Raw genomic sequence first — 72,089 nt, 5'->3', positions numbered from 1 at the left:
TTGCTGATTGGTGGAAAAAAATCCATCCACCAATCAAAAAGTGCTGTCCAGAGTTCTTAACCCAAAAAAGCTTAGATGGCTTTTATTTCAAATAAAGATAGCAAGAGAACGAAGAAAAATTGATAACAGGAGTAAATTAGAAAGTTGCCTTAAAATTGCAATTGCTTAAGAATTGTGGCTCCTTGATGGAGTCCTTAGTAATTCTGGGACTTGACGAGGGTTAGTCAACCTAGCTCTGTAAATCATTGGATGATTTTTCTCCCCTTGGTTTAGTATGCTGTACAACTCGCTGGCCTAGGCCCTATTGGTTTGGAGCTTGTTTGATTCAGTTTTGCACCCTAGCTGGGCAGTTGGTCTGGGCTCAAACTGTGGACAGGAAAAGAGTTAAAGGGACAGTCTACGCCAGAATTGTTATTGTTTAAAAAGATAGATAATCCCTTTATTACCCATTCCCCAGTTTTGTATAACCAGCACAGTTATATTAATATACTTTTTACCTCTGTGGTATACTTTTTACCTCAGACATGCAGTTTAGCCAATCTGTGCAGACTTCTAAATAACTCCACAGGAGTGAGCGCAATGTTATCTATATGACACACGTGAACTAGTACTGTCTAACTGTGAAAAACTTTCAAAATGCTCTGAGCTAAGAGGCGGTTTTCAGTTGTTTAGAAATCAGTTTGAGTCTAGCTAGGTTTAGCTTTTCACAAATACCATCAAGGGAACAAAGCAAATTTAATGATAAAAGTCAATTGGAAAGTTGTTTAAAATTGCATGCCCTATCTGAATCATGAAAGTTTAATTTTGACTTTACTGTCCCTTTAATTGACGTCTATTGCAGTAAATGCGATGACCCCAGGTGCGGGCCTCGGGGTACTTCTCCATGGTATGTGGTCTTTATTTACCACAGAATTCAGCAGCCTATATAAAAATATTACTCATTTGAGTTATGGCGGAGATAAAACCATGAGATTAATATCTCCAATCACAGAAAAGTAAGATATATAGAATTATTGAATAGAAAATTATCAAATCTAGGCAAGTCTCCCCCGCTTGCTAGATTTGCTAATTTTCTATTTCATAATTCTATATCTCTTACTTTTATGTAATGGAGGAATTTAATCTGATGTTTTTTTTTCTCCACTATAACTCAAATAAGTATTGTGTTTTTTCTGGAAAGAAGATTCATTAAGCAGCAAGTTAAAAACTATGTTTTGCTGACGAGAGTCAAAAGAATCAAAATAGCTGTCTAGAAGTGGTTATCTTGTTGCATCCTACCCCATTTAGGGGATTGCTGTGTCTGAAAGCAAATACTGAGAGATATTGAATATCTAATTTGCATTTCTTACCCATAGTTCCCTGGTGCACTGGTTATAGTCTATACAGCGTAATTCTGGGGAGAAGCAAGCAGAGATACTTGCCTAGATTTGCTAATTTTGTATTCAATAATTCTATATCATATATATATATATATATCATATATATACACTGTATATCTATCTATCTATCTATCTATCTATTTATCTATCTATCTATCTATCTATCTATATATATCACAAACATAAGTTACAGTTTCATAAAGAACTATCTGGGTAAGTATACAAGTAGCTCTGAACTGACATAAAGCAATTTAATATTTATTGTAAAATGTAAACATTTTAATATAAAATGAAATTATTAGATTAAATTCAACATTATGCATTTTGTATAATATATTGCAGTCAAATGCTAAGCAACAGCAGAATCCCATTTATTGATGTGAGAATTAAAAGAAACTTTGCATTTTTGGTATTTTTGGAATTTATATATTGAAGTCTGTCTTTTCATGTAGGCCTAATTTACATCATCCCTGAAAATGACAAACTCTGGTCTGTCATATTTGCATGTAATATACTGATAAGCAATAATAGCCCTTCTATTATAGGATTAAATCTTCAGTGCCTATTCAAAATAATTGGCCAAGTAAATAGTGCTTTGGGCTATCTGAACTTACAAGTAGTTTGCAAACCACTAGTTCTTAAATAAACATCTGTGAAAATGACTTCTCAAGAAGCAACCTAAAGAATCCCTCGTGTGACATAACCATTTTCAGCAGTGAATCACATAGCCATATAAATGGTTAAAATACTAAACAGCAGTTTTTTAACAACTGCATCTCCAACAATCTCTGTTGGTTGACCTGATTAACCACAAGTATTATTAAATTACCTATAAATAAAGGAGGATCCCTCCAAAAAACAATGCAGTGATGACCCGGGTGAAGATTACTTGTTACTACTGACCAGAAGAGACTGAAAACTGAGGACTCTTCAACAGGAATTCAGAAAGTGTTACAATTAGGCTAACAGCAGTAGGGTTATTAAAGGGACACTGAACCCAAATGTTTTCTTTTCATGATTAAATAGAGCATGCAATTTTAAGCAACTTTCTAATTTACTCCTATTATCAATTATTCTTCGTTCTCTTACTATCTTTATTTGAAAATCATGAATGTAAATCTTAGCAGCCAGCCCATTTTAGGTTCAGCCCCATGGATAGCACTTGCTTAATGGAGGCAGACATTTGCCCACAAATAAGCAAGCATAACCCAGGTTCTTAACCAAAAATGGGCCGGCTTCCTGTGCATCACATTCCTCTTTTTAAATAAAGATAACAAGAGAACAAAGACAAATTGATAAAAGGAGTAAATTAGAAAGTTGCTTAAAATTGAATGCTATATCTGAATCATCAAAGAAAAAAAATTGCATTTAGTGTCCCTTTAATTAGGGTTATTGCAATGGTGGATAGATTTAGGATTAATTGTTGGGGAATCGTGACAGTAGCGTGTGGGGATAATTGTTTGAAACAAGTTGCAGTTAGGGTTAATTGCTGTTGAAAATTGTGTTATGTATAGGATTAAACTGTGGCAGTAAATTGTCTGTTTAAAGGGATACTGATCCCAATTTTTTTCTTTTATGATTCATATAGAGCATGCAAATTTAAGCAACTTTCTAAATTACTCCTATTATGTTTTTTTTGTTCTTTTGGTATCTTTATTTGAAAAAGCTGAAATATAAGTTTACGAGCCAGCCCATCTTTGGTTCAGCACCTGGGTAGCACTTGCTGATTGGTGGCTAAATGTAGCCACCAATCCAGGGTGCTCCAGCCCTGTATATCTTTACTTTGTAGCACTTTATAAATAAAATATAATAATAATAATTAGTATTAATATAAATCTCAATACATAAATCAAAACACATTAGACATTATCTAATGTTAATTGCAATGTAAGTCATAAAACACAACTGTAAATTAAAAATATATATACAGTCGTACCTCAGAGATATATATTATATATATTTTTTGTTTCCTGTGCATACAAAAGTTATATTTATACTAAACTGTAGTCTATAAGTGTTTAAACAGCATTATCTCTAAAAAAAACAAAACAATGTACATACCTTAATTAAAAAATACTTTGTTGCTAAAAAATCCTAACCATCATCATAGCCTTCAGTGAGTCATAATATCTTTGCTGGTGGTGTGTATATATATATATTATGTGTTTATATATGTGGGTATATATATGTGTACTCATATGTATTTGTGTGTTTATATGTGTATATATATATATATATATATATATATATATATATGCGTATTCATATGTATTTATGTGTTTATATGTATATATATATGTGTATTCATATGTATTTATGTGTTTATACTGTGTATATATATGTGTATTCATAGGTATTTATGTGTTTATACGTGTTTATATGTGTAATTCATATGTATTTATGGTTTATATGTGTATATATATGTGTATTCATAGGTATTTATGTGTTTATACGTGTTTATATGTGCATTTATATGTATTTATGTGTTTATATGTGTATATATATATGTGTATTCATATGTATTTGTGTGTTTATATGTGTATATATATATATGTGTATTCATATGTATTTATGTGTTTATATGTGTATATATGTTGGAAAAATGTTGTTGAAGGACTTGCTCAACACAGGGTTGCCAAAAACCTTCAATTTGTAAAAAGAGCAATATCTGCGAAGTGCAATAAAGCAAAACGTAATAAAACAAGGTATGCCTGTAAATAATAAATCATGATTTATTAGAAATTCTGTAACAAGTAAATACTATTTTCTGCTTCTAATTAAAACATTGATCTGTTATTACCAGCTGAAGCTGGCAATGGTTTACTCTGTCATCACCATTCAGACCAAATATGTGTTAAAGAACACAGGCAAATGCCTTTCTTACCGTACATCTCACATTCAATGTAGCTTGGAACGGGTTCTGATGATGTATACATCAAAGTATTTGATCTATTTTTTAACCAAAGCTAAGACAGGTCAGATATGGCATTTGTATCAGAGGTACAAAGAATGAATTCCAGAAAAAGATAAATGCATGCATACATGCGCTATAATGTTATGTGCATCAATTAAAACTGTACTAAGATGTTTTATATGACATCTACTGATGTCTGGAGCTTAGGATAGAAGCTAGGAACTCTCAACTGTCATTATAATGAAGTCATCAGATACTAGAAAATAAAGATCAATATATAGTTGTGTCCTCATAGAATAGTAATACATTTCTGTTTAAATGTTTTTTTTTTTTTGTTTTTTTAAACCAGCTTTATTGAATGATCAGATATCACATTACAGCCATCATCACGCAACAGCATGTCAAAATACATAGTGCTCAACATAATACAAAATAACATTGTGTTGTGAGTATCTTAAAACAGTATGAGCATTACTTAATAACAAGACATCCGATCATTTTTTTAAATCAGAATAACACTTAACACAGGAATTGGGTTTAATCATCCTTAGCCGAGTGTATCGGCACAACTCTTTTAGATAAAACAAAACTGTTCATAATCTGAGGGTTTTGAATTTGCCTTATATCATCAGCTAGTTAATTATTCGGCACACTCAGCCTGGTCAGGTCTTTTTAAGGAGGTTGAGGAGTGTTAAGTAAAGGTATATAGGGGGAGAAATGAGTAGGAGGGGTATCAGTAGAGGGACAAAGGTATCAACAAAGGGACAAAGAAGTTGCAGGTCGGGAGGGGCAGGTGAAGGTCAGGGTAGGGGAGAAAAAAAAAGGGGGGGGGAATAGTTTCCCACCCGTCACGGTCTCGCCTTATTAACTCACGCAAAGTAGGTCTTGCATACCCTGCCAGATCAGCAGTGGCTTATATGTCTCTACCTTCCCAATTTAGAGTCATGTACTCATGCAGTTCTAGTTTCCCAGTTCGCAGGTAGTGATACCTCTCTAGATTCAGGAGGTCCCTTACTTCCCGTCTCCATTCGTCCAGGCTTGGTGTCTGAGGTGACTTCCAATGTCTCGGAATGAGGCTCTTGGCCCCATTCAACATGAGGAGGAGTAAATGGCGTTTGGCCTCCATAGCCATCTTTGGGAGTTCGTGATAAATCAGGTAATTGGGGTTTAATGGGAGAATTACCCGGAGCATTCTGCTGCTTTCTCCAAGCACTTCCGTCCAATAATGCTGTATCAGTGGACACTGCCACCACACATGCAGTATAGAACCCTCTTCTCCACAGCCCCTCCAGCATTCCCCACCAGCGTGGGGGTATATTTTCTTCAGTCTCTGAGGGGTGAGGTACCATCTGCTCAAGAACTTAAAGTGCATTTCCTGCAACCCTTGCCGACACAGAGGCTCGCTTAGCTCTGTTAAAGATCGTCAACCATGTTTTTGGGATCGATCTCCACTCCAGGTCTCTCTGCCAAACAACCGCATAAGAAGGCAACGCAACCTCTCCACCTTCTATCAGGAGTTTGTACAGGGTCGAGATCAAATGACGGGTGTGAGTTTCCGACGTACAAAGTGTTTCGAACAACGTTCTCTGTTTATTTAAGGAGTCTCTGCTCCCCAAGGTGCTGAGGTAATGTTTAAGTTGGGCGACTCGAAACCAAGAGGTGAATAGCTCTTGATCTCAATCAGCAAGATCCCTCTGTGTTTTCAATTTCCCATTTATTAAAGCGTTAGAGACCATTGTTTCCGACAATGGGTAACATGAGCCCGTAGAATAAGTTCTGTTGGCAATGCCATTATCTGGGTTTTCTCAGACGGGTATTAGTGGGGAAACTATTGAGGAGATATGACTCCCCGCTCTGAGTGTTCTATCCCAGTTCTGCAAAACATCTCTAATCAGAGGGTAGTGCGCATATTCGGTCGGGCGGGAGCTAGGACTAATCCAATCCAGTGCTCCCACTTTCCCCCTCTGCAGGATCTCCCTGTCAAGGGCCAACCACGCCTTAACCGCCGATCCCCGGCACCATTCAACTATGCGCTGCAGTGAGATTGCTGTAAAATAATCACTCAGGCGGGGAACGCCTGCCCCCCCTCTGTTCCTGGGGAGGTACATTGTCCTCTTTTGTATTCTCGGTCTCCGTCCCTTCCAGACATATGTCTCCATTGCCACCTGTATTTGGTGAATTAGATGACCCGCGGAGGCCAAGGGGACCGCCTGCATTACATATAGGACTCTGGGCAGGATATTCATTTTAACAACGTGGATCCTGCCCATCCAGGAGATGGTTTTATTCTCCCACATCCTACAATCCCTCTGGATATCGTCTCTGATAGCTTTATAGTTCACGTTGACTATGTCTGAGATCGATGGTGCTAAGATGATGCCCAAATATTTCAAATGTTTGGATGCAACTTTTAAGGGGCAGCAGAAGCCCTGTGTTAGGAAAGCTTCTTGGGGCATTGATATATTCAAAATTTCGGACTTAGAAAGGTTGAGCGAGAAATCCGAAACCCGGCCGAACTCCTCAAATTCTTCCAGTGCAGACTGTAGGGACCGGGAGTTGTCTGCCAATGTCAGCAGAACATCATCGGCATACATTGCCAGCTTATGCTCCAGCCCTCCCGTTTGTATGCCTCTGATATTAGGGTTGGCTCGGATGTGACTTGCCAGAACTTCCATAACGAGTGCAAAGAGCAGGGGTGAAAGTGGACACCCCTGTCTCGTGCCTTGATGATGGGAAAGGGCTCTGAGAACAAGCCGTTCACCCGGACTCTAGCGTTAGGTTTGGAGTACAGGGAGAGGACAAAATTTATAAAACTTGCTCCCATGCCCATTTTTCTCATGGTATGCTGCATAAAGGTCCAATTTACCCGGTCAAAGGCTTTTTCCGCATCCTTCGATACAAGTACCAATGGTGCGGAATCAGCCCGTGCATAGGAAATCAGCTGGATAACTCTAAGAATATTGTCACGTGCCTCACGGGCTAGGACAAATCCCGCCTGATCAGTACTAACCAGCTGGGGGAGGAGTTTTTTTTAGACGATTCGCTAGTACTTTAGCCAAGATTTTAATGTCGCAGTTAAGCAGGGAGATGGGTCTGTAACTGCTAGGCTGATTCTCTGGTTTACCCGGTTTCGGGATCACTGAAATAAATGCTTCAAGCATTGAGTGTGGCAACTCTGGTGTTTCAGATAACTGGTTGAATAGGCGGAGCATGCGGGGAACTAAAAGACCTGCGAATTTCTTATAGTAACGTGTCCCAAATCCGTCAGGGCCAGGACTTTTGCCTACTGGGAGGTCTCTAATGGCCGACATGAGCTCCTCGCAGGTGAGGGGGAGAATCTAAACTCTCTGCTTCTTCCCCAGATAAGAGTGGGAGATCTGCCTTCGAGATGTAATCTAGGATTTCCCGTGCAGGGGTCTGCTCATCCCCCAGAACACCTTGTCCGGCAACACAATCACGTATATTATATAAGGACTTGTAATATTGTCCGAATATATTGGCAATAGATTGCTCGTCATTGTGTTTCTCGCCCCGTTTGTCGACCACCTCATAAACATAGGAGCGCAGTCTCTTCCTAGCCAGTGCACGGGCCAGGAAGTTTACCCGCTTTATTACTATGCTGGAAGAAACTGTTGGCGCAAAGTAAGTGCCTTCCTATGTTGTTCTTCCTATAGATGTTTCAGTAGAGCGGATCTAGCTTCAGACAAGCTCTCCTGTCTTTCCCGGTTGTTTGGTTGTTCCTTGTGAGCCAACTCCTTTTGGCTCACTTGGACTAGCAGGGTGTTATAGGTGTCTCTCTTTGCTCTGCGCAACATTGCGCTGTGCCTCATCAGTATACCTCTGACTATGCACTTGTGTGCCTCCCATACCACAGAGTCAGCCAGAGTCTCATCTGCATTGAGACGAAAGTATTCGTTAATCCCATCTTGTAGTTTTTTGCGTTAAGGATTTTTCATCCAATAGGTATTCGTCCAATCTCCAAAGATATGGTATTATCGGGGTATTGGGCCAGGTCTATCGTACATCTGACTGGAGCATGGTCTGACCACGTTATTGGATCGATAAAGCAATCCGTCGTGACCGTAAGTCCCGCAGAGTCAGTGAGGAGATAGTCTATCCTCGTGTATTTTTTGTGAGGGAACGAGTAAAAAGTGTAATTCCTATCTCTCGGATACAGGGTCCGCCAGATGTCATGCAGGACCAGGTCCCTTAAAGATCGTGTCAGGTGTTTAACTACTCTACGCGGGGCACTAGAGAGACCGTCCGAGGTATCCATGGCCGGGTCTAGGGAGACATTAAAATCTCCTCCCACATAAAGTGTACCTTTCTGTATTTCAAGGATCTTGAGCGCAACTTTCTTAAAGAATAAGTCTTGGGCTGTGTTTGGGAAGTAGAGGTTGACCAAAGTCATATGTCTACCATATAGCGTGCCTACTAAAATTAAGTACCTTCCATTGGGGTCTTTTAATGTCTGTTCAGTCTGGAATGGTATGGTGTGGTGAAACAAGATCCCCACTCCATTCTTTTTGGAAGGTCCAGATGCGAAATGGGCAGTCGGGTAGTGTCTATTGAACCATTTAGGTTCTCTGACCTTAGAGAAGTGCGTTTCTTGAATGAAAATCACATCCCCTCCCTGCCTATTCAGGTCTCTGGTGACGACCGACCATTTCTCTGGGCTATTTAAGCCCTTAACATTGATGGTGACAAGGTCTAAAGTATGTACCCTGGCCTGCGGGTGCATGCTGATCGAAGGGGCGGATAGAAAAAAAAAAAGGGGGGGGAGGGTATGGAGGGAGTAAGGGAATAGGGTGAGGGTTGTTAAGATAAATGAGAAATTGAGGTTGTCGAGGAAGAAGAAAGAGGTGACAATGAAAGAGGGAGGGGGTCTTAAAAAGGAGTATAGTAGGGGGTTAGAGGGGGGTTGTCTGGTAGTCAAAGAAGCAATAATCAAAGGTCTCCGCTACCAGCTTCGTCAGAACTTTGGGTAGAGAGTGGTAGGGAAAAAGGGGGAACAATCTGTAAAACAAGAGTAGTTAAACAGTAGGAGGTATTAGCCTCAGAACACCTATGCAAATTATAATTATGGTGATAAACTTTGTAGATAAAGTAACCCTAAATCATCTAAAAGGTAATTGTCAGAACATGTGCATGAACCAATTGCGGATAACTTATTATTAACTGAAAACGAGGTGAAGGGACCCTAAATTATAATCCCCACTGTCTGTCATTTGATCAAAGCAGAGTTCCAGACCCCTGCCCCTGCAGCAAGCCCAATATTATAACTGAAAAATGATCGTTCAGATCCCAACCCTACTTCGCAGAGTCTTGGAGAAACAACTGAGCGTTCAGATGTGATTTCTATGTATATATATTCCCCCCCCCCTTTTCTTTTTATATATTTAAATGTATTATTGTGAGCTTAAACTATCAACAGAACATGGCATCTCATAGACTCAATTCCCTTTAGTGTAAGTAGTTAATTAACCTGTTGCTGTTTCTAGGGTAACAGAGAATAAATGCATTGTGGCCTTGTTACTATAAATATGTTGGCTATGACAAATTAGTTACAATATAAACAAACTTCAGAAACAAGAATATCCAATCTGTCACAATGTTCAATAAAAAGTGCAAGAACAGCTCCAGGACTGGGCTCTTTGTACAGTCCAAGCATCAGTCCATCCCGCCTGTAGCTGCCTCATCTTACTAGAGAAAATAACATAATTCCCTGTGTTTAGATTACGTGAGCCAAGGGTCAGTAAGCTAAAGGGAGAGCATGAATACGTTCAGATATAACTTTTATGTATATATATATATATTTTTTTTTTAATTGTATTATTGTGATTTAAACTATTAATATAACATGGCATCTCATAGACCCAATTCCCTTTAGTGTAGATAACTAATTAACCCGTTGTTGTTTCTAGGATAACAGAAAATAATTGCATTATGACACTGTTACGGTATAACCCTGGCATAAAAGGGCAGAGGCACAGGCAGCATACAGTAAATTTCCCCACTCCCTCCCCCCAAACATGAGTCAAAGCTCCATGGTGAGGGTCCAACAGATATCAGCAGAATGACTAGTTTATTTAAAAGCAGCTCACATATTTATACACCCTGGCTTCAGGTTACAGAGGGCATTGGTTAAACAGTAAAGCAAACATATGAACAATGCATCAAACCTCTAAGAATTGTCTATTCACAGGTAAAACAGATTAACATATTAAGTACTCAGACAATCTGATGTTGGGCAGTCTAGTTAACATAATCACACAAAACACAATCAGTTTACCTAGACAGACTCCTGAGACACAATCAGATCTTAAACATACATAGAATACATCTTATTACAGAATATAGGAACAGTTGTTATTAGCTATAAAGTCTTTTATGCCCACTTGGCTTATAGAGTCACAATTGCTCCCACAAGGGGCACTCACACCCTGTACCCATCCTGTATTTATGGATACAGGGTGACATAGACATAAGACAGAGTTATGAAAGTACATGGGGTGTCCAGCATATAAAATTCCATATTTCCATGCAGTCTCTGGGTATCCTTAAGCCCATGTACCTCCAGCCCAAAGAATGTTCCATAACAGGCCCTCCAATGTACAGTGGCGAGATTGGTTTCGTCACATCTCTCCCCTTTTCCAAACAGACTAACAGGGTATCTGACCTCCTGCCGGTCAGTGCCCTGGTTAGTCCAGCAACCCACCCATAAAACACAATTAGTAGTACAGCCCATCCACAATAAATGGTTACTACACCTGAGTACGGGGAAAACTTGTCCATGTCCAGGTGCCTCACCACAGCTGTGTGGGGACTGGTACGCTGAATTGGTGGGTTGCGAGGTGGGCAGAGACCTGCTGTACTCTGCCCGGTGTGCCAGCACTACCATAGAAGTAGCCTGGTGGGAGCCTGGTTGCTGGAGGGGGAGACCGACTGTCTCCCCTTTGGATACATAGCTGTGCTGCTGGAGGGGGAGACCAATTGTCTCCCCTTTGGCTAAACAGCCCTGTTGCTGGGGGACAGGACCAACTGTCCCTACCCCCTGTGCTGTAAGTGCAGAGACCATGGTCCCATCTGCACGGTCGTGGGGCTTACTGTCTCCCCCTGGTGCGTTAAGCTGCCGCTGGGGAGAGGGGGTAACAAGCTCCTCTCCCATACATACTTCCAGCCGCTGGGGAATGGAGACTGGGCTCCCAATCCACTGCATCTCACTCTGCTGCTGGGGGACAGGACCAACTGTCTCTGCCCCCTGTAACTCAGCCTGCCGCTGGGGAATGGAGTCTGGGCTCCCAATTCCCTGCATATTCCTCTGCAGCTGGGGGACAGGACCAACTGTCTCAGCCCCCCTGTAACTCAGCCTGCTGCTGGGGAATGGAGTCTGGGCTCCCAATTCCCTGCATATCACTCTGCTGCTGGGGGACAGGACCAACTGTCTCTGCCCCCTGTAACTCAGCCTGCCGCTGGGGAATGGAGTCTGGGCTCCCAATTCCCTGCATATTCCTCTGCTGCTGGGGGACAGGGCCAACTGTCTCTGCCCCCTGTAACTCAGCCTGCCGCTGGGGAATGGAGTCTGGGCTCCCAATTCCCTGCAGGACCGGTGGAGAGACATCGGTCCCATCTCCACTGGCCACCTGGGGTCCTTTCCAGTAAATCTCCACAATATCTTCCCAGCTGAATGGGTCTGGATCTGGGTCTTTCACCTTGCTGTCCTGCTGAGCCTTCCCAATGGAGTGGAAGAGATCTCTGTAGTCCTGCTCCAGTTCCCACTCCAGGGCTGCTAAGTGAGCCAGGTCTGGCTCTACCTCATGGGGGTCAGCCCAGTCATGCCTAGCCTCCCTCTCATAGAAAATGTCCTGAAGTCTGGTCTGTGCAGGGCTCCCAAAGTCAGGCTCTGCAAAGGACTCCCACAACAAGCCAGGACCATCAAACTCCTCTCCCTCTGGCCTGTCATGCTCAGCTGGCCAGGGCATACACTGTGCCATATACCACCAGAGTGCCTGGTAGGCATCCTCCAGCATAGCTCCCTGCCATACCCGGTGCTCTAGTTCCTTCACCCCATTCCTCCCAGGGGCTGCTCTCCCAGGAAGGGCATCCGCAGGGCCACTTGCTTCTGCAACCGCTGCTCTTCACTGGGGAGACTCTTACCATGCTGGTATTGCACATTAGCCAGGGCCTGGTACCAGATGCCTTTCCTTAATGCATCCCGGCCATCCAGGTCCTCCTCCTCGTATAAAACTGCTGGTTCCATTCTGTTGCTTTTAGGGTCGCTGTACTGGGACATGCGTTGCCCCCAACTTGTAAATCCAGGGAATGGTGTATCCTGTAGCTGTCCTTCTGGCTGTGGGAACAATCCCGTCGCTTGCCACCAATTGTTACGGTATAACCCTGGCATAAAAGGGCAGAGGCACAGGCAGCATACAGTAAATTTCCCCACTCCCTCCCCCCAAACATGAGTCAAAGCTCCATGGTGAGGGTCCAACAGATATCAGCAGAATGACTAGTTTATTTAAAAGCAGCTCACATATTTATACACCCTGGCTTCAGGTTACAGAGGGCATTGGTTAAACAGTAAAGCAAACATATGAACAATGCATCAAACCTCTAAGAATTGTCTATTCACAGGTAAAACAGATTAACATATTAAGTACTCAGACAATCTGATGTTGGGCAGTCTAGTTAACATAATCACACAAAACACAATCAGTTTACCTAGACAGACTCCTGAGACACAATCAGATCTTAAACATACATAGAATACATCTTATTACAGAATATAGGAACAGTTGTTATTAGCTATAAAGTCTTTTATGCCCACTTGGCTTATAGAGTCACAATTGCTCCCACAAGGGGCACTCACACCCTGTACCCATCCTGTATTTATGGATACAGGGTGACATAGACATAAGACAGAGTTATGAAAGTACATGGGGTGTCCAGCATATAAAATTCCATATTTCCATGCAGTCTCTGGGTATCCTTAAGCCCATGTACCTCCAGCCCAAAGAATGTTCCATAACAGGCCCTCCAATGTACAGTGGCGAGATTGGTTTCGTCACAGACACTGTTACTATAAACGTGTTGGCTATGACCAGTTAGTGACAATATAAACAAACTTCAGAAACCAAAACATCCAATCTGTCTCAATGTCCAAGAAAGTTCAAGTACAGCTCCAGGACTGGGTTCTTTTTACAGTCCAAACATCAGTCCGTCCCGCCTGCAGCTGCCTCATCATATTAGAGAAAATAACATAATTCCCTGTATATAGATTAAATGAGCTAAGGGTAAGTAAGCTAAAGGAAAAGTATTAACACTACAATGATGCTAGAAAGGGGTGGAAGGCATTTTGCTTATCTGTCTAGAAGTTCAGCTAGGCTGCAGTTTCAAGTGGAGAGAACTTCCCATTCCTGGGGTCTTTCAGGTGGGGAAAAGTATGACAGTGGGTCAGGTCCCTTTGTAGTATGGGTCCAGATTGTGATCAGTGACCATCCGCACCTCGAGCCATCCCTAGTCCAGGGTGTGCACGTGCAGCTGCCCCCCTGGGGGCCTAATCTGCAGGCCGAATGCCTGATTGAAGGCGCCAAGATCATCCAGCGACCTGAAGATAGCGGAAGTGCCTTCTTTGGACGCAATTATGGATGTGGGGAAACCCCACCTGTACTGAATTTGCTGCTCTTTGAGGATGGAAGTAATATAGCGTAGAATCCCGCCTCTTCTGGGAGTGTAGCAGGACATAAGTCTGTATAAATTTGAATCTCTGTGCCCTCAAATATAAGGTGGTGTTTGTTCCTGTAGTGTCTCAGAATGTCTTCCTTATCCTTGTAGGATAGTAATTTAATAATGATATCCCTAGGTGGGGATCTGGCTTTCAACTGGAACCTCAGCTGCGTTAGGAGTGTTTTTCAGATATTTAAACAGTTCTTGTATATATTGGCTTAAGTCAGGCGGATTAACTGTCTCAGGTACTCCACGGAGCCTCAGGTTATTACGCCTGCTCCTGTTTTCTAAATCCTCTATTCTGCCTGTGAGGCTTTGTACCGTTGTATCTTGAGACTGTATACTGCTGGCTTGTTGTTGCAGGTCAGATCTAAACTCTTCCTGTACCTCCTCCATCTGTGTGACTCTGTGATCTACTGCGGCTATATCTTTTTTCAATTCCCCAAATAGCATTTTCACATCCATCATTGCCTCTTTGATGTCATTTTTGGAAGATAGGTGCCTAATATCTTCTTTGGTGACATAACTAGAAAAAATGTGGTCTGTGCTGGAAGTTTGCACAGCTGCAGTCTGTTTACTGGATTCAGAGGTCTCCCTGTTGGCATTTGATTGGGTTTCAGCTGCAATGAGATAGCTCTCCAGACTAGAGGACTGAGAGCCCTTAGTGGATTTAGCCAGTCGTTTCTGGGCCATATTGATAGTAAAAAGATAGTCACACTCTGCTCCTCACTGCCTGATAAGCCTCCTATGTGAGAGAGGCAGGCTTTGTGAATGATCTATTTCTGCTTAATATTTTCTTCCCCCACCCTAGGGGCCTATTCTCTGAATAGGTTAATAAAGCAGCCTTGCAGTCGAGAATCCAGTCTCCCTTAGGCCTAATGCTGATTGCAGGGAGTGCTCACTTAAGCCGCCCCACTCCTCCTAGGCCCCGTTACTATTTTGGTGCTCTCACCTGCTCTGTTATAGTGCGACTCCACTGAGACACAGCGGCTCCTCGAGATTCACCTCCAGGGCTCTGAACCCCTCCGCCACACTTGGCTTATGTTCAGGCTGATCTTAAAAGCCTATCTATGGCCAGCTATGTCTCCACCGGCGTCCGGGTTGATATGCGTGTGGACAGGGAGGACCGCCGCACCACGTGGTGAGCCGCAGCACAATAGGCCTGTGTTTCAATTGCAGGTGTGGGGTTCCCGGCACTAAACGGTCTCCGGTAGGAAGCAGAGCAGTCCAGGGATCCGGGTGATATGCGCACCACAGGTAGGCAGCAATGAAGTTACGTCGCGGCAAAACACCGCGCACCAGGCCTCACAGCTTGTCTTCACCCAGGGGGAGTTTTTCTGACAGTAAGCGGTCTTCCTTCTCAAATATTAGCATCCGCTTGGTATATAGGGTTGTTGTGTAGCTGAATTGGAGTTCTGACAAGCTTTGGGTTACTCTAGCTTCTTACATAGGTGCACTGAGGCTTCAGAGCTAACTCAGAAAGCGGCCATCAGCAAGAGCGGCCAAGCTCCGCCCCCCGTTTAAATGTTTTTTTTAATAAGGATTTTACATGCAATAGATCTTGTATTTAGATGTTCCAAGAAACAGTAAAAGGCTAGGTACGTTTATGGCTACATAATTCTGTATTTGATTTCTATATTTTTAGGACTTACTGAGAACTTAGATATAGAACTAGATTAGGAGTGGTAACTATTGTACGTCAGCAAAAATAGACTTATTGGGGGGTTACAAGTGGAAAGTAAATGCGTTTGCTCTAGCGCAATTGGACTTAACGCGCTTCTAATAATAAGTTTTTTTTTTAAATTGTATTCAATTTATAAGGGATCAAACAAATGAAGTCTTAGGTGTTATAGAAAAAAAGGACTGCAAAGGGCTTTGAAATAGAGATACATATACATGTCTTTGTATATGTATGTGTGTGTGTATGTATATATATATATATATATATATATATATCAAAATAACAAGAGTATTCCATTGAGCAATGATACTTTTTTATTGGACTAACTATACATTTATAAGTTGACAAGCTTTTGGAAGAGTTCCTTCCTTTATCAAGTCTAAAGCAATACTTTATAAAAAAAGTATCATTGCTCAATGCAATACTCTTGTTATTTTGATATCTAAATCTTTGGACTAACACGGCTACTCCAATCATATATATATGTAATTATGTATTTATATGTGTATAAATGTATTTGCAGACATATATACACATATAAACACATAAATACATATGTAGACATATATACAGTATATAAATTGGAGCCCTTAGCAGTCAAGTAGCTGAAATGATAATAAATCATATTTATGCAATATTCATATTTAAATTGTTTAACTATGTTTTTTACAGTAAATATTTCCCATTCCAAGTTCTTCACAAAGGGGAATATGCTCTATGTCATCATAATTAGATATTCCTATATATATAAATAAATATATATATATATATATATATATATATATATATATATATATATATATATATATATATATATATATATATATATATTTACACACATATACAGGGAGTGCAGAAATATTAGGCAAGTTGTATTTTTGAGGATTAATTTTATTATTGAACAACAACCATGTTCTCAATGAACCCAAAAAACTGATTAATATCAAAGCTGAATATTTTTGGAAGTAGTTTTTAGTTTGTTTTTAGTTTTAGCTATTTTAGGGGGATATCTGTGTGTGCAGGTGACTATTACTGTGCATAATTATTAGGCAACTTAACAAAAAACAAATATATACCCATTTCAATTATTTATTTTTACCAGTGAAACCAATATAACATCTCAACATTCACAAATATACATTTCTGACATTCAAAAACAAAACAAAAACAAATCAGTGACCAATATAGCCACCTTTCTTTGCAAGGACACTCAAAAGCCTGCCATCCATGGATTCTGTCAGTGTTTTGATCTGTTCACCATCAATATTGCGTGCAGCAGCAACCACAGCCTCCCAGACACTGTTCAGAGAGGTGTACTGTTTTCCCTCCTTGTAAATCTCACATTTGATGATGGACCCCAGGTTCTCAATGGGGTTCAGATCAGGTGAACAAGGAGGCCATGTCATTAGATTTTCTTCTTTTATACCCTTTCTTGCCAGCCACGCTGTGGAGTACTTGGACGCGTGTGATGGAGCATTGTCCTGCATGAAAATCATGTTTTTTCTTGAAGGATGCAGACTTCTTCCTGTACCACTGCTTGAAGAAGGTGTCTTCCAGAAACTGGCAGTAGGACTGGGAGTTGAGCTTGACTCCATCCTCAACCCGAAAGGCCCCCACAAGCTGATCTTTGATGATACCAGCCCAAACCAGTACTCCACCTCCACCTTGCTGGCGTCTGAGTCGGACTGGAGCTCTCTGCCCTTTACCAATCCAGCCACGGGCCCATCCATCTGGCCCATCAAGACTCTCATTTCATCAGTCCATAAAACCTTAGAAAAATCAGTCTTGAGATATTTCTTGGCCCAGTCTTGACGTTTCAGCTTGTGTGTCTTGTTCAGTGGTGGTCGTCTTTCAGCCTTTCTTACCTTGGCCATGTCTCTGAGTATTGCACACCTTGTGCTTTTTGGGCACTCCAGTGATGTTGCAGCTCTGAAATATGGCCAAACTGGTGGCAAGTGGCATCTTGGCAGCTGCACGCTTGACTTTTCTCAGTTCATGGGCAGTTATTTTGCGCCTTGGTTTTTCCACATGCTTCTTGCGACCCTGTTGACTATTTTGAATGAAACGCTTAATTGTTCGATGATCACGCTTCAGAAGCTTTGCAATTTTAAGAGTGCTGCATCCCTCTGCAAGATATCTCACTATTTTTGACTTTTCTGAGCCTGTCAAGTCCTTCTTTTGACCAATTTTGCCAAAGGAATGGAAGTTGCCTAATAATTATTCACACCTGATATAGGGTGTTGATGTCATTAGACCACACCCCTTCTCATTACAGAGATGCACATCACCTAATATGCTTAATTGGTAGTAGGCTTTCGAGCCTATACAGCTTGGAGTAAGACAACATGCATAAAGAGGATGATGTGGTCAAAATACTCATTTGCCTAATAATTCTGCACTCCCTGTATATATATGTATATATTGTATATATCTATACATACATATATATATATATATATATATATATATATATGTTTAGCTATATATTTTAACAAAAAACATCAGCTTTATATATAGAAATATGTATTTATGAATAAAAAAAACATTCTGCTATGTGAAGAACATTGGAATGTGAAATATTCATATTTCATGTGGGGTTAGCGCACTTGAGGTTGGGTTTTTGTGCGAGTAGCTTTTTTTTTGCAGTTTTCGAGCTTCATTGAAGTCTATGGCGCGATATTATAAGTTTGGATTTTTGCGAGTATCAGGTTAGCAACTTGTGTGAAAATGTTTTACTTTCAACTTGTAAAAGGGGCGCTGCCCGACAAGCACAAAAAAACCTTCGCCTAGTGCACAAGCGGGAGTGATAAATAGCGATCCACTCGTAATCCAGCCCTTATTAAGTTGTTACACCTAAGAGTGTTTACAATAGTCATGTGCCTATCAGTTATGCTATCTGAGTTGTTATTGTTTTATGAGGGTTTAAGAGTATGTCACTAGATATAAATCATTGTTCCATGCACCTTACCTCTAAACTATAGACCTGAGGAAAAAAATATTTATCTTTTCCACATATAATTATTAATATGGACAGATAGGGCTAGATTACAAATGGAGTGGTAATTAACACTTCCCTTGAGCGTTAACTTCCCTAGAAGTTAACTTTTTGTGTCGGCGGGTACCATGCGTATTAGAAGTTAAAAGTAAAAACTTTGCGTGAAAGCAAAAACCAACGCAAAAAATTTGATTTCCGATATCACAATAATATATTTTCCCCAAAGAAAACAATGGAGCAGCGAAGTCAAAGAAAAAAACTAAAACCTATTCTTGAGCCACAACCCTCATCGCAAGAAACCCTCTGCTCTTTAGGAGTTAATAGAGTAGGGGGTTTATTATGATGGGGGTTGTGGCAGTTTTGGGGGTTAATAGAGTAGGTGATCATTGTAATGAGGATTGTGGCAATTTAGGGGTTAAGTAGTGAAGCAGGGATTTTACAATGGGGGTTTTGGCAGTTTAGAGTTTAAGTAGTGTAGCTGGGGTTCTGTAATGGGGGTGTGAGGGCTTGTGTGGGGGTTTAGGGGTCAAGTACTGTAGAGGGGTTTTTGCATTGGGGTCATGGCAGTTTAGGGGTTAAGTAGTTAAGGGGTTGAATAGTGTAGGTCGCTTTTCAGTGTAATACTTTATTTTAATGGGTTTTTTAAGTCCACACCATTTTCACAAGCTTTTAAGTTGCTCAAAAGGTTTAAGCGATTGTAATTGTATTTGCACACTGAATGCTAGTTTCCCTCTTTTATAGGGATGTCCTTGTATTTCTATTGGCTGATTTTCAAATTCAAATTCAAGTCATCAAATAGAAAAAGCTTTCTTTCTATTGGCTGATTTGAATTTTTTTTAACTTAGAGGGTCTTAGATTAGTTCTCTGAGGAGTTTAGCTGTTAAAGGGTTAATAGAGTAGGGGTTTATTTTGATGGGGGTCGTAGCGGTTTAAGTGTTAATAGAGAGGGGTTCATTGCGATGGGCATTTAGGAGTTAAGGAGTGCAGCAGGGATTTTGCGATGGGGTTGTGGTGGTCTAGAGGTTAAGTAATGTTGTGGGGGTTTTGTGATGGAGGTTGTGGCGATTTAGGGGTTAATCAGTGTAGCAGGGTTTGCATTGGGGTTATGTGGCTTTAGGGGTTAAATTGTGTTGGGGTTAAATAGTGTAGGTAACTTTCCAGTATAATACTTTATTTTAATATATTTATATTGTGCTTAGTGTAACTTTTTTTAAGCCCAAAACCTTACGCAAGCTTTTTAAGAAGCGCAAATAGCGTTTGTGTTCGCGACGTATTGAGTTTACTTTCAACTTGTAATTTGAGTAAACACGATTGCGATACTGCAATATTGCGCTCATGTTAATATTATTGCTCCACTTGTAATCTAGCCCATCATTCATAATTTATGTCACTGCAGTTTCTGGTGGAAACATGTTTACAAACAATATCTATATAGAAATGATCTTCCCAAAATATAGGCTAATGCTTAAACCATGCACATATTACTATTCCATTTAGGTCCACTAGTTGTCAAATGGCTATTGTCTACATTTCCTTTTTGTATTACTAGTGCAAACTGTGTAGATCTTTCCAGAAGTTTAATGGTCAGGGGTTTTATAATCAACCTAAACTTATTTTGAAGTTTTATAAACAAGGCAATGCCTCTGTGGTTAAAATAAGTAACTATGAAAAACACACACACACATCTTTAAAAGAATACCAAATTTTATCCAAACTGGTAATTGCATTTTTGAAATATATAAGCATTTGAAACAAATCAGGTCTTATAACTGGAGCTCTGAATTTGATCGATTGTATGTTTTCTTTGTATAATCTACATGTGGAAAATGCAGGCAATAAAATGTATTTATCAATGTCACTAGAAATGAAGAATAGGCCTAAGAGTAGGGTCATCCACCATCAAAAGTATATTGCTTGAAGGCCATTCCTTATACATTTTTTTTAAGTTTGTCATATGCCATTGTACATTTAAAAAGAGATTAATTACACAAACACACATATGTTGTATATATATAATATATATATATATATATATATATATAATTCAACCAAGACTTCCTGTTTTACATGGGTATCAATATGAGGTAACACCTAGGCCCAATTCCCTTAGTCATTCATCCCAATGGGTAGGACAAAGGAATATAGCTGTGGCTATAAGAAAATAGCAAAAGCATTGAAAATGCCAATTTCCACCATCAGGGCAATAACTAAAGAATTTTCAGTCAATTGGAAATGTTATGAATCAACCTGGAAGAGGACGTGTGTCTATATTGTCTCAACACACGTTATTTGCATCTTGCGGTTAGAAATTCTCCAAAACTACAATCCGACATCACCTACATCACCACAAGTTGTTTGGAAGGGTTTCAAGAAAAAAACATCTACTCTAATCCAAAAACAAACTTAAGTGTCTTCAGTTTCTAGACACTACTAGAAATTTAAATGAGATCGGGTTCCATGGTCAGATTAAACTAAAATAGAGCGTTTTGACAATAAACACCAGAGGTGGGTTTGGTGCACACAAAGATGGAAAAGAACCTCATGCCCATGTTTAAATATGATGGTTTCTCTTTAATTTTGTGGGACTGTTTTTCCTCCAGAGGATCTGGACATTGTGTTAGAATACATGGCATCTTGGACTCTATCAAATATCAACAGATATTAAATGAATACCTGACTGCCTCTGCCAGAAAGTTTAAAATAGGTTGTGGTTGGATCTTCTAGCTTGACAATGATCCAAAACATACATCAAAATCAACATAAAAATGGTTTACTGACCACAAAATCAAGGTCCTGCCATGGCCATCCCAGTCCCCTGACTTGAACTCCATAGAAAACCTGTGGGGTGAACTGAAAAGGAGAGTCCACTAGCTTGAACCTCAACATTTGAAGGAATGGTCAGGCATTATAGGAGAAGACTCAGATGAGGTTATCTTGGCAAAGGGAGGTAGCACAAAGTATTGACTAAAAGGGTGCCAATAATTTAATTTACATATTTTAACATTTCAGACTGGTCCTAAAACCTTTTTATTATTTTATTACCAAAATATAGTGTTAGATAACTTCTACAAAGAATCATGTATATAACATATTGTTCATTATTGCACTATTACTTGCATACATATAACTATATATTTAACCCATGCACATAGTTTAAAGGGAAATTAAATCCAAACTTTTTCTTTTATTATTAAGCATGTCATTTTAAACAACTTTCCAACCTACTTCTATCTAATTTGCTTTGCTCTCTTGATAGCCTCTGGATATCATAGATACATAGATAGGCTCAGGAGCAGCAATGCAGCAATGCACAGCTGGGAGCTAGCTGCTGTTTGGTGGCTGCACATATACGCCTCGTGCCATTGGCTCACCAGATGTACTCAGCTAGCCCCCAGTAGTGCACTGTTGTTTCATCAACAAACATACCAAGAGAATGAAGTAAATGTAATAATAGAAATAAATTAGAAAGTTGTTTAACCCTCTGCTGTGTTTGTGTTTAGCTGTAATTTTCCTCTTACTAATTTACTGTACCCACACATATTATATACCGCTTTCTTGCCATTAAATGGACCTAAAAGATACCATTATTTTCTTCATATAGTATAATTTACTATAAAAAAAATTATAAAATATGATGGAAAAAAAATGGAAAAAAACAACTTTTTCTAACTTTGACCCCCAAAATCTGTTACACATCTACAACCACCAAAAATATCCCTTGACATGTATATATTTATTTTTAGTAGACAACCCAAAGTATTGATCTACGCCCATTTTGGTATATTTCATGCCACCATTTCACCGCCAAATGTGATCAAATAAAAAAAAATTGTTCACTTTTTCACAAACTTAAGGTTTCTTACTGAAATTATTTACAAACAGTTTGTGCAATTATGGCACAAAAGGTTGTAAATGCTTCTCTGGGATCCCCTTTGTTCAGGAATAGCAGGCATATATGGTTTTGGCATTGCTTTTTGGCAATTAGAAGGCCGCTAAATGCCGTTGCGCACCACACTTGTATTATGCCCAGCAGTAAAGGGGTTAATTAGGTAGCTTGTAGGGAGCTTGCAGGGTTAATTTTAGCATTAGTATAGATATCAGCCTCCCACCTGACACATCACACCCCCTGATCCCTCCCAAACAGCTCTCTTTCCTCCCCCACCCCACAATTGTCCCCGTCATCTTAAGTACTGGCAGAAAGTCTTCCAGTACTAAAATAAAAGGTATTTTTTAATAAATATATATATATTTTAAAAAAAACATATTTTGCTGTATAGGATCCCCCCTTAGCCCCAAACTCCCTGATCCCCTCAAACAGCTCTCTAACCCTCCCCCTCTACCTTATTTGCACCATCTTGGGTACTGGCAGCTGTTGTTGTTTTGTTTCATGTTTTCCCCTATTTTTCTGTAGTGTAGCGTCCACCCTCAAAACCAATCCTCATCCCCTCCAGATCCCTTAGATCACAATTCCCTCCCTCCTCTCTCCCACTTTATTTGGCCAAAATGTTCCATAGTGCAGCAGTTCCCACCCGCTCCTGCCCCGTGCACGCGCCAGCCCCCTCCCCTGTGCATGTGTGCACGCCACGTGCGCGCTCCCCCCGCTGACTCCGCCCATGATCCTGCCCCCCCTCTGACTAATTCCTCCCACCGATGGCCACCCACCACCTCCCACATCGGCTCCCACCCACCGATCGTGGCCATCGATATCCGATGCAGAGAGGGTCACAGAGTGTCTCTCTCTGCATCGGATAGCTAAAAACTGCTATTGCAGGATGCCTCAATATTGAGGCATCACTGCAATAACAGAAAAGCGACTGGAAGCGATCAGGATCGCTTCCACCACTTGAAAGAACCAATGACGTACAGGGTATGTCATTGGTCGTTAAGGTATATATATATATATTTTTTTTTATTATGCATATTTTTAAGCATTATACTTTTGCATAAAGTCTCCAAAAGTGCAAAAACATTTTCAGCTTCATGTTGCATTGAGCTTGAACACATTACTTAAGTCCTGTCCACTAGTTGTAATCCACAGCCTTGTTACTTTCCAGGACTTATATCAGCTGGGGACCTCTACCCTTTCTTTGCTTGCCATGGAATCGATAGATTCTACCTTAGGACAAAAAACGATATTCCTTGAATATACTCCTCCCACTCCTAGCATCGCAATTCAGCTATGATCCGTCTCTGGAAACACAGAGACCCTCGCTCCATATAGTAGTATGATTAAGGCTCACGCCGAAACGTGTAAGACCGTTTTACTGCTCATGTTTTGCTGTGGTGGATACTATGTTTTAACTTTGAAGAAATAAAGATACATTTGAGAAGATGCAATATTCGAAATAGAAAGATTTAAATTGATATATTTGTATCTTATGTATCAATTTACTAAATTCCCTACCACATGAACTATTGAACTTCTGAATAGTATTTGTTAAACCGAATGTTACATTCAAAAATTTGAATGTGGCATTCGATTTTATAATGAATATTCGAATTCGAAAGTAACATTAGAAAACTGTAAATAGCATTCAATTATAAAATTAACAATATTCGTTCTTATCAACATTCGATTGTGGAAAACAAATTTCTACAATAACATTTGTTTTAACATTCAAATTCGAATATAAACACGAATATACAGATCCTACCATCTCAGATTTTATATACTGTATGTCTTTTTCAACTTTAGACTATTGTAAAGCCAATTTGGAAAAAAAAAAAAAAGTTTGAGATCCTTATTAGGTTCAGTTTTCTTGCATTTCCCTGACATCAAGCGCTCAATTTATTAACCTCCATACGGAGCTTCATACCCGTGTTTCTAAAGACTGCTACTCCATAACCTGTCCGCCTGCTCTGAGGCGGCGGACAGAAATCAGCACGATCAGATACAACACCCCCTGCTAGCGACATTGTACCAGCAGTTCTTGTTGTCGGCATTTATCGATGTACAGCAGACATAATACGCTACATTGTATCATGTCCGCTCGCACATTAGTAAATTGACCCCCAAATGTTATTCAATATGTTAATTTTTATTAACAATACTTGACTGTCTAATAAACTATAAAAATGAAGTCAGTTGGACAAAAATGTCAACACGAAGCTGTGAGTGAATAAATATCCATAGGAAAGAAGTATGATTTCCTTAAAATTCATAAAAGCTAAAATTAAAGTTTTATTATTACGGTAGGGCTTATAATTTAAATATTTTTTTTTATTTTTTTCTATTCATCACAGTTAATTCTTTTCCTTGATATCCTTTGTTAAAACCCACACTTTTCCGTTAGTGCATACTTAGAGGCCTAGTTATTAACGTGTCTACTTACCTGCCTTCGCCGGCCCAATATGCCCGCCTAAGCTCGCCTACCATCCCCGCCGCGGACCTGAAAAATCTCGCCAAAGTTATCAAAAAAGCTGTCAAAAAGCCGTGCACCAAGTACGGGGTGATGAGCAGCAGACTGTGATAGTTATCACTCATCCAATCTCGCTGCTCTTCAGCTTTTTGACAGCTTTATTGACAAGCTGTCACTAAGCAGTCACACTAACTATACTGCTCTACCCCCTATACCGGCGCCCCCGGAGCCCCCGCAACAAAACAAAGTTATTAACCCCTAAACCGCCGCTCCTGGAGCCTACCGCCACCTACATAATACCTAGTAACCCCTATCCTGCCCCCCGCAACTATAATAAATTTATTAACCCCTAAACCGCCGCTCCCGGAGCCTACCGCCACCTACATAATACCTAGTAACCCCTATCCTGCCCCCCCTATACCGCCGCCACCTATAATAAATTTATTAACCCCTATCCTGCCGATCCCGGACCCCGCCGCAACTAAATAAATGTATTAACCCCTAAACCGCCGCTCCCGGACCCCGCCGCCACCTATATTAAACTTATTAACCCCTATCCTGCCCCCCCTACACCGTCACCATCTATAATAAATTTATTAACCCCTATCCAACCCCCCCTATACCGCCACCACCTATAATAAATTTATTAACCCCTATCCTGCCCCCCTATACCACCGCAACCTATAATACATGTATTAACCCCTATCCTGCCCCCCCTACACCACCGCCACTATAATAAAATTATTAACCCCTAAACCTAAGTCTAACCCTAACACCCCCCTAACTTAAATATTAATTAAATACATCTAAATAAATTTAACTCTTATTAAATTAATTATTCCTATTTAAAACTAAATACTTTTAAAATAAACCCTAATATAGCTACAATATAACTAATATTTATATTGTATCTATTTTAGGATTTATTTTTATTTTACAGGCAACTTTGTATTTATTTTAACTAGGTACAATAGCTATTAAATAGTTATTAACTATTTAATAGCTACCTAGTTAAAATAAAGAAAAATTAACCTGTAACATAAAACTAACCTAAGTTAAAATTACACCTAACACTACACTATACTTAAATAAATTTTTCCTATTTAAAACTAAATACTTACCTGTAAAATAAACCCTAAGATAGCTACAATGTAATTAATAATTACATTGTAGCTATTTTAGGATTTTTATTTATTTTACAGGTAACTTTGTATTTATTTAAGCTAGTTAGAATAGTTATTAAATAGTTATTAACTATTTAATAACTACCTAGCTAAAAGAAATACAAAATTACCTGTAAAATAAATCCTAACCTAAGTTACAATTAAACCTAACACTACACTATCATTAAATTAATTAAATAAATTACCTACAAATAACTACAATTAAATACAATTAAATAAACTAACTAAAGTACAAAAAATAAAAAAAGCTGTTACAAAAAATAAAAAAAATAAGTTACAAACATTTCAAAAATATTTCAACAATTTTAAGCTACTTACACCTAATCTAATTCCCCTAATAAAATAACAAATTCCCCCAAAATAAAAAAAAATGCCCTACCCTATTCTACATTAAAAAGTTAACAGCTAAATTACCTTACCAGCCCTTAAAAGGGCCTTTTGCGGGGCATGCCCCAAAGAAAACAGCTCTTTTGCCTGTAAAATAAAAATACAACCCCCCCACATTAAAACCCACCACCCACACACCCCTACTCTAACCCAAACCACCCTTAAATAAACCTAACACTACCCCCTGAAGATCATCCTACCTTTAGCCGTCTTCAGCCAGCCGACAACCGATGGAACCGAAGAGGAGATCCGGAGTGGCAGAAGTCATCATCCAAGGGGCGCTGAAGAAGTCTTCCATCCGACTGAAGTCATCATCCAAGGGGCGCTGAAGAAGTCTTCCATCCGATTGAAGTCATCATCCAGGCGGCGTCTTCAATCTTCATCCATCCGGAGCGGAGCCATCTTCAGACGAACCTATGCGGAGCCATCTTCTTCCACCGACGACTGAATGACGAATGATGGTTCCTTTAAGTGACGTCATCCAAGATGGCGTCCATCGAATTCCGATTGGCTGATAGGATTCTATCAGCCAATCGGAATTAAGGTAGGAAATATATGATTGGCTGATCCAATCAGCCAATCAGATTGAGCTCGCATTCTATTGGCTGTCCCGATCAGCCAATAGTATGCAAGCTCAATCTGATTGGCTGATTGGATCAGCCAATCAGATTTTTCTTACCTTAATTCCGATTCGCTGATAGAATCCTATGAGCCAATCGGAATTCGAGGGACGCCATCTTGAATGACGTCACTTAAAGGAACCGGCATTCGTTGTTCAGTCGTCGGTGGAAGAAGATGGCTCCGCGTAGTCTCGTCTGAAGATGGCTCTGCTCCACTCCGTATGGATGAAGATTGAAGACGCCGCCTGGATGATGACTTCAATCGGATGGAAGACTTCTTCAGCGCCCCTTGGATGATGACTTCAGTCGGATGGAAAACTTCTTCAGCGCCCCTTGGATGATGACTTCTGCCGCTCCGGATCTCCTCTTCGGTTCCATCAGTGGTCGGCTTGCTGAAAACGGCTAAAGGTAGGATGATCTTCAGTGGGGTAGTGTTTAGGTTCATTTAAGGGGGGTTTGGGTTAGAGTAGGGGTATGTGGGTGGTGGGTTTTAATGTTGGGGGGTTGTATTTTTATTTTACAGGCAAAAGAGCTGTTTTCTTTGGGGCATGCCCCGCAAAAGCCCTTTTAAGGGCTGGTAAAGTAATTGAGCTGTTAACTTTTTAATGTAGAATAGGGTAGGGCATTTTTTTTATTTTGGGGGGATTTCTTATTTGATTAGGGGGCTTAGATTAGGTGTAAGTAGCTTAAAATTGTTGTAATATTTTTTAAATGTTTGTAACTTATTTTTTTATTTTTTGTAACTTAGTTTTTTTATTTTTTGTACTTTAGTTAGTTTATTTAATTGTATTTAATTGTAGTTATTTGTAGCTAATTTATTTAATTAATTTAATGATAGTGTAGTGTTTAATTGTAACTTAGGTTAGGATTTATTTTACAGGTAATTTTGTATTTCTTTTAGCTAGGTAGTATTTAATAACTATTCTAACTAGCTAAAATAAATACAAAGTTACCTGTAAAATAAAATTAAATCCTAAGATAGCTACAATGTAATTATTAATTACATTGTAGCTATCTTAGGGTTTATTTTACAGGTAAGTATTTAGTTTTAAATAGGATTAATTTAGTTAATAAGAGTTATAATATTTAGATTTATTTAATTAATATTTAAGTTAGGGGGGTGTTAGGGTTAGGGTTATACTTAGGTTTAGGGCTTAATAATTTTATTATAGTTGCGGCGGTGTAGGGGGGCAGGATAGGGGTTAATAAATGTATTATAGGTGGCTTCGGTGTAGGGGGGGCAGATTAGGGGTTAATAAGTTTAATGTAGGTGGCGGCGGATTCCGGGAGCGGCGGTTTAGGGGTTAATACATTTATTATAGTTGTGGCGGTGTCCTGGAGCGGTGGTTTAGGGGTTAATAACTTTAGTTGCGGCGGTGTAGGGGGGGACAGATTAGGGGTTAATATGTATAATGTAGCTTGCGGTGGGCTCCAGGAGCGGCGGTTTAGGGGGTAATACATTTATTTAGTTGTGGCGGTGAAGGGGGGACAGATTAGGGGTGTTTAGACTCGGGGTACATGTTAGGGTGTTAGGTGTAGACAGCTCCCATAGGAATCAATGGGATGTCGGGCAGCAGCGAACATGAACTTTCGCTATGGTCAGACTCCCATTGATTCCAATGGGATCCGCCACCTCCAGGTACGCTGGGCCGTAAAAGTGCCGAGCGTACCTGCTAGTCTTTTGATAACTAGAAAAAGTAGTCAGATTGTGCCGAACTTGTGTACGGAACATCTGGAGTGACGTAAGAATCGATCTGTGTCGGACTGAGTCCGGCGGATCGAAGCTTACGTCACTAAATTCTACTTTTGCCGGTGTGTAGGGCTTGATAACTTAGGCGAATCAGCCTCGCCACAAATACGCTGCAGAATTCCAGCGTATTTGAGGTTGACGGCTTGATAACTAGGCCTTATGGTCTCAGGGTCACATATGTCTCTTGAGCACTATATGGCAGAAATGTTTCCAACAATGTTTGTAACAGTGTTATACAGATAATATTCACATGCACACTCCTCAGCCTACCTCTATGTCAACAAAGGATACGAAGGGTGAGATTATCTAAACCTCGCAATTTTAGACATTTTTTTTTTTCGATGACTTTCACAGGGGCTGCCCTAGTGGAATTATCGTAAAAAAAGGGACAGTCCCTGCGAGTTGGGAGATGTTTCCTATAGAAAGCAATGGAGCTCACTGGAAAGAGACCCTGTGCACCGTGGAGCAAAGTTAGCAGTGAGCAGGGGGCACATTTTAAAAATTAAATCCTGCAGCCAATAGAAATCACATTACGCTGTTTTCTGCATATAGCATCTTATAATCACTTATATTTTCTTATGCACGTGTTTGTCTATGAGGGTTAGAAGTATTTTGAGTGTTTTGAGAAAATGTTGTTGGCACGAAAAAAATTGTAATTTTCTGAATTACGCTGGGATTAGAGATATAATTTCATATACGCCCATGGAACGCACATGTTCAGCTCATTTTATGAAAAAACAACAATTAGAAATTTCTAAGGGATTATTGCACATCCAGTGTATTTAAAGGGACAGGAAACCCAAAAATGGTCTTTCATGATTCAGATAGAACATACAATAGAACATATTATCAAATTTGCTTCATTATTTTGTTATCCTTTGCTTAAGGAACAGCATTGCACTACTGGGCACTAGCTGAACACATCTAGTCAGCCAATCACAAGACACAAATATGTGCAAGCACCAATCAGCAGCCAGCTTCAACTAGTGCAGGATACATTGAGAATAAATCACATTTGAAAATAGAAGTGAATATAAAAGTGTCTTAAAATGACATGCTCTATTTGAATCATGCTAGTTTAATTTTGACTTTTCTATACCCTTAAATTATGATTTACGTTGTGCACATTTAATACGATTTACATCCAAATATAGCATTTTTAATAAAATATGATTTTTTGGTGAAGAATTTTGTTACGATTTTTGATGCACCTTAACAATGCAATTTTTTTCTTAGTGTTTATGTGTGAATGGTACAATTATTCCTTTTGTAAGATTTTTAAAATACCCATTTTATTGTGTACTTTTGCAATGTCTGTAGATCATTCCACCAGGGAAATAAAAGGACTGGCGAGCATTCTTTAATAATCTCACCAGCCCAGAGACCTTTAGATTATCGGGGCCCAAGAGAAAATGATAAATCTGATGATAGAAGTGAACTGGGTAGTTTTTCACACTTGAATCATTAAATTTACATTTTTTTATTCCATATTCCTTTAAAGTTATAAAGCTATTTTTTTTATTTTATTGACACAAAATGCTTCTTCTGCTTATATAAGGGGTTATTATTGTCTATTGTGAATGTGAGAGTTCTGTGTTGCTACACTATTGCTGCATGTTGGACAACATGTCAAAAAAACGCTTCTCTCCCTTCAACCCCTCCTCAGAAGTTGGGGGCTGGGCAGAAAACTCATCAGACTGACAGTCAGTCTTGAACATTAACCTTCCCAAGGTAGATTAGAGCTTTGAACATAAAAGGAGCCAGCAACGTAATGTATGTCAAGATGTCACTCACAGAAAGAGAAATATTTCATAATAACTACTTGAAAGAAGAAAATTTGGCAGCTCGCTGTTTATAGCATTACTATCCTGCTACACCATAGCTCTCTGCCCTTAACCCCATAATCTTTCAAACCCCTTAATTAACCACATAGACAATCAGATGACACATCTTTAAAAACACTCAGGCTAGTTGTCTTGTACTGTACATGTTATGGTGCGTCCACTTATAAGAAATCAAGATGGTGTAACAGATTAAAATGTGGGGCTGGTGTGTACTTTATATCATTTTTATAGTGTGTGTAGTTACATCTTCTAACTCATGATGTAAATTATTTTTAAAGATATAATGTATCCTCGCTCCTATAATGTAACAGAGTGACTCATTTCTCATGTTTGGTAGCAAATCTAATTTTCCAAAAAAGGCTATGATGCTCTCACAGGGCTCGTGTAGCATATTTCATTATGGTGTGTACCCAGCCAATTGCATTCATTCTTAGATAAAGGATAACTGCTAGTTACATATGAAGTAGTTGCAGTGTAAATAAATTAGCAACAATTTCATAGCTCATTAACCTCTCAAAACTGATATCATGCATTTAAAAGAGTACAATTTAAAGTGTTTTTGCAAAAAAGCAAAAAGTTCATTTATAGTGGGTCATTTTCATTTTGAAACTGAAAATGTGTGTTTGCACACTAAAGCTCCATGACATAGAACCCCATTGGATGATAAGTTTAACTCTATTGGTTGACAACGACAAACCTCACAAACATAAAAAACAAAAGTTTTTTTAATGAAGGAATATCCATTTTACAAAACATACACACTACGCAATACATTGAAATATGCCCTTTGCTAGATGCAATGGATTACACAAAAATTGGCCTTTGTAAAAGTGTTGCCCACAGAAAATAAATACAACATCCTATAAAACATTACCAAAGTTTGAGAAAGATAAGCAGGGAAGTAGCAACTGCCTATGTAGGTGCATTACTTGATGGGAGAGGAAGAGGCTGAGGAAAGAGAGTAACTTAGAGCACTTAAAGAGACAGTCTACTCAGGAAAGCAGACAATAAGAATTCATTATTATTATTCTTTATTTACAAAGAACCAACAGATTCTGCAGCGCTGCCCATGGGTACAAGGAGAAACAATACAATAAGAGTCAACATTTTACAGACAAATACAGGGGGAATTGAGGGCCCTATTCCCGTGGAAACTTACAATCTAGATGGGTGGGAGGATGGGAAACAGGAGGTGGGGACTGCAAAGGTGAGAATGATATTAGTGAGGAGATAGATGAGGGCAATTGTTAGGTAAGTGAAGTTAATTTGTTAATGAGTCGGGTGATAAGCTTCCCTGAACAAAAAGGTCTTTAGGAAACGTTAAAGGAGGAGAGGTTAGGGGAAAGTCTGACAGCTCGAGGAAGTGCGTTCCAGAGGGTTGGTGCTGCATGGGAAAAGTCCAGTAGTCTAGCATGAGAGGAGGTGATGGTAGAGGACGCAAGAAGCAGGCCATTGTTGGATCTTAGGGGACGGGCAGGAGTATATTTGTTGATGAGGGAGGACAGGTAGGGTGGGGCAACACTGGTGAGGGCTTTGTAGGTCAGGGTGAGCATTTTGAATTTAATTCTGCTGTGAATGGGGAGCCAGTGAAGGGACTTCCTGTTTAAGAAGATGAAATTATGTAATTTAGAGTCATGAAAATGTGAGTTCACTGTATAAAAGAAAAACAACGGCTGGGATTTTGGTTAGGGAGAGTTGGCCATCCTAAATTTACCATCACCACAAAACATACATAAAATAAATAAATGTAACAGCCACCCCCACTAACATTAATACAGCTAGTGCCAGAAATTACAACCACTCGTCCATATTTATATTCATACAAGGCACCCATCCCAGCTATACCCATACACCATGCACATAGACTAGAGAATCCTAATTGCTTTGAGATAACAGTCATACTCACACAAAAGGCTGACTTTTTCTAAACGAACTTAAAATCAATTATATCTGTTTGTATTCTGTAGCCTGTCTATTATGTTCACTAGCTGACATGTGATTGTATATACAGAGAATGTTTTTTTTTCTGGTGTATATATTAGTTATCACAAGTGAGCTAATATCTGGGTGTTCTATATGAATGAACCAGCCTTAAGTAGAGTTGCAATATTCAGCTTGGCTTTTTCTGCAGAAAAAAATAATTGGCAGTTAGATAGTATTCACCTCCTTCCTAAGGGCGCACTTTTGTGTGTGTTGAAAACGTTCTGGTCTTTGAAAATGAAGTGCATGTGATGACAGCTGCAAAGATAACCAGCCTGATACTAGTGAAAATTGTGTTTATACTTCAGGCAACAGGTGTCCAAAAGCACATTGCTGAAAACCACACATTAGTTTTCTTCATTAATGATTTTTTGTTCACTTCATCTTTTTTTCTCATACCAGAGTAGACTTAGCAATTTTGACTATTTTCTATAGTTTAAAAAGTTTGGATATTTAGTCATGTTTATAAAGCAAAACATAACATCCAATAATGTTAAATAAATACTAGAGTCAAAATACAATTCTCTATAGCTAGCGCGTATGTGATTGATAAAGAAAATATTTATTTTTTTGTTCAAGCCCTGCAAAATGCTAAAATATTAAAAGTACTACTAGATCAATCAGGGTAAGGTTAGAGCTGATGAGCCAATCAAAAGCAAGCATACATTTTTATGCTACAATCACTGGACGTATTTTCATCGGGAGAAGAATGGGAAAGTTCTATAACTTGGACTATGTATTTAATCCTTTTATATGAGATAAACATAAAGGACAAGATTACAAGAGGAGCACTAACTAGTGCTTTTTCTAGAGCGCTAACTGTGATAGTGGTAAACCTTTCGCGTGAGTCGGGTTGTGCTGGTATTACGAGTTGAAAGTAAAAATTTATCGCTCCAGTGCTAACCCGACATGCAAAAAGCCAAACTTACACTATCGTGTAAGAACCATAAGAACCCTACTCTAATAACCCCTAAACTATCATATAGCCCACTGCAAAGTCCCCATTATACTACTAACCATTTATCTGCCAGCCCCCCAATCCGCAAAGTCTGCACTACACTATTAACCCCTAAACTGCCAGCCCATCCTCCGCAAAATAACCACCTAACATCTAAACACCCTAACCTAACAACCTGTAAATTAATGCAGAATAGACTAACTCTAACTTTACAAAAAAAAATAACTACCTTTTAAAAAATAAAACCTTACCTGAAAAAAAAAGAAGAAGGAGCGCCGCCAGGATGAAGATAGAGCGTCGCCAGGATCAAGATGGAGTGCCGCCGCCATCATCTTCGGTGAGTAACAACTTGGGGTTTAGTGGTAGTTTTTGTTTTGGGTGTATTTTTTTTTAAGATTAGTTTTTTTTTCCTCTGGGCTGCAAAGAGCTAAATGCCCTAGGGTTTTTTTTTATTTTGGGGTAATAGAATAGGCATAACTCTTTTTTTTATTTTTGCTAATTTGTTACTGTTATTGATTATTTTTTTGTAATGATAGTTTTTGTTTTTAACTGTAATGTTATATTTTTTTTAACTGTAATAGCTTTTTTATTGTAATGTTAGGGTTTTTTATTGTAATGGGTAGTGCAGACTTTGCAATATGGGGTGCTGGCAGTTTAGGGATTAAAAGTGTAGTGCAGACTTTAGGATGTGGGTGGCTGGTATTTTAGGGGTTAATAGTGTAGTGCAGACCTTGCAATGTGGGGTGTGTGGCAGTCTAGGGGTTAATAGTGTAGAAGCTTACTTTGCTGTGGGGGGTGTGGCATTTTCGAGGTCCATAGTGAAGTTTAGTGCAACTGTCTCAGGTCGCTTAAAAAGTTTGAGAGGTAAATATGATTGCGCTTGAGCGATCGCATTTACTTTCAACTTGTAATATATGAGGACCAATAGAAAATATGGGTAGCTTTATTTCCGCAAGTTTGTGCAAACTAATGCATGGCAATTTGTACTGCGCACCACTTGTAATATGAATTTGAGTGTAAAGGACACCACAATCTCACACTCGAGTTTACACTCCTAGCTCTAACGATAGCACTCCACTTTTATTCTGTACCATAATACAAGATGATAATTTGATTAAAATAAAATGTTGTAATAAAATACATTTTAATGTTATACTAAAATATTAGGTATTCAATGATATTATTTTACTAAGTAAGAGATAAAAAACAGTTATTTAATGTCAGTAACATTAATTGAATTATGAATTCATAATTACATCATTACAGTGAACAGTGATCCACTATATGCATAAACTTTACTAGATATAAAATGCTTAACATCAGTTCTGCACATGTCTCTTAAATGGTGAGTTTTGCTACAAAAAAGACACTGCATTTTAAATCAAACCAATCAGCTAAGCAAGTTCATCACAACAACTTTACAAAACCGTCAGTTATTTTATAGGCTTTTTTGTTCAACCTATATTACTTAAAATAGCAGACTATTTCTTACAAGCAAGGGAGCACTGACCTTTTTTGTTCCCAAGGGCATTCTTGAGAGCTCGAGAGAGTGGTGATGTTAGCAAATTATTCTTATCAATTTACATCACTTACCTCTACAAACACACTCACATATAAATGCTGGTCTATCTTTCTCTTACATTTTTCACACACATAGCAACAGAACAAACACCTATCTACAATATTTATATGCATATTGCACCCTATCATGCATATGGTATGATCTGTCAACTTCAAAAAATATTACATAGTTTGTACTCATTTAGATATTCTATGATGTCACAGGAAGTGATGTCATTTAAAGACTATGCCTAATTCTTTTACATTTAGGGAGTGATTACATGATGGAACCATATGTTTAGCTGGAAAAATGGAGAAAACATTAAAATGGGCAGTAAACACCTTTGCTGAAAAGTATACCTGGGTAGGCTTAGAAGCTGGGGCTAGCTGCTGATTGGTGGCTGCACATATATGCCTCTTGTCATTGGCTTTGGAATTTGGCAGCGCTATACAAATAAATAATAATAATAATAATTGGCTTACTGATGTATTCATCTAATTCTCAGTAGTGCAATCTTGCTTCTGTATTAAAGGATACCAAGCGAATGAAGCAAAATTAATAATAGAAGTAAATTGGAAAGGTGTTTAAAGCTCTATCTGAATCATAAAAGAAAAAAATTTGGGTTTGTCCAGTGTGTGCTGAGGGGTGCTATACACCTTCAAATGCATGTGTAGCACACCCGTTGAGCTGAAAATGTCCCCATATATTATGTGTGCTGTGTCATCACCACCTTTGTTAGTCCCCTCAAACTTTAATTTCTAGAACTGCCACTGGGTTCATGTCCCTTTAAGTGCCCAGTATTTTTGTGAAAATGTTACTGGACAGCGTTCTAAAATATTTTGTTTGGTTGAATACTGGACACCTGGCAACCCTAGTTAGGCTCCCTGCTCATGTAAATAGGAAAAAAAACCCAATCCAAATGTATAATGAAACAGTAGTATGTGAAATAAGGTACTGCAATGTATTAGTGCTTCAAGCAATGTGTGGAATCTTGGAAAACGTAGGTGTGTATGATAGAGGTTTTGTACAGACTTGTCCAACAGCTTTATCTTGTACAACTGGAGTTTTCTTTAAGCACCCTCCTGACCCCAAACAAACTGCCACTACACAAGGCTGTCATGCATCCTACGCTCCTATTTTGTGTTAGCTTACATAGAAAAATCAAGTATATAAATATTTATTTATTCATTCATTATTGAAATAATTTGATGACTCAGATCTATCAATCAGTTAAATGTATTATGTTTTCTTACTTAATATTATGATTTTAAATATAATATTATTGTATTTAATTTAATACAAGCTTTCAATTTTAAGAATGTGTTTTTTCAGCACTTGGAAAGGGAATGTGTTATAGGGTTGCCAGGTTTACAGTATTTAACTGGGCAGTTTAACATCGAATGTGGTAAAAGTGCAATTCACTTGGTAAAACAAATAGTCCTAATGTTGAAAAAAAAAATCCATTCAAATTCGGTAATCAAATGTTATTTCCAGTTTTCGAATGTTACTTTTATTTTCGAATGTTCATAATTAAATCGAATATCCAAATTCAAAATTTTAGAATGTAATGTTTGTTTTAAAAATACTATTCAGAAGTTCAATAGTTCAAGTGGTAGGGGATTTAGTAAATTGATCCATAAAAGGTACAAATATATTGATTCAAATTTTTCCATTTCGAATATTGCATATTTCAAATATTACATTTAAAGAGAACATTAGAAATACTATTACAAATATAATGATTCTCATTTTTCTAATTCCAATATTGCATCATTTCAATACAAATTATTCAATATTTGAATTAGAAAAATAAAAATCGAATATTACATTTAAAGTTAGCATTACAAATACTATTTACATTAAACGAATGTTATAATGTTGTATAAACAAACAAATGTTAAAATTCATTTAGTTTTTAAAATGTTGAAAAACATTTGCCCATCCCTACTCAATAACCTCTCAAAATGAATATCATGCATATAAAGAAGTACAATTCAATTTTTTTTTTTTTTTAAAGTTAATTTATAGTGGATTATTTTGATTTTGAAAATGTGTGTGCTTGTGCAATACAGATCCATAACATAAAAGGCTGATAAGTAGAACTCTCATAGCTCTATTGGTTGGCAGCGACAAACCTCACAAACATAAAAACAGAAAGTTGTTTGTTTTTTTTTAAATACAGGAATATCCATTTTACAAAACAATCACACTACATGATACATTTAAATATACCCTATGCTAGAAGCAATGGATTAAAAAAAAATTGCCTTTTATAAAATTGTTGCCAACAGAAAAGGAATGCCACATCCTAGAAAAAAATAATCAAACAAAAATACCTCTATGGGAAAGAACTAGAAGCAGGGATGTTACACAGAGATAGAAAACATTTGCCAATCTCTAGTGGCAGCTACATTTAAAGGCCTCTTATCCTCTATGCATTTCTAATATGTAGGTAAAGGGTAAAAAAAAATGCTGTTTTATATGTTATATGTTAATAGTAGTCACTGGGATAAAAATCTCTACTGTATTTTGTACTGGCAACCACAGGAAACACTGCTCTATGTGTACTACTGGCAGTCAGGGTCATTGCAGAAGTCAAATAACTGTAGTATGTGTTTTACTGGCAGGCTGGCAGCTAAGAAGACAAAAATTTGGTGGACCTAATGAAAAACTATGGAGAGGGACCTCTGTGTGACACACCTACCACAGGTCTACAGGTTGTCCACAGGTCTACAGGGTGTCCCTTTCATGTGACTCATTTAAACTGGCCTCCTTTTTCAAGTCTGGATGTTGGATAGCGCTGGTATGCTAAATCCTTCACATAATATACTTCTATGGGGGAGTCATGTCGACCCAAGTGCTAAGCTAAAGGTTAAAGGGACAGTCAACACCAGAATTTTTGTAGTTTTAAAAGATAGATAATCCCTTAATTACCCATCCCCCAGATTTGCATAACCAACACAGTTATATTAATACACGTTTCACCTCTGTAATTACCTTGTTTCAAAGCCTCTGCAGCCTGCCCCCTTATTTCAGTTCTTTTGACAAACTTGCATTTTAGCCAATCAGTGCTCACTCCTCGGTAAATTCATACTTGTTAATTAAATACTTTAATTTGTCATTGTTATTCCAATAATGTGGATTTATTGATACCAGCACTATATTTTTTGGCCTATATTTTGGTTGTATATTTTTGTCCCCTTAATTATCAAATACATTTCCACTTGCTAGTACAAGATATGCATCTTAAACTTTCATGATTCATATAGAGCATGTCATTTTAAAAAAATTTTCAATTAATTTTTTTCACCAATTTTGCTTTGTTCTCTTGGTATTCTTAGTTAAAATCTAAACCTAGGAGGTTCATATGCTTATTTCTTAGACCTTGAAGGCCACCTCTTATCGGAATACATTTTGACAAGTGTGTCATATAGATAACATTGTGTTGACGCACATTGGCCTCTATTTATCAAGCTGTCTACTTACCTGCATTCGACGGCCCAATACGCTCGCCTACGATCGCCTAACATCGCCACCGCGGACCTGAATACGTTTGCCAAATTTATCAAGAAAGCTGTCAAAAAGCCACGCACCAAGTACGGTGCGATGAACAGCGGACTGTTGTTAACTAACAGTCATCGATCTCGCTGCTCTTCGGCTAATTCGCAGCTTTCTTGCTATACTGTCACTAAGCACCCACACTATACTATACTGTTTTACCCCCTAAACCACCGCTCCCGGAGCCCCCCGCAACTAAATAAACGTATTAACCACTAAACCACCGCTCCCGGACCCTGCCGCAACTATAATAAATATATTAACCTCTAAACTGCCGCTCCCGGACCCCGTGGCCACCTACATAAAGTTATTAATCCCTATCCTGCCGCTCCCGGACCCCGCCGCCACCTACATAAAGTTATTAACCCTTATCCTGCCGGTCCCAGACCCCGCCGCCACCTACATAAAGTTATTAACCCCTATCCTGCCGCTCTTGGACCCCGCCGCCACCTACATAAATATAGCACAAAAGTAGCAGTCGCACCACAATATCCTTAATCAGAAATGTCTTTATTTCCACATAGTGGGAGCCAGGAACGTTGTTCTGTTTTCCTGGCTCCCACTATGTGGAAATAAAGACATTTCTGATTAAGGATATTGTGGTGCGACTGCTACTTTTGTGCTATATTACTTGGAGGACCTTTGCAGTGATCCTATTGCACTATGCACACAACTGAGGGTTAAAGTGCTGGATATTGAACTGTTTTGCCACCTACATAAAGTTATTAACCCCTATCCTGCCGCTCCCGGACCCCGCCGCCACCTACATAAAGAAATTAACCCCTATCCTGCCCATCCTGGACCCCGCCGCAACTAAATAAATTGTTTAACCCCTAAACCGCCGCACCCAGAGCCCGCCGCAACTAAATAAAATGTTTAACCCCTAAACCGCCGCTCCCGGAGCCCGCTGCCAACTACATTATATATATTAACCCCTATCCTGCCCCCCCTACACCGCCGCCACTATAATAAAGTTATTAACCCCTAAACCTAAGTCTAACCCTAACACCCCCTAACTTAAATATAATTTAAATACATCTAAATAAATATTACTATTATTAACTAAACTAAATTATTCCTATTTAAAACTAAATACTTACCTATAAAATAAACCCTAAGATAGCTACAAAATAATTAATAATTACATTGTAGCTATTTTTATTTATTTATTTTTATTTTACAGGCAACTTTGTATTTATTTTAACTAGGTACAATAGTTATTAAATAGTTATTAACTATTTAATAACTACCTAGCTAAAATGAATACAAACTTACCTGTAAAATAAAACCTATCCTAAGTTACAATTACACCTAACACTATACTGTCATTAAAATAATTACATAAATTAACTACAATTAAATAAAACTAATTACAACTAATTACAATTAAATAAAATTAACTGAAGTACAAAAAAATCCACTAAATTACAGAAAATAAAAAAATTACAAGAATTTTAAACTTATTACACCTACTCTAATCCCCCTAATAAAATAAAAAAAGCCCCCTAAAATAATAAAAAGCCATACCCTATACTAAATTACAAATAGCCCTTAAAAGGGCCTTTTGCGGGGCATTGCCCCAAAGTAATTGAGATCTTGAGAAAGGCTGCCCAGCCGAAACGCGTTGATACCAGAGCTAAAGACACACTGGTTGTGAAGAATAATGCATGAATGGAACCCTCCATGCTCTTTTTACAATACCTTCTATTCATCAGAGTCCGGCGAGACTAACCGCTACTTTGCAAAACACCAGCGGTGCACTATCTGCCTGCACTAAAGACTATCAAAACTAAAACCCTAAACACCTAAGGGACAATAAGGTTAAAAGTTCCAACAGTGGTTACCTAAAGTCGGACCGCAGGAAACAAACCGCTAAGAGATCTCCCAGGAGGAGTGACTACAGTAACAGCAAGCGATCGGTCACTGACCAAAGAAGAACCAGACACCTGACGAATAGCCACATAGACTGGGATCCGGCAAAGGATCATTGCAATCTCCAACCACCCATCTACACCGAGGATCATCTAGTGACTCCAAGTAGAAAGAGGCTTACAAAGACAAGAGTCTTAAACAACAAACGGTGAATCACGGACCGCAAGTAAAAACCGCTAAGGAGCGGTCACATCAACAAAAGGCAATCGGTCACTGACTGAAAGGAGAACCATCCATAATTTATAGTCACGAAACTAAGGTCGGAAAAAACGGCAACTGCACAACATCAACAGCCAAGGCCCAGACATCGACAGTAATCAGCTAAAGAATACTTGCACTTTAATCTCTTTACACCACGGACCCACCAACATAGTGTAATCAGTCAGATTCACTATAAGGTAACATTGGATGGTATTATCTGGCCCATTGTGGTATTCATTTCAGCGAACTTATATTACAAGAAGCATACTAGAGACTTAGATATATACATCCCTGTATTACGAAGAATTAGGTTATTGCAAAGTGTATAGCATAATCTTGAGAGCTACTTTGTATATAATTTTTAAGCAACATTTTAACATATGACTGTATAGACATTTTAATATATGACTGTATAAACATATAGATACATTTGTATATCTTTTATCACCCTGATTTTGAACTAGAAGGCACCGGTGTCAAGTTTTTTAAAATTGTCTTAAAATTGTCTTATTTTGTTCTTAGTAAGAAATACCAATAAAATTGCTTGTAATTTAAATTGGTTTAGCGCTCATTTTTTCTCCAAGAGGAATATACAAATAGAGGTGTATCTAATGACCCACCATTTTTTAAAATATTAAATATAACACAATGGGAATAGCAATTCGTATTGCACCACCTTATACTACAATTAACTTAGATTAGGTGTAATTAGTTTAAAATTCTTGTAATTTTTTTTATTTTCTGTAATTTAGTGGGGGTTTTTTTGTACTTTAGTTAATTTTATTTAATTGTAGGTAATTGTAGTTAATTAATTTAATTTATTTAATTGTCTTGTAGTGTTAGGTGTAATTGTAACTTAGGTTAGGATTTATTTTACAGGTAATTTTGTATTTATTTTAGCTAGGTAGTTATTAAATAGTTAATAACTATTTAATAACTATTGTACCTAGTTAAAATAAATACAAAGTTGCCTGTAAAATAAAAATAAATCCTAAAATAGCTACAATGTAATTATTAATTATATTGTAGCTATCTTATGGTTTATTTTATAGGTAAGTATTTAGTTTTAAATAGGAATAATTTAGTTAATAATAGTAAATTTATTTATATTAATTTAAATAATATTTAAGTTAGGGGGGGTGTTAGGGTTAGGGTTAGACTTAGGTTTAGGGGTTAATAAAATTAATACAGTGGCGGCGGTGTAGGGGGGCAGATTAGGGGTTAAAAAATATAATGTAGGTGGTGGCGGTGTAGGGGGACAGATTAGGGGTTAATAAATATAATGTAGGTGGCGGCGGTGTAGGGGCGGCAGATTAGGGGTTAATAAATATAATGTAGGTGGCCGCGGGGTCCGGGAGTGGTGGTTTAGGGGTTAATAACTTTATTTAGTTGCGACGGAGTCCAGAAGCGGCGGTTTAGGGGTTAATAAGTTTATTAGAGTGGCGGTGGGCTCCGGGAGCGGCGGTTTAGGGCTTAATACGTTTATTAGAGTGGCGGTGGGCTCCGGGAGTGGCGGTTTAGGGGTTAATAAGTATAAAGTAGGTGGCGGCAGTGTAGGGGGGGCAGATCATGGGTGTTTAGACTCGGGGTACATGTTAGGGTGTTAGATGTAGACATTTCCCATAGGAATCAATGGGATATTGGGCAGCAGCGAACATAAGCTTTCGCTGATGTCAGACTCCCATTGATTCCTATGGCATCCGCCGCCTCCAGGGTGGCGGATTGAAAACCAGGTACGCTGGGCCGGAACAGTGGTGAGCGTACCTGGTAGGATCTTGATAACTTCCAAAAGTAGTCAGATTGTGCCGAACTTGCGCTCGGAACATCTGGAGTGACGTAACCATCGATCTGTGTTGGACTGAGTCCGGCAGATCGTATGTTACATCACAAAATTTTACTTTTGCCGGTCTCTAGCCTTTGATAACTAAGGCGAATCAGGCTCGCCACAAATACGCTGCGAAATTCCAGCGGATTTGCAGTTGACAGCTTGATAAATAGAGGACATTGAGTTACCTAGAAGTCAGCACTGATTGGCTAAAATGCAAGTCTGTCAAAGAACTGAAATAAGGGGGCAGTTTGCAGAGGCTTAGATACAAGAGAATCACAGAAGTAAAAAGTGTGTGTTGGTTATGAAAAACTAGGCAATGGGTTTATAAAGGGATTATCAATCTTTTAAAACATTAACAATTCTGGTGTAGACTGTCCCTTTCATGTGACTCATTTAAACTGACTTTTATAATTTATTCCATTTTGGTTTAACATATAAACATTTTAATGAAATAAGTGTAGTCTCATACTAAATCAAACCATTATGCATGCATTCATATCAAGCAATTCCATAAAACATAAGGATTCGTTCATTTATATAATTACTCTACACAGTCCACTGTAAAAAAAGGTAGAGGTCTTGCAACCATTTTTAAAAGAGTCATGTGAATTATGCACTCAATAATGTCAGTCTTGTAATTTACATTTCAAAGAATGTTCTGCTATTTATAGCAAAAATGACATCCTTGATCCTGAACAATGTAAATTCTGTAAAGACAGAAGAAGTTGAAAAATATTAAAAAATTGCAGCAACATTTTTCCCCCACATTTTAATTCCTTGTACATTCCAAGTGACATCAATGTGACATCAAAACACTTTGTTATGAGCTTCTTGTCAGATGCAGTTTTTTGAAAAGTCAGATTAAGTTACAAAACATGATAGGCACTTATCAGTGGTAAAGAAACACCGCTGACCAAAAACAAAACAAAAAAAACCCGCCCTGTTATAAAAAGGAATCCTGTCATTGTTTCATTGACAGCATAAACAACAAGAAAGTCGCCGACTCAGATGGATACATCACAAAAGTATAATAGGCCTGAATGAAAAAGAGCTCTTTGAGGTTTGAAAGCCTGTATACTGTAAACTGTAGACTTTCAAAGGTCACCAAAAACATTTTTTGTAATAGACAAATATGTGAGTTTAAGGGATATGAAACCAATTTTTTTTTCATAATTCAGACAAAGGGGCATATTTATCAATCTCCGTATGGAGCTTGATGCCCCGTGTTTCTGGCGAGCCTTCAGTCTAAAGACCGCGGCTCCATAACCTGTCTGCCTGCTCTGAGGCGGCGGACAGACATCGCCAGAAATCAACCCGATGGAATACGATCGGGTTGATTGACACCAATCTGCAGGGGGCGACATTGCACCAGCAGTTCACAAGAATGTGCAGCGAACATGATCCGCAATATCGGATCATGCCTGCTCACACAATGATAATTCAGCCTCAGAGCATGCAATTTTAAACAACTTTCCAATTTACTCCTATTGTCAAATGTTCCTTGTTTTCTTGGTATCTTTTGTTGAAAACCAGGGACTTAAGATTGGGAGCCAGAACATTTCTATAGCACTATATGGCAGCAGCTTTGCAAGAAGGTTATTCATTTGCAAGAGCACTATTTCCTGCCATGTAATGTTCCAGATTCCTACCTAGTTATCTCTTCAACAAAAAAAATAATGGGAACAAAGCAATTTTGATAAAAGAAGAAAATGTGAAACTTTTCTTTTAATTGGTTTGCTCTGTCTGAATCACAAAATAACTTTTTAGGTTTCATATCCCTTTAAAGCAAATATCTTTTTGTAACCTATAAATCAAAATGTACTAGAAATGAATGGTAATGTCATACCATTATAAAGGCAGCTGGAAGATAGAAACTCATTTACACAAACCAATAATACTACAACTGACTATTGCTTTAAGATTAACCACAGACATTGCCAGATATTTAACTTTTGAAATTATTTCTGAAAGCATCAAAATCATATCATGTTATCAGGGCCAGCTTTAGCATATGTATTGTGGTGCCCTGGGCAAGACAAATTTGTGAGACCCCCCCAGCCTAGCCCCTTATGGCCCACCCCTGCCCCAACCTAGGTTTTTCTCCCTTTATAATGAAAATCATAGGTGTGAGGTTTGTCCTAAAGTAGGCACAAATAAAACCCAGGCAAATAAAATAAACATACAAAAATATAATTTTAACATAAATGTTGATTTACTCCAACAGGATTTTATTTTATATATATTATAACTTAAAATTTATCAGCAAAGACAGCACTCTTTCATTTTGAGCTGCATGTGAATATACAGTGGGATTATGATAAGTTATTGTCTTTGCTCTTAAGGGGCAGGCTAAGCTATAGACAGATATTATTATTAGTATACTTTATTTATAAAGCACCAACTAATTCTGCAGCGCTGCCCATGGGTACAAAAGATAAAAGTACAACAATACAATATTTTTAAGAGACAGGACAAAATATATCAAGCTAACACAGGAGGGCCCTATTCCCATGGGAATTTACAATCTAGAACATACTTACTTTCTCCTTTACCCTAGGCAGAATGCAACCCCCCCAGCCTCTCCTCCTGCTTCTTACTGCTCTGCCCCAGCCTCTCCTCCTGCTTCTTACTGCTCTGCCCCAGCCTCTCCTCCTGTGTCTAGTTTCTTTGCCCCAGTTTCTGCTCCTGCTTCTCTTTTTTTCTGCCGCAGCCTCCCCCTGCTTCTTGAATTTCTGCCCCAGTCTCTCATCCTGCTTCTCTTTTCTCTCCCAAAGCATCTTCTCCTGTTTTCCTTTTCACTCCCCCAGCCTCTCCTGCTTCTCTTTTCTCTCCCCCAGCCTCTCCTCCTGCTTCTCTTTTCTCTCCCAAAGCCTCTCCTCCTGCTTTTCTTTTCTCTTTCCAGCCTCTCCTCCTGCTTCTCTTTTCTCTACCCAGCCTCTCCTCCTGCTTCTCTTTTCTCTCCTCCAGCCTCTCCTCCTGCTTCTCTTTTCTCTCGCCCAGCCTCTCCTCCTGCTTCTCTTTTCTCTCCCCCAGCCTCTCCTCCTGCTTCTCTTTTCTCTCCCCCATCCTCTCCTCCTGCTTCTCTTTTCTCTCCCCAGCCTCTCCTCCTGCTTCTCTTTTCTCTCACCCAGCCTCTCCTCCTGCTTCTCTTTTCTCTCCACAGCCTCTCCTCCTGTTTCTCTTTTCTCTCGCCCAGCCTCTCCTCCTGCTTCTCTTTTCTCTCCCCCAGCCTCTCCTCCTGCTTCTATTTTCTCTCCCCCAGCCTCTCCTCCTGCTTCTCTTTTCTCTCGCCCAGCCTCTCCTCCTGCTTCTCTTTTCTCTCCCCCAGCCTCTCCTCCTGCTTCTATTTTCTCTCCCCCAGCCTCTCCTCCTGCTTCTCTTTTCTCTCCCCCAGCCTCTCCTGCTTCTCTTTTCTCTCCCCCAGCCTCTCCTCCTGCTTCTCTTTTCTCTCCCAAAGCCTCTCCTCCTGCTTCTCTTTTCTCTCCCCAGCCTCTCCTCCTGCTTCTCTTTTCTCTCCCCAGCCTCTCCTCCTGCTTCTCTTTTCTCTCCCCAGCCTCTCCTCCTGCTTCTCTTTTCTCTCCCCCAGCCTCTCCTCCTGCTTCTCTTTTCTCTCGCCCAGCCTCTCATCCTGCTTCTCTTTTTTTTTTTTTGTATTTTTTGTATTTTTTTTTATTAGTTATATTGTAGCTAGCTTAAGTTTTATTTCACAGGTAAGTATGTATTTTATTTTAAATAGGTATTATTTAGTTAATAATTGTAACTTTAATTTAGCTCTATTTTAATTATGTTAAAGCTAGGGGGTGTTAGGGTTAGGGGTTAGGGTTAGGGTTACGTTAGAGTTAGGGGTTACTAGTTTTATTTAGTTTACTGCGATGTGGGGGCTTTTGGTTTAGGGGTTAATAGTTTACTTTAGTATATTTTGTTGTGGGGGGGCTTGCTGTTTAAGGGTTAATAGGTTTATTATAGTGGCGGCGGTGTAGGGCTTAATAACTTTAGTACAGTGGGGCGATGTGGGCGGATGGCAGATTAGGGGTTAATAATATTTAAATAGTGTTTGCAATGTGGGAGGGCTGTGGTTTAGGGGTTAATAGCTTTATTATAGTAGTGACAATGTCGGAGAGCAGCTGAATAGGGGTTAATAATTATTTTAAGTGTTGGCGATGTCGGGAGCGACAGATTAGGGGTTAATAACTTTAATATAGTATTTCCGATGCAAGAGGGCTTCCGTTTAGGGATTTAGTGGGTGTTTAGTTTACTTTGTAGCAGTTTAGTTATGAGTTTTATGTTACAGTTTTGTAGCGTAAAACTCATAACTACTGCTTTTAGATTGTGGAACGGATCTTGTCAGTATATGCTGCAACGCAAGCTTTTTAGCCTCATCGCAAAACTCGTAATGGCAGCGCTATGGAAGTCCCATGAAAAACTTTATTTTTATGTGTGCGGGACTGACGTTGCGGTATAGGCTAAAAGGCTTGCAGTACAGCTATACCGACAAGACTTGTAATGGCTGCAGTTTTTAACGCAGAAATTGCCATTTTTTCAGCGTTAAAACAAGAACGCAAAACTCATAATCTAGGTGTTAGTTCTCTAAAAATGCAGTCAAACCTGGATATCCCAGTGAGGGGTGAGCTGCTTCCCTTAGAAATCAGACACTCTCTAAAATGGAGAATGTTGCAAATACAGGGAATAAACCAATTTGTGCATTTTTAGGGTATTTGTGCATTTAGCTCTAGTTTTTCATATGTATCTTTCCTACCCTTTAACCTGTAAACTGTGAGCTCTTTGGGGGGAAAGACTCTCCTCTAGTATTAGTTTGCATTGTTTACTCAGTTTTATATATTTGCATTCTTTAGCCATAAAATATTTTCATTGTATACTTACATATGTGCCCATTGCTACAGAGCTTGGTGGCTATTTATAAATAAACATAAATAATAATTATTATGAGACAAACTTACCAGCTTACATTTTGCAATATAAAACAGCAAGACGTGGAGGTGACTTCAGTTCAGTCTAATCTCCAAGACGGCATGACTTGTTTTACAATGGAAAAATTAAGTATTTGATGATTTCTTTTTTTGCTTTGTGTTTTAAAATTATATTACATATATATTAAAAAAAATTTTTCTGCGAACTTGTAATACAAATTTAAATGTGTATTTACAATAAACATTATGGTTTTACATCATACTTTCAATATGTTTTTTGCATGTGTCTCTTCTGCGCATACAAAAGTGTAGTTATGTCGATCAGCGTATTACTCAGCTATAAAGGTCAAATTTGCCTTTAGAAAATCATGTGAAGGACTTTGTAGAACATACAGATATTTTTAAAGAATCTCATGTGAGTCTAGAGCTTTAGTGAATTGGTGTTGTACATACAGATACATTTTCAGCAGAAACCCACATTTAAGCTCCTATACATTTGCTAAGCACCTTAATGAGCAGGACAATACTGATGATAATACAATTTTCATGTTTACTAAATGTCTACCAACAGGGAATTTATTTAAACTAATTATGGTTTAGAAAAAAAAGTGCAGATTACACACTTACTCACGCTTACTTCAAGGGAACCCCTAAAGCAATATCTTTCAAAATCCCTACAACCTCTGCTTGTGCCTGACTATTTGTTAAGAGAACAAAAGGAGTTACAGATAATCTTTGAAACAAAGCAGAGTTATATAAATGACCTGTCATTTGTTTAGTCACAGGGACCTGTGGTTATATCAGGACTTTGACAACTTGTACAGTCACTCGACTGGAATTAAAGATGACAACCAGTGACACAAACCAGGCAAGGGACCAGTAGGTGATTGCTAGATATTCACAGAAGAGAAGCAAGGTCCTGTCATGTCAATACCTTTATAACTAGAAAGGCTAGAACTGCAAACATGTGGTTTTGTTTTTCCACCATATGGGAAACAGGAGACCTTTAATATAAGTTCACTCAAGGAGCAAAAAAGCCAGTGAGAACAGCTCATGTATATCCTGAGAGATTACGTATGCATAGTTGTGCTGGGATGGTCAGAGCAAATGTCTATTGGAGATGACCCATTGGCACTCAGGATATTATAATCAAATTGCTCACATCAATAGATGTTGATGGTTTTTGATTGGGGTAAACTTTTGCAACAAGATGTTTGCTGTTTTGACCTTTAGAAAAAAAAATGTATTAGGTTTTCTTTTCAATTTCCCAGCATTCCCTGGAGTTTTCTAATGCTTCATCTGCTAACTGGCATCTCCCATAGCTGCCATGCATGTAGCATAGCAATATACTTCTGATTATAGATCACAATTACATGAGGTTATTTTGTAATAAATGGTTTCACTGCATTGTTTGGAATATACACTATATTTTCCTACTGGGCTCTATTCTATTATTATGTGGCCTACTTTTTTTTACAATGGTTACAAGTAGAGGTGTGCACAGGCAAAAAAATCAGTTCATCAGAATCTTTCGGAATGAATATTCTTAAAACATAGTTTTCCAAATATTTGTTTGCCATGCTATTTGGTTATCATTTTTTTTTTATCTAAAGAAAAAAATGTGCAACCACAAGTCTCCTCTGGAGGGCGCTCTCCAAAAATCAAGCACTAAATGTACACAAAAAGATGACAAGCTAAAAACAAAAATGTAACATGTGCAAATGGAATGAAAGTCCAAATAAAGTTCTAGGATGGATAAGACAGCTCTCTGTCATTGGATGGTCAGGATCCTGTTGATACAAACAATCTGGAAAAAGAAAACACAGAGGTGTCAAATGGCCTAGTACCATTAAACAAAGGTGATATAGATATAGCAAGTGACTACTCACAAGCAAAGGGCACCGGATGGAGCTAATGGGGCAGGCTAGTACTTTACAGTTGTCCAGCTAACTGTATAAAGGCAAGCAGCTTCATAGGTCAAATCCAAAAAAGCCACCAATGTGGTTCCTATATAGAAGGAGAAAAAGGAACCACCATTGCCTAGCACAGTTTGACTTGGTAAAGTGCAATATTAAATATCACACTTAGATCTGGAAAGCACCTCCAGGTGCAATCCAAACAGGCTGGAGCTTCTCAGCCACCCAGCTGACTGATCACTGGTAGTACACAGGTGACAAAATAAAAAACACTTTATTTAGAAGCAATGCGTTTCTCAGCCTACACAGGGCTGTTTCCTCAGGCTATTATAACCAAGTCAAACTGTGATGGGATTAGTGCAGCTCTCCAGAGCACTATAGGTAAGTATTTTATTTCCAAATGTAATTTAAAGGAAACAAATGAATAATGATTTATTTTGTCAGAATTTATTAGTTTTCTTTAAACTTCATAGTGCATTCGTTTGAATATTCGTTTTGTGAAAACAAAATTAATATTAGTGATTCATTTGCATTCATAACAAAACTATATATATATGTATGTGAGGGGGAGGGTGTGTATGACACCAAACTCACCCAAAGAGGGAGAGAGGGGTGAACCTACACAGAAAGTCAGTGCTGTGTGTGTATTTTACCTAAAAATATGGTGGATCTACTTTAAAAGCAGCTAAAATCTCAAAAGTGACGGGAACTCCCACAAGAACCAACTTTCCTGAAAGAGAAAAGGTGGGTGGGAGTGCCCCAAAATGTGACAAGAAGTGGGGGTAGAGATAGCACTGTTCAAAGGGGATCCCCGGGAAGCAATGTATATATATATAAAATAATTATAGTAAGATAAAAAAAACTCCTGCCCAGGTGTGTGGCAGTTTAAGACAAGGAGCAAATAAATATATGTGCCCCGAGAGTATATGTAGAAGTATATGTCTTGGATAATATCTCACTGATAAACATATAAATACAAATACAATTTATAGCTTAAAATGAATCAAAATGATTATTAGTCCAGTATATATAGATATAATCGCACCATAGATATCCGGTGGGTATAGCACTTACTAGAACAAACCTCAATCATATGAGGTAAGTTGTCGCATCTACAAGTGGGAAACTTCCGGAAATGTCAGGTGGAAATGACTGGAGACAAGATGTGTGTATTCTTCTCCCCTTGGAGTATGGCGTGTAGAAGCAGGCGGAGGCTTGTTAGAGTTCTCTCCGTGTATCCAGTAGGTTATGCAAAGTGAGAGACAAAGAAAGAGCACATAGTGTAATACAGTTTATTATAGTAAAAGAATATAAAAAAGACAAATGGCCACTCACATTAAAAATCCTCAAACATATGAGGCATGCATAAAACACTCAAAAATTGTCTGTACACCACGATCTGTCAATGGAAATCTGTAGATACTTCTATAAAAACTAGGTACCAGTCCAAAGAAAATCATTCCTCTAAAACACAGGTTGGTGATAGAAATTACACAAGTTATTTTAAAGTCTGCAGCTAAAATACCACTCAAATGACAGTTCACAGTATCAGTGCAGCTTTGTATATTCTCAAAGAAATGTCCCTTACGTGTTTCAAAGGCTGTGTTGTCCTTCTTCCTCAGAGGGTCTTTTTAAAATGATATATCATTATGTGTGTATATACATATATGTGTGTGTACAGGGAGTGCAGAATTATTAGGCAAGTTGTATTTTTGAGGATTAATTTTATTATTGAACAACAACCATGTTCTCAATGAACCCAAAAAACTCATTAATATCAAAGCTGAATATTTTTGGAAGTAGTTTTTAGTTTGTTTTTAGTTTTAGCTATTTTAGGGGGATATCTGTGTGTGCAGGTGACTATTACTGTGCATAATTATTAGGCAACTTAACAAAAAACAAATATATACCCATTTCAATTATTTATTTTTAACTGTGAAACCAATATAACATCTCAACATTCACAAATATACATTTCTGACATTCAAAAACAAAACAAAAACAAATCAGTGACCAATATAGCCACCTTTCTTTGCAAGGACACTCAAAAGCCTGCCATCCATGGATTCTGTCAGTGTTTTGATCTGTTCACCATCAACATTGTGTGCAGCAGCAACCACAGCCTCCCAGACACTGTTCAGAGAGGTGTACTGTTTTCCCTCCTTGTAAATCTCACATTTGATGATGGACCACAGGTTCTCAATGGGGTTCAGATCAGGTGAACAAGGAGGCCATGTCATTAGATTTTCTTCTTTTATACCCTTTCTTGCCAGCCACGCTGTGGAGTACTTGGACGTGTGTGATGGAGCATTGTCCTGCATGAAAATCATGTTTTTCTTGAAGGATGCAGACTTCTTCCTGTACCACTGCTTGAAGAAGGTGTCTTCCAGAAACTGGCAGTAGGACTGGGAGTTGAGCTTGACTCCATCCTCAACCCGAAAAGGCCCCACAAGCTCATCTTTGATGATACCAGCCCAAACCAGTACTCCACCTCCACCTTGCTGGCGTCTGAGTCGGACTGGAGCTCTCTGCCCTTTACCAATCCAGCCACGGGCCCATCCATCTGGCCCATCAAGACTCTCATTTCATCAGTCCATAAAACCTTAGAAAAATCAGTCTTGAGATATTTCTTGGCCCAGTCTTGACGTTTCAGCTTGTGTGTCTTGTTCAGTGGTGGTCGTCTTTCAGCCTTTCTTACCTTGGCCATGTCTCTGAGTATTGCACACCTTGTGCTTTTGGGCACTCCAGTGATGGAGATATGGCCAAACTGGTGGCAAGTGGCATCTTGGCAGCTGCACGCTTGACTTTTCTCAGTTCATGGGCAGTTATTTTGCGCCTTGGTTTTTCCACACGCTTCTTGCGACCCTGTTGACTATTTTGAATGAAACGCTTGATTGTTCGATGATCACGCTTCAGAAGCTTTGCAATTTTAAGAGTGCTGCATCCCTCTGCAAGATATCTCACTATTTTTGACTTTTCTGAGCCTGTCAAGTACTTCTTTTGACCCATTTTGCCAAAGGAAAGGAAGTTGCCTAATAATTATGCACACCTGATATAGGGTGTTGATGTCATTAGAACACACCCCTTCTCATTACAGAGATGCACATCACCTAATATGCTTAATTGGTAGTAGGCTTTCGAGCCTATACAGCTTGGAGTAAGACAACATGCATAAAGAGGATGATGTGGTCAAAATACTCATTTGCCTAATAATTCTGCACTCCCTGTATATATATATATATATATGTATATATATATATATACATATATATATATATATATATATATAAATATATATATATATATATATATATATATACACACACAATATATATATATATATATATATATATTTACAGCATGCTAACTTTTTATTAATAAGACTCAAACAGTTGTTGTTTTTTATTGGACAAGAAAATTAAAGCTCTTTTCCCCCTTTTTGCACACACCCAAGGAAAACTTCAAACAGCTCAAGGGTTACTTTGTTCAATTGTGGAAATTAAACACTAAACACAAATCATGCATCCACCTCTAATTTGGGGTACTGTAATTTGGAACCTAGTTTTCACTGGAATACAGTGAAAGTTACATTTTAACATGATGGTACTCATGATAAAGGGTGGTGGGGAAAAACCTTAATACTGTGCTTAAAAAAAATGTATCTAGTTTTTACAATAAGATTTATTGAATCTAGTACCATTACTGAAATCCTCTTTTTAATGTGATATTGCCAAGAAAACAGGCAGATTTGTTTAAGCATAATATTACAATTTTGAAAAACAAATGAAGTTTGAAAAATGATGGCTGGATAGACCAGGAATTCTTTGATAAAAGTCTGTTTTCTGCATTTTAATTTTGCTGCTGACCTCCCTTATCATCAACAAAATGTAGCTGATTGAAATTAATGTTTGATTAGGCCAATACAAAATTTCCTTAAAGTTCCTACATTTTCCATTTCCATCCCTGCAGCTGACTTCCCAATGCTAAAGGGGGATTTCCCACATTGTGATAGACATCAGGTGTTCAAGTTATCCTTTGTTTCCTTGCAGCACGCACATATATCCAAAATAAAGGGGAAACAACTCCGCTTTATCAGCAGTAAAAGCCAGAGCGGTTACCTCTCTAGCAATGTGCACCTGCAAAGCTCGAGATTTGAATTTAATTACTTTTTTTCCCCCATGAGCCAACATAAACATTCAATGTCAGTTGTTCTCTCACTAAACTGTTACTGTTTTTCAACGACTTTTCACAAGGTTTTGGACTTGCTGCAAGAAATAAAAATGCCAATGAAAAGTATTACTATTTTTGTTTATTATTATTTATAGTTACTATTTTAAATGGTAATTTCCCCAACCCTAGTTACTAAAGATAAAAAAAAAAATAGAAGGGGAAATAAATGCACTAGTGAATGTAGATTTATGATTTTCAAATGAACAATTTCTTCACCATTGATTGATGACTTTAGTGAAGCTGTACATTCACTAGTAAATACCTTCACTATACCATCTGCTTTCACTGTAACATATACATGTCCTTCTATAATTTGGGGTCTATTCGCTGTCATATGAGTTTGCTGTGACTGTGACTCAAATTAGCCAAATTTAGCTAATTTAGCTGCAGGAGAAACATTTACATGTTGGCTATTTTCTAAATACAAATTAGGGGTAAAGTCTCCTTTTACAAATGATTTCCGTATCCCAAGTTGGTTTAAATTAGTTGCGAAAAAAACATCCTACTTTGCATCCAGAAACAAACAACTTGCATCTAGTTTCAGATCCATTTATAAAATCGAGCTGAGCTGACTTTAATATCAAAGGGCCAGACTACAAGTAGCGCACCAATTTTTTTCTCTGCTCTCGCGCTAACTGCACTCAAATTAAAAAATTATTGTGGCCGCATTAGAGTGCTAATTACAAGTTGAAAGTAAAAAGTTAGCGTGAGAGTGAAAGACAGAGTCACACTAACTTCAGGATATTATTCACCTGCCAATTTTCTTTATTTAGGACTTAAAAATCTAACTAGAAAATGCCACAGGTGTATCATATTTAGCACACACAGTTGTCAATTATTAATTATGGCAAACTACTTGGAAGATAATTGAATAAAGTAATAAGAAAGGCAAACAATTAAAATAGTGAAATATTAAAAAAATAACAATAAATAACAAAATCTGTCATTGTCAGTTACAAAAGCTTTTTAACTTACATTGTACAGTTTAAAGTTGATACAAAGTCAGTTAAAAATTAGAAGAAAAAAAACAGCTAATCAGATTTTGGTTTAGTCAAATCAGTTTATAAAACAATCAAACTCAACTGTTTTTTTTTTTTTATTTGGTCAAAATCTGTTTAATTTTTAAGCAATTTGACATTCAAAGATAATAAAATATCTTCATTTACACATTGATGAACTTATGGAGCTTTGATCTCCTGAACAATTCCCTAGAGTACGAATGAACTGAATGTTAAATTCCCATTATACTATTTTTCTTATGCATAGTAAAACATTACAGGCGTACCTCTGAGATACTGTGGATTCAGTTCTAGACCACCACAATAAAGCGAATATTGCAATAAAGCGAGACACACACATTTTTTGGTTTCCCAGTGCATATAAAACTTATGTTTACACTATACTGTAGTCTACTAAGGGCTAGATTACAATTAGAGTGCTATTTAATGCTCCCACTCAAGCGTTAACTGCGCTAGAAGTAAACTTTTTTGTGCGCGTTGGGTTGCACTCGTATTATGAGTTAGAATTAAAAAGTAATAAATCGCGCACTAACCCAATGAGTGCAAAAAGAAGAACTTACAATATTGCACGCTCGATAACCTATTCCTCAATAGAAGTCAATGGAGAAAAAAAAAGTGGTAAAAAAAAAAAAACACTTGCGTTAACCCGAACGCATATTCTCAAGTGCGCTAACCCAACATAAAAATATGAATATTTAACATTCCAATGTTCTTCACATAGCAGAATATGTTCTATTTATTTATAAATACATGTTTCTACATATATCTGATGGTATTTTGGTACAGTATATATCCATACACACACACACACACACACACATATATATATATATATATATATATATATATATATATATATATATATATACATGATTATATATAGGTAAAGATATATACAGATATATATAGGAATGTCTATTTAAAAATACATAGAACATATTCTGATATGTCAAATATTTACAGTAAATACACAGTATAACACTTTTTTAAAAATGTATATTGCATACATTTGATTTTACATGTTTTCGTCTATTTAACTGCAAAGGGCTCCAATACACTTATATATGTCTATATATGTATTTAGGTGTTTATACAGTATGTGTATATATGTCTGTAAATACATAAATACACATATGATTACATAAACACATGTTTACATATCTTTAGACATTTAAATGCATGCATCTCTACGTTAAAGCCCTTTGCCTGCCTTTTTTTTCTCTAACAAGTGAGATCTCATATCTTTGAGCCTTTATAACTTTTTTGTGCAATTTTAAAAAAAATAGTTTTTATTATATGGTCTTATTCTGAGTTTAACTGTATTTGTAATGTATTTTGTGAAACTTTTTTATTTGATGAAAAAGTTAACCAGAGCTCTGAGGTCACTGTAATCATTCTGGCATAAATCGCGATTGCGCTGATGCGTTCGCATTTACTTTCAACTTGTAATACAAGCGCAATTTAACTTGCGCAAATAAAAGCGAAAACCTGATACCGCTTTTCCACAAACAATAGCCCTACCCTCATAATCTGGCCCTTAATGTGCAAAAGCATTATGTTTAAAAAAACAATGTATTTAGCTTAATTAAAAAATAATTATTGCTAAAAAAAATGCTAACCATCATCTAAGCCTTCAGCGAGTTATAAATAATCTTTTTGCTGGTGGCGTGTGTGTCTGGATATATATATATATATATACAGTATATATATTATACATATATATATATATATATATATATATATATATATATACTATATATATACTGTCTGTATAATATATATATATATATATATATATATATATATATATATGTGTGTGTGCAAATAAAGCTGCACTCTCTGGGTTTAGAAAAAAAATAGTTTTGCTTTATTCAAACATGGTGATGTTTTGGGGTGCGCAAACCACCTTCCTCAGACCAAACAAAGGGGTTTGTGTACCCTGAAACGTCACCATGTTTGAATAAAACAAAACAATTTTGTTTTAAACCCAGACGGCTAGATTTAGAGTTCTGCGTTAGCCGTCAAAAGCAGCGTTAAGGGGTCCTAATGCTGGTTTTGGCCGGCCGCTGGTATTTAGAGTCAGGCAGGAAAGGGTCTAACGCTCATTTTCCAGCCGCGACTTTTCCATACCGCAGATCCCCTTACGTCAATTGCGTATCCTATCTTTTCAATGGGATCTTCCTAACGCTGGTATTTAGAGTCTTGGCTGAAGTGAGCGGTAGACCCTCTACCGACAAGACTCCAGACGCAGAAAAAAGTCAGTAGTTAAGAGCTTTCTGGGCTAACACCAGTTTATGAAGCTCTTAACTACTGTGCTATAAACTACACTAACACCCATAAACTACCTATGTACCCCTAAACCGAGGTCCCTCCACATCGCTGCCACTGTAGTAAATATTTTTAACCCCTAATCTGCCGACCGCACACCGCTGCCACCTACATTATCCCTATGAACCCCTAATCTGCTGCCCCTAACATCGCTGACCCCTATATTATATTTATTAACCCCTAATCTGCCCCCCCAACGTCGCTGCTACCTTACCTACACTTATTAACCCCAAATCTGCCGACCGGACACCGCCGCTACTCTAATAAAGTTATTAACCCCTAAACCGCAGCACTCTCGCCTCGCAAACCCTATAATAAATAGTATTAACCCCTAATCTGCCGACCGGACCTCGCCGCTACTATAATAAATGTATTAACCCCTAAAGCTAAGTCTAACCCTAACCCTAACACCCCCCTAAATTAAATATAATTTTAATCTAACAAAATAAATTAAATATTATTAACTAAAGTATTCCTATTTAAATCTAAATACTTACCTGTAAAATAAACCCTAATATAGTTACAATATAACGAATAATTATATTGTAGCTATTTTAGGATTTATATTTATTTTACAGGCAACTTTGTATTTATTTTAACTAGGTACAATAGCTATTAAATAGTTATTTACTATTTAATAGCTACCTAGTTAAAATAATTACAAAATTACCTGTAAAATAAATCCTAACCTAAGTTACAATTAAACCTAACACTACACTATCAATAAATAAATTAAATCAATTAACTACAAGTACCTACAATTACCTACAATTAAATAAACTAAACTAAATTACAAAAAACAAACAAACACTAAATTACAAAAAATAAAAAAAGATTACAAGAATTTTAAGCTAATTACACCTACTCTAAGCCCCCTAATAATATAACAAAGCCCCCCAAAATAATAAAGGTCCCTACCCTATTCTAAATTAAAAAGTAACCAGCTCTTTTACCAGCCCTTAAAATGGCTTTTTGCAGGGCATGCCCCAAAGTAAACAGCTCTTTTGCCTGTAAAAACAAACACAATACCACCCCCCAACATTATAACCCACCACCCACATACCCCTACTCTAACCCAACCCCCCCTTAAATAAACCTAACACTACTCCCCTGAAGATCTCCCTACCTTGAGTCGTGTTCACCCAGCTGGGCACTGATGGACCAAAAGAGGACATCCGGAGCGGCAGATCGGAACAGCCAATAGAATGCAAGCTCAATCTGATTGGCTGACTGGATAAGCCAACCGATTGAACTTGAATCTGATTGGCTGATTCAATCAGCCAATCAGATTTTTCCTACCTTAATTCCAATTGGCTGATAGAATCCTATCAGCCAATCGGAATTCAAGGGACGCCATCTTGGATGACGTCACTTAAAGAAACCTTCATTCGTCGGTAGTCGTCGGAAGGAAGAGGATGTTCCGCGCCGGAGGTCTTGAAGATGGAGCCGCTCCTCGTCGGATGGATGAAGATAGAAGATGCCGCTTGGATGAAGATGTCTACCAGTCCGGATGTCCTCTTCTGCCCGGATAGGATGAAGACTTCTGCTGCTCCGGATGTCCTCTTTTGGTCCATCGGTACCCGGCTGGGTGAACACGACTCAAGGTAGGGAGATCTTCAGGGGGGTAGTGTTAGGTTTATTTAAGGGGGGTTTGGGTTAGAGTAGGGGTATGTGGGTGGTGGGTTGTAAATGTTGGGGGGTGGTATTGTGTTTTTTTTTAAAGGCAAAAGAGCCGTTTACTTTGGGGCATGCCCCGCAAAAAGCCCTTTTAAGGGCTGGTAAAAGAGCTGGTTACTTTTTAATTTAGAATAGGGTAGGGACCAATAGTAAATAACTATTTAATAGCTATTGTACCTAGTTAAAATAAATACAAAGTTGCCTGTAAAATAAATATAACTCCTAAAATAGCTACAATATAATTATTCGTTATATTGTAGCTATATTAGGGTTTATTTTACAGGTAAGTATTTAGCTTTAAATAGGATTAATTTATTTAATAATAAATAATTTATTTCGTTAGATTAAAATTATATTTAATTTAGGGGGGTGTTAGGTTAGGGTTAGACTTAGCTTTAGGGGTTAATACATTTATTAGAGTAGCAGCGAGGTCCGGTCAGCAGATTAGGGGTTAATACTTGAAGTTAGGTGTCGGCGATGTTGGGGAGGGCAGATTAGGGGTTAATACTATTTATTATAGGGTTTGCGAGGTGGGAGTGAGGCGGTTTAGGGGTTAATACATTTATTATAGTGGCGGCGAGGTCTGGTCGGCAGATTAGGGGTTAGTAAGTGTAGGTAAGGTAGCGGCGATGTTGGGGGGCAGATTAGGGGTTAATAAATATAATATAGGGGTCGGCGGTGTTAGGGGCAGCAGATTAGGGGTACATAGGTATAATGTAGGTTGCGGCGGTGTACGGAGCGGCAGATTAGGGGTTAATAATATAATGCAGGTGTCAGCGATAGCGGGAGCGGCAGATTAGGGGTTAATAAGTATAAGGTTAGGGGTGTTTAGACTCAGGGTTCATGTTAGGGTGTTTGGTGCAGACTTAGAAAGAATGGGGCTGCGTTAGGAGCTGAACGCTGCTTTTTTGGAGGTGTTAGGTTTTTTTTCAGCCCAAACTGCCCCATTGTTTCCTATGGGGAAATCGTGCACGAGCACGTTCTAGCTGCTTACCGCTACCGTAAGCAACGCTGGTATTGAGGGTTGAAGTGGCGGTACATTAGGCTCAACGCACCCTTTTTGGAGCCTTACGCAGCCCCTCAGACAACTCTAAATACCAGCGTTGTCTTAAGGGTGCGTTGGGAAAAAAAGTGGCGTTAGCTACGCGGGTCTTTACCGACAAAACTCTAAATCTAGGCGAGAGAGTGCAGTCCTTTATTTGCACTTATTCTGATTATCTGATTTATCACCATTACTGTGTACAATTGAGAAATGAGAGTGCAGATACAGGAGGAGAATATATATATATATATATATATATATGTGTGTGTATATGTAATTATGTGTATATATGTTGGAAAAATGGCGCTGACAGACTTACTTAATGCAGGGTTTGCCTCAAACCTTCAATTTGTAAAAAATGCAATATCTGTGAAGTGCAATAAAACAAAGCACAGTAAAATGAGGTACACCTGTTTTTATTTTGGCTACTATTTCTGTAATATAACTGTTTTAAAAAGTATGTATTTTTCATTGCCACAGACAGATTAGAGCACCTCCTGTAGGATTCAGAAGCTCAGTCTTGCAACATGCTATATAGTAATTGATTGGTCAGGGCAGAAGCTAGCACTGCCGAATCTTTTGGCGCTCTACAAATACCTGATAATAATAATAATAATAATAATAAATTTATATCTGACTTTAATTGGCTACAATACAAGAGATAAAATAAAGATACTTAAAAGGACAGTAAAGTTCAAAATAAACTTTCATTATTCAGATAGGGCATGTTATTTTAAACAACTTTCCAATTTACCTTTATCATCAAATTTACTTTGTTCTTTTGGTATTCTTAGTTGAAAGCTAAACCAAGGTAGGCTCATATGCTAATTTCTAAGCCCTTGAAGGCTGCTTCTTATCTGAATGCATTTGACAGTTTTTCACAGCTAGAGGGCATTGGTTCATGTGTGCCATATAGATAACATTGTGCTCATGCCAAGGAGTTATTTAAGAGTCCACACTAATTGCCTAAATTGCAATTCTGTCAAAAGAACAGAGATAAGAGGCTGTCTGCAGAGGCTTAGAGGTAAAAATTATATTAATATAACAGTGTTGGTTATACAAAACTTGGGAATTGTAAATAAAGGGATTATCTATCTTTTTAAACAATAACATTTTTGGTGTTTACTGTCCCTTTAATTGGGGTTGATGTGGTATATTTTTGAACTGCAAAACAATACAAATTTTGATTAAAAAAAATTACAGTTTTATGTGTTTATAAAGCATTTTTTATGCAATAATTTGCAATACAACTCTTCACTGTTGCTATATATATATATATATATATATATATATATATATATATATATATATAAATAAAATATAATATATATATATATATATATATATATATATATATATATATATATATATATATATATAGAACATGAAAAGTATGCACTCACTGGATTTAAAGCACAGCACTCTTTATTTAGGTTGTGACGTGGGGCATTCACCCCTTCCTCAGACTATATATATACTGTGCTTACATATACCAAATGACATTATTGTCCCTTTAGGGGCCAATCAACTTTTACTCCTCAATGTTCATAAATCATAAATAGTAAGAAAGAAGTGAGGACAAACAGAAAAATCAACATAACTCCTGAAGAAGACTTGAGAGAAAGGAAATGTAGCTAATATAGAGATATAGGGGTTTGAGAGATGGGTAGTGGGCTAGCAGAGAATGTTCACATATATATTAACATAATTATAATGAATACATATATAATAAATTAATTAGTAAAAAAGTGAAAATGAATAAGTAAATCAAAGAGAAAATCAATAAATGAGACTAAATATTACACCATTCATGCACATTACTTCCTAACGCTCTAACATTGCAATATAAAATATATTTTTAATTATAGTATAAAAATAAATACATAAATCAAATGTATAAATGAGCTTATGTTTATAAAAAGCCCAACTGGTTATTTAGAACATTTGACAATAATTTGGATAACGTGAATATTTTCTCTTTACAAAGGGTTTTTACTTGAAAAGACTGTAAAAGTATTTTGACAGTTTTCTCTTGAGGGGTGATATTTAATAAGGAAAAGTTCATAAAAAAGGATTGTGATCTGAGAATATCTTATTTGCTATCACCTCCAGCTACATAAAATAGATGCTAGTTTGGACATACATCAACGTATATATATTTTTTTTGTTTTGTTTGGTTGATTCAGTGTCATCGTGTGACAGTAAATATAAGAACAGCACCTTTAGAAACAGAAATTAAACGTCGGAAGAGAAGAGTAAAAAAAAAAAAATTAATTAGACTTTTCAAAGTCAGCACAAAAATGTTGGCGAAAAATGATACAGTCACAGGTTATTTTGCCAAAGGGGTAAAATATCTGAGAAAATACTTTATATAGTTCTTAGTTCTTTTTTTGTTGAAAGGATTAAAAATTAATGTAGGTACTAAATAGAAGATTTTAATCCTTAACTGAGCATTCTGCCTTAAAAGGACACAAATAGAAGAATAATCCAGTATATGTTAAGAAGCATTTTTAAATGTTTTCAGTCATCAGGTTACAGAAAAGCAACAAAATGATATAGCATTTGAAAATATTTAAAAGAAAATTTTAAACTCTGAACCAAGTGAGGACTAAATTATGATACCAGATTCATCAGATCAATTGCTGGCAACATATCGGACATAGTCATTTTTTCAAACCTATTCTGCATTTTCCTCATTGCATATAGTGGGGCCAGCTGAACAGTTGCTTAAGAAGGGAATTGCTTTTTTTTTAGCCAAGATTCATCTGCCCTCCATTCAGATGACCGCATGGGCAGGCCAACCAGTGCGTTTTTTTCTGTTTTATTTTTCTTGGTAGGTGTTGCACAACCATGACGCAGATCTCGAACAACCTTTTTATTAATAATAATAATAATAATAGTGTGCTGGAGTGAGCTCAGATAACTTGTGAGACTGGACATATAGAAACCGAGGGTACTGAAGAATATGCAGTTCTGTCACTGTTAGTTTTTGGGGCCTGTTTACTATTATTATCTTCTTTTGTAACGCCAGGGAGGGTACACACCTCTTGAGACACGATGGCAGATGTGGGCAGTTTACTGTCATGCATAAGAGTTCCAGGACATGTTATATGGTGGGTCTGGACTTAAAAGTAGGAAGTTACCTCATTAAGCGGATGACCCTATATTTAGAGGGACAAACAGTTACCAGGAACAGGTGGGAAAGCACAGGCAGACACATAATATGTTGGATTTGCTGTCAGGTACACTGATAGGGATGGGCGAATGTTTCTAAAAATTCGAAATTTAAAACGAATTTTGATACATTCGTTCATTCGAATCGAATTTCGAATGTTTATATAAAATTCTAACATTCTATTTTCGAATTTTCGTTTTCGAATTTTTCAATAAAATTTGAAAATATTTGTTTGAATAATAGAATGTTTAGCTATGTATTCATTCAATTTCGAAATGTAATATTCGAATTCGAATGTCACATTCAAATTCGAATGTGACATTCAAATTTGAAATAGTATTTCTAGTCTACAACTGTGATTAATGAATGTAATATTCGAATTTGAATGCTACATTCGTATTCGAATGTCACATTCGAAATTGAAATAGTATTTCTAGTCTAATACTGTGTTTTAAATGTGATATTCGATTCGAATGTGATATTCAATTTGAATGTGACATTCAAATTCGAAATAGTATTTCTAGTCTAAGGGCTCCATGTACTAAGCCGTCAATTCATCCGTCATTGTAGACGCGGATAAACTCGCCGTTACTCGCCGCGGGCGAAATGGTGTCCGCTGTCGCTATGTACTAATATTCCCCCAATAAATAGACAAGTCTAGCCCGCCGCGAGCAGTTGCGGATTGTTGATAAATTTGACGCCTCGCTCGCCGCGACTAAGCTGATGGTACTTAACTTTCAGTTGAATTGTCTGGCCAATTATTAACACGTGACATGCAAGGTGTCACGAACATCATAGTAGTCGCGGGATATTTTGCTCCTATAAAAGTTCAACTTATCTAAACAACTTTATTATTGTTCAAAATTTTTTGAAGAGTGATAACAGAGCGTTATTTTTGTAATATTTATTTACAATTTGGATATGGCTTCATCTGGATCTGATAATATATAAATATTAATATAAAAATAATGATAAAGATTGACAACTAACAATACAAATTTAAATAGATTACTCTTTAATTACAGTCGACAAATTGGGCGCAATTTATGTACATGGAAATGAGAGACAAATTAGACGCCAGTTATGCTGTAAGTACAATGCTGATATTACTGCCTTTTATATATGTCTAGACTGGCGTCTAGATTGACTTTCCTATTGTTTTGTACCTTGCCCGCCACCTAAAAGGTGGCGAGGCAAAAATAGCGAGGTGGGAGCGGAAATTGTAGCGAGCGGACAAATAGATTTTTTAGTACATTCGTTTTTTGGCGAGTTGGTGGTCAAATGTGTCTAATTACAGTGAAAAATGGAGCGGTAGCGAGGTTTGGCGGATAAGTACGCTCGCAATTTTAAAGATGCGAGTTTTAACATAATTGACGGCTTTGTACATATCAGTTTGCGAGTTTTGACGCGAGATTTGTTGCGGGTAGCTCGCTGACTGCTTAGTACATGGAGCCCTAATACTGTGTTTTAAATGTGATATTCGATTCAAATGTGATATTCAATTCGAATGTGACATTCAAATTCAAAATAGTATTTCTAGTCTAATGTGTTTTATAAATGTAATATTTGAATTTGAATGTGACATTCGATTCGAATGTGATATTCGATTCAAATGTGACATTCGAAATAGTGTTTCTAGTCTACAATTGTGTTTTATAAATGTAATATTCTAATTTGAATGTGATTCAAAAACTGTAAATAACATTCAAAAATCGAATTTTTAAGAATATTCGTTCTTATCAACATTCTATTATGTAAATCGAATTTCTACAATAACATTCGTTCTAATATTCGAATTCGGATATAAACACATTCGCCCATCCCTATACACTGACAAATCTGGTCGAAACAGCAGATTGAGAGCAGATATGATAATGAATGTAGTTCAGAAGTACTGAACAATCATATGTTTACCAATAGATATAGTCCAGGGACCAGGATAACAGGAATGGAAAGGAGGGGTAGAAATAATTTTACCGCAGGAACAATTCTCAAGGGAACCAGCCTAAATGCTTGTTGTGTTCTGGGGGCAGTGGGATAAGACACAATCTTGTAGACAGATTTTCAGATATAAATACAAAAATTATGCTTCAAATTTTATGACATTTTAAAAATAAAATAAAAAATAAAAAAATCATGATACTTTGAAACAGGATCTTTATTATGCAATTGTATTAGTCAACAACATAATTTGCTAAGAGATAACCATGAAAACACTGAATATTTGAAGTAAATCAGTTCAGCACTTTTAAGTTATTAAATTTAGAAAATTGAAAATGTTTCAATTTGGGCATGTGTTTTAGCCAAAGCTACAGTAAAAACATGGTCCAATAATCAACATTTCACAGAATGGAACATGAAAAACCCCAACAGTGCTTGCACAGGCTGCCCTCAAGAAAAACGGGCTGTTCCTGCGAGTCTCCCCTAGAAAGTAATAAAGTTTGGTGGAAAGGAAAACTTCACTGGGGAGAATGAAGTTAGCAGGGAGGAAGGTAACAATCTCCTGTGTTTGCATATGCACAATTTTTCTGTGAGGGTAATAATTGTTTTGAGTATTTTGAAACAATCTCTCCATCCTTAGTTAGTGAGAAAATACAGCAAGTTCTGCAGAAGGGAAATGTTTTGAGAATACACCAGACCTGGCAGAGAAATTTCAACTACTGCCATTAAATGCTCCTGTTCTGCCCACAAGCATAGGCAGGAAAACTAATTTTACAATTAGGAAAATGTGCTTTGAATTTGGTATTATACAAATGAATTTTACTGTGTTTTCATGTGTAGTATAGTTGAATTACAATTTCTACTTTGTGGCTTTAATATTTTCTTTTCCGTGCAATTTCAATAACAATTTTTTATTTTTCCCTAGCATACAATATTTGGGGGAACAATGCAATTAAGATTTTGAGCACAATTAAAAATACAATATTTACTGCAAATTATTAGTTCAATATTTCATTTATTTGTTTCATACAATTTAGAAATTACAATTTTTTTATAGGCCCTAGAGTAATCTAAAGATACAATATTCCCTTTAGAAAATTATGATAGGAGCTTTATAGTCCTGAAAAGATTTAGAATATCTCACAAGACAAGAGAGCTTTAGAGAATTGAGCCCATGGTATCTTCATGAAATTTAGATATTATGAGATAATATATTCCTAGTTTTAATTTCACACACAGGAGGAAAAACAATAACATGATGAGTAATACTCATAGTATTGCAGTGTAATTTCACTTTAAGGCAACAAAACTTATAAAGTGATTTCTGACTCATTTTGCGCATTGTTTAAGGAAATATTATATGTAATTTAAACAATTTACAAAAAGATCCTGCTTGAAAAAACATGTAGCCTGTGTCTGTTATGGAATAATGAATATGATATAGTTATGTATTTATGATATTGTGAAATTACTGAAGAAGAGCTCATCAAGCTTCCAAAAAATCAGGAGATAATGGCCAATATTTAACAAGCACTAGGCAGATGAGGATTGCTCAAGTAAACTTGTCTGCCTGGTATTGTGGCCAGTGCCACCTCCTGCTAGCACATGGCCAATTGCATACCAGCAGAGGCTGCAATCACCCCCATTGGCGGTGTATAGGTTAAAAAGTGCTGCTTCTTAACTATTGGCTGCAGGCTCAATTATGCAAAACTTCATTAAAGCTGCATAATGCTGCATCTCACAGCTTTATACATTTTCCACAATGTATCACATTCCTACACTAAATTCACAGGTTCAAACCATACTCAAAGCAGTATTTGTTTGTTTAATTGTCATGTGATAGAGCAAAACTTATAGCTCAAAATCTTGTAGCTCAAGAAGCCTAGATTGTGTGTGTTATATATAGAAATGTATGGTTTTGAGATTTCCAATTCTGAGAACTGACATGATTGCATGACACGCCACACCATATCTGTCCCTAATAGCGTTGCTACCCAGCTGGTATTTTACCGACATTGCCGATATATTTAAGGTTCAGGTCAAGGTTAAAATGAATATTAAAGACAGAAGTTAAGATGCTATTGCCGTTGCACGAATCACCAATGAAGGAAAACATTTCAAAGGTGAGAATAATACTGCCTGTTTATTTATGATTTGTTGCTCTTTTCAGAAAACAGAAATATCTGGCATTCACATGACAAAGCAGGACTCTTATATCTTAAAGGGACACTCAAGTAAAAATAAACTTTCATGATTCAGATATAGGAAGCAATTTTAAACAACTTTCCATTTTACTTCCATTAAAAAAATGTTTACAGTCTTTTAATCGTGCTATTGCATTGTCTTATTATCATGCATTTGTTGATTATGCAAATTGACTATATTTACTGGTCCTTTAGCAAGACTACCCTACACGTTATTTCTTAGGCATTTGCAGTAAGTTACAGAAAATAAGTATTAAGGTTAACATTTGTTACCACATACCCAGTGCATGACAGAGCTTTCTAATCTCAGATATCACATGGTCACAACTACCCGCCTTAACCCAGGGCAGGATGTCTGTGTCTGGGAAAAAAAATGCTTACTTTTTACATAAAACTTAAAGGGACATTAAACCCAATTTTTTTCTTTCATGATTTAGACAGAGCATGCCATTTTAAACAACTTTTTAATTTAATTCTATTGTCTAATTTGCTTCATTCTCTTGATATACTTAGCTGAAAAGCATATCTAGATAGGCTCAGTAGCTGCTGATTGGTTGCTGCGCATAGATGCCTCGTCTGATTGGCTCACCCATGTGCAATGCTATTTCTTCAACAAAGGATATCTAAAGAATGAAGCAAATTAGATAATAGAAGTAAATTGGAATGTTGTTTAAAATTGTATTCTCTATCTGAATCATGAAATGATTTTTTGGGGTTTAGTGTCCCTTTAAGACCCAGCACGTACCCTATGCTATGACCCTGGGAAGATTAAAGGGACAGTCTTAAAAATTTAACTTTCATGATTTAGATAGGGAATTTAGTTTTAAACAACTTTCCATTTTACTTTTATCATCAAATTTGGGTTTTTCTATTGATATTCTTTGTTGAAAGCTAAACCTAGGTAGGGTCATATGCTAATTTCAAAGCCCTTGAAGGCCGCCTCTTATCTCAATGCATTAAACATGTTTTTTGCAGGTAGAGGGCATTAGTTCATGTGTGCCATATTAGATAACATTGTGCTCACACCCGTGGAGTTACTTATGAGAGGGCGCTGATTGGCTAAAATGCAAGTCTGTCAAAAGAACTGAAATTAAAGGGGAGTCTGCAGAGGCTTAGATACAAGGTAATTACAGAGGTAAAAAGTATATTATTATAACTGTGTTGGTTATGCAAAACTGGGGAATGGGTAATAAAGGGATTATATATCTTTTTAAACATTGAAAATTCTGGAGTAGACTGTCCCTTAAAAAAAAGGGAATTAGAGATATGTGCACAAAGGTTAAATCAAATGTTAGTTAAGAAAAAATAAATGATAAATCTATTAAAGGAATAGTAAACCCCCAAATTTTCTTTTAGGATTCAGATAGAACATACAATTTTAAACAACTTTCCAATTTACTTCTATTATCAAATTTGCTTCATTCTCTTGTTATCCATTGCTGAAGGTAAAGCATTGCACTACTGACAGGAAGCTGAAAACATCTAGTTAGCCAATCACAAGAGACAAAAGTGTGCAGGCACCAATTAGCAGCAGCTCCCACTAGTGTATTATATCTGCATATTCATTTTTAACCAGGGATACTAAGAGAATGAAGCACATTTGAAAATTGAAGTGAATTTAAAAGTGTCTTAAAATGACATGCTCTATCTGAATCATGCAAGTTTAATCTTGTCTTTCCTATCCCTTTAAGCTTAAATTCTTACTTATAATATTTTGATATAGACATCCACACTATCATGGTCAAACGTCTAAGTGTGTTGTAATCTAATTACAAACTAATGATCATTTAAAATCAGTCCTAGCAGCTTTAGTTCCAGATTTATCCTGTATAATTATTTATGCAAATATATGCTAATAAGCATGGTGGGTATATTTTTTTTAAAAATGTGGCAACCGTAGTCCCTAATTGGCTTAAATGAAGATTACTAACATATGCCTAGATTACAAGTTTTGGGCTAAACAGGGTGCAAAAATAACGCCCCGAAAATTGCGTTATTTCACTTTCCATAGCGCTGATATTATGAGTTACTGAAAAGCCTCCTTGTGCTGTGCGTTATGGTGCGTTAAGCTCCATACCGCACAAAAGTCAAGGGCTGAGTTTACGTGCTCGTGCACGCTTCCTCCCATAGACATTAGTTAAAAAACTAACACCGGAAGTGCGGAATGGCGATCGCCGTAACACAACCCCATTGATGTCTATGGGGAAAAAACACTCTAACATAAACCCCTAGTCTAAACACCTCTAATCCATCGCTCCCCAACATCAGCCACACTAAATAACGTTTTTAACCCCTAATCCTCCGCTCCCCCACATCGCCACCACTAATAAAAGCTATTAACCCCTAATCCTCTGCTTCCCCGACATCGCCGACACCTAAATAAACCTATTAGCCCCTAAACCACCTTCCCCCACATCGCAAAACACTAAATTAAACTATTAACCCCTAAACCTAACACCCCACTAACCTTAAATTAAAATTACAATATATCTTAAAATAAATAAAAACTTACCTGTGAAATAAAAAAAAACTAAGTTTAAACTATAAATTAACCTAACATTACTATTCTAATTAAATAAAAAACTACCAATTAAAACTACCACTAAATTATGAAAAAACACCCCCTAGCCAACAATAAACTACCAATAGCCCTTAAAAGGGCCTTTTGTAGGGCATTGCACTAAGTTAAACAGCTCTTTTACATGTAAAAAAATACAGAGTCCCCCCCACCACCTAACCAACCCCCGTAAATAAAAAATATAACCAAAGCTGCCCATTGCCCCTAAAGAGGCATTGGTATGGGCATTGCTCTTAAAAGGGCATTCAGCTCTTTTTCACTGCCCTTAAAAGGACATTCAGCTCTTTTACAATTGCCCAAAGCCCTAATCTAAAAAAAAAAATTATTTTTATTTCACAGGTAAGTTTTTAATTATTTAAATATTGTTATATTGTAATTTTAATTTAAAGTTAGGGGGGTTTTAGGTTTAGAGGTTCATAGTTTAATTTAGTGTTTTGCGATGTGGAGGTTTAGGGATTAATAGGTTTATTTAGTGGCGGCGATGTTGGAGGCCGCAGGTTTCGGGGTTAATAGGTTTATTTAGTGGAGGCGATGTGGGAGGCTGGAGGTTTAGGGGTTAATAACTTTATTATAGTGTTGGCGATGTCAGGGAGCGGCGGTTTAGGGGTTAATATATTTAAGTAGTGTTGGCGATGAGGGTGATCGGCAGATTAGGGGTTTATAAATGTATTTAATAGTTGTGATGTGGGTGGGCGGCAGATTAGGGGTTAATACATTTTAAATAGTGTTTGCAATGTGGAAGGGGGGCAATTTAGTTTATGGGTGTTAGTGTATTTTGTAACAGTTTAGTTATGAGTTTTGTGAAACATTTATGTTTCATAAAATCCATAACTACTGCTCTCAGATGGCGGTATGGATCGTGTCAGTATAGGCTGTAATGCAAGCATTTTACCTGGACCACACAACCTGTATTCCTGGCACTATGGAAATCCCACACTCAAACGTTATTTTTTTTGAGTGTGGAATGGACGTTGCGTTACAGGATAAAATGCTTGTGTTACAGCTATACCGCCGCAACTCGATATGGCGTTCCTGGCCATTCCAATGTAATGGTCAATTTTACAGCGGTGTAGCTATACCGCAAAACTCGTAATCTAGCCAATAATGACCATGGCTACAATTGGCAACTACAGTAACAAGTATAAATTGGCTCCTCAAAATAAGACCAGTGGTGGGTAGAGTTTGGCTATTGAAAAAAGGTGATTCTAAACATTTTTTAAACTCAGTATATTTGTTTATTGCAAGACGGCCAAGACTTGTAATTACTGTTTCTTTAATCTTTGTAATCTTGTGTCGCATGAGCAATCATTCATAAAAAACTATTTTATTTATCTTAAAATAACAAAATACATGAGACAACTAGTTTTAAAAATGTATTCAAGCTTACACTGTTCAAACTCATTTAGCAATTAGAATATTAGGAGGAGTAATTATTTTAAAAATCATACATTAAACACTTGCATCAAATACCTTTCCAAAGTGATTTTCATAAAGTGTCATCTATTTTGTATTAGCCTTGACATCAACAACAAAACAAAATAAAGCTAGTGGTTGCTACCAGATGATCATTATTATTATGACATTCACATGACACCAGAAATCCCTTATTTGAATAGTAGGACCCACTTTTTTCAAATAACATTTTCTGTGATATATTTATTTTGTGAGGTGGGTGGTAATGTTTAATGATGTGTGGTAACTGGATGAACCATCATGTGAAAGGGGGAGCTGTTGCTTTGAAATAAGAGGTTTCATGTTCCTCTATGCATTGTAGGGTACCGCCAAGTGACTACCCTTCCCCCTGATATTGTTTCCTTTTCCTTTGGTTTTATCAGGTGATTTCTATTTTCATGTTGATCAGGAGAGTGCTAAAAAAATAAATTAAAATTGATTAGACAGATGGAAACCAACAGCTTGTCATATTTTCCTAAACTGCAAAACCTGTATGGCTCCATAATTTGCATTTTACCTGACAAATATACAAAAATGTATGATAGCATCTATATGAATATCAATAAAAATCATCAAATCATTACATTAGAGATTATATCTATATCATTCAGCAATGTGCCATATTTACATATATAATATAACAAGAAATAAAATGAAAATAAATGTATATATTACAATAATCTAAAATAAATGTATAAACATTTAACATTTTTATATTTCTTTATTTGTCACTAGTATTAAA

Source organism: Bombina bombina, chromosome 1 (assembly GCF_027579735.1).
Source record: "Bombina bombina isolate aBomBom1 chromosome 1, aBomBom1.pri, whole genome shotgun sequence".
In the NCBI taxonomy this organism is placed as follows: domain Eukaryota; kingdom Metazoa; phylum Chordata; class Amphibia; order Anura; family Bombinatoridae; genus Bombina; species Bombina bombina.
Note: the sequence above shows the minus strand (reverse complement) of the source record.